At 35.9% G+C, this 72,089-nt stretch overlaps 2 pseudogenes; one reads left to right on the top strand and one right to left on the bottom strand.

Moving 5' to 3' along the window:
* Window positions 1-3,107: 3,107 nt before the first annotated feature.
* Window positions 3,108-5,030, bottom strand: LOC118836713 (annotated as a pseudogene).
* Window positions 5,031-12,050: 7,020 nt separating this feature from the next.
* Window positions 12,051-69,881, top strand: LOC118836702 (annotated as a pseudogene).
* Window positions 69,882-72,089: the final 2,208 nt, after the last annotated feature.

The raw sequence follows: 72,089 nt of genomic DNA, 5'->3' as shown, positions 1-72,089 counted from the left end.
CACAGTCAGTGGAGCACCGACCCTGGAGTCAGGAGGACCTGAGTTCAAATCAGGCCTCAGACACTTGACACACTTACTAGCTGTGTGACCTCAGGCAAGTCACTTAACCCCAATTGCCCTGCCTTCCCCCCTAAAAAAATAAATAATTAAAAAAAAAAGAAAAAAAAAGAATAAGACACAAGGAATCCAAACCTTAAAAGAGCTAGTTTTCTTTAAAGGGGCATCTTAGCTGGAAGACTTAATTTTTATATTAAATTGGAAAAAAAAATTTGGCTACCTAAAGTAACATAATTTGTGGTTATTTTGTTCAAAACATATTTATCAATGCTGTAGTGAACTTTATTTTTGTTAAAATTGCTCTTTTTATGTTGAGATATTTTAAAAATATAATAATGGAAAATTTAAACATCTAGGTTACATTCTTTAAGGAAATATTTTATTAATATCCAAAAAATTGATTTGATATTTCACTCAAGGCAAGTGAAGCCAACATTTGTTAATTGAGGCATAAACTTCGCAATGATAATAACATATCTGTCAAAATGAGATAGACTTAGAATCATATGAGAACACCAGAAATTTTAACACCTACGCTACCACCTTCTTCTTCTAAGCAATAATACAGTTATCAAATTTGTCAAATCTCACTAAAATTATCATCTCAAATGGTTGATTTTTTAGAGCAAGAATTAGGTTTTTAGACCAAAGGAAACTGAATTTGATATCAAACTATTTTGGAGATAAATTTGTAAAGTAATGATTCTTTTAAAAATAACTGTATTAGAGTTATCTTTTCAAGTTAATATTTTTCTTTGTGGTAGTCACCAAAATTTGGTAGTCAGCAATTTTCCAACAATCCAACAATGCTGGCATTTCTGGCAACCTATCCTATAATCATACATATATACATATACATACACATGCAAACATATACACATATGATACATATCCATCCATATATCTATATACACATACATATATCTATATCTATCTATCTATCTATCTATCTATCTATCTATCTATCTATGTCCGTACCTGTGCCTATACTTATACATATACATGCAAACATATACACATACGATACATATCCATCCATATATCTATATACACATACATATATCTATATCTATATCTATCTATCTATCTATCTATCTATCTATCTATCTATCTATCTATCTATCTATATATGTCTGTACCTGTGCCTATACTTATACATATACATGCAGCTAGGAGTCATAGTGGATAGAATGCCAACCTGAAGTCAGAAAGACTAATTTTCATGAGTTCAAATTCTGTCTTAGACACTTGGCAGCTATGTGACTCTGGACAATTCCTTTAACCTTTTTTGTGTTCCTTATCTATAAAATGAGCTAGAGAAGGAAATGGCAAACAACTCTAGTATCTTTTCCAGGAGAACCCCAAACTGGGTCATACAGAGTTAGACATGACTGAAATGATTGAAAAGTAACAAAAATGTGTATATACATATACAGAAATATCTATATATAATAATGTGAATATATTCACACATGCATGGTGAGATCTTCCTGGGCTTCATATATGTTTATATGCATGTATGCATACATACATATGTACACACATGAATATACAAACATACACAGAAATATATATGTGTATATATACACACATACACATGTGCGTATACACAGAGTGAGAACAATTGTGCGGCTGATGACATTAATATTTTTACAAAGATAAAGCATAATGATATAATTATATAGGTATCTATATATAATCTATACTTATAGTATGTGTATGTATGTGCATATACATACACACATGTTTTCACAGATTTTGCTTCAAATCACTTTTGCATTTCTTTGCAATGGATGGATTTTCTCATCTGCCCTCTCCTGTGCCAAAATAATTTCAAAATTCAAAAGATGAGGATTTGATGGAACTGAAGATATGTTAAAGCATATTCTCCAAGTTCTAAAGGCAGTTTCAAAAGAGGTGATCAGCATACTCTCACCTGTCTAAAATAGTGAAGTTTAGTAAATGACTATGGCAGAACTCATGGAAAAAAGCCTGCATGTAGAGCAGCCAGAAACTCAATGATTCCTCTATTTCCCTACACTTTTAAAAGCCACTTTTTGCCACTAAAGGCTTTGGAGAATTTCCCCTTAGGTGAGATCTGAGACTCTCTCCCTCCCTCCCTCCTTTCTCTCTCTCTCTCTCTTGTTTGGACCAGTTTTTATGTGAGAAATATAAAGGTTGCATTTGCAATAATTTTTAATTTAGGTTTGTTTTATTTAAGTTTAATGTTAATTCCATGCTTGGTTTCATTAAGAACAATATAAATTCTGTATCTGTGGTTCCGGTCAGATATCCAATAGTGCAAATTAGCTTCAAGTTACACATTGTGAACAAAAGAGGTTGAGCAAGACAAGAAGGATGGAGAGTAAAGGGGGAGAAGAGGAAGAGGGAAGGAGAAAAACCAAAGAATTGGACAGGCATGCAGGCTTTTCAATACCACCTTCAGTGCTAACCTGCTGTGAGAGAAGGCCAAAGTCGACAAGAACGAGCAGCCACGGATTGTTGGGCTGATACCAGCACCATTTCAGCACAGTTTGGAAACACGTTTCACAGCAAAAGCACTACAATAAACATTCCAAGGCAACGTGCAACTTCAAGCTAAATATCCAATTAATTTTAAACATTGGTACAAAATTCAGTTTAAACAATTATAAAAAGGAAAAATGCCACCACATGCACCCTCTCTCCTAGACTCTCACTTCACCTAGAAGCCTAATGCATTCCAATGTAATATCCATTTCTAATGGTTTTCTTGCCATATCTGGCACAGAGACAATACAATAATGCTCAAAAAGTCTCTATGCAGTCCTGTTGGTATCTTAAAGAACCTAAAAGCTGGGACCAGTAAAATCCACAGAAACTCACTTTTGCCTTTAAGAACTTTGAAAACCACTTAAAAGAAAAAACCAACAGGGCAGGAACCTAAATTCTGAGACCAAAAGTTAAAGTCAGATTTGGTGGTCCTCAGTAACTATTGGGAATTATGGGGTGGAGGTATGGGGAGGATTGGGGTGGTAAGAGATGGATCCACGTGTTCACTTTGATGTCTCTCACTGCTTTTCATCTTCCACATCTTGCAGTGCTTCTTAATTCTTTTCTTCACCATCACCCTGCATGTCCGAAGTTCATAGTGTCAGGTTATGCTGTAACAACTGCATAATAAATGTCAAGCCCTTATAGCTTCCTTCACTCAGTGTATCCAGTTCTGCAACTGCATCATCAAAAGCTGCTTTTGCCAACCTGCAGGCACTGTCAGGAGAAGTAAGAATTTCATAGTAGAATATGGAAAAGTTGAGAGCAAGACGTAAGCGAAAGGAGTGCATTGGTGAAAGTTCTGTCATTGTCCTATCACTAGCAGCTTTATAAGACACCAGGGTATTCTCTGCAGCCTCCTTCCTGTCATTTCCTGCATCAAATTCAGCCACTAACTGTGCTAGGCCCATTTCCTTTTATAATAGAAAACCTTTGACTCCTGAGTGTTTGCTGCTGGAATGAGGAGTTTGTCCAGTACATCCAGAATGTCACAAAAGATTAATTTTCGTTCAGTCTCAACAGTTTGCTGATATTCCTAAATCATTTTATTTTGTCTTTTACTCCCTTGTTTTCTTCTTTCTGTTCAATACTGCTGATAATACACCAGTGCACTATTCTGGCTCCAATCATACTCTTACATGCAACTGACAGTAGGTTTCTTTCTTCAACTGTCAACTCCACATCCATTCCTTCTACTTTTTTCATTGATTCCACCATTTTCTTGTATAGCTCAACCTGTTTGGGCAGTTTTGCCTGTTATACCCGATCCTCCCGAGGATCTGCGTGACAGTTGGCAGTAGATGGCCACTCTTAACTCACTTGTCAGGCTCTCTCTCAATATCTGGGCAGCCGACTCTCTCTCTTTCACTGAGAATGAATTCCACCAAGTGAAAAACAAGATCTCATACTGGAAAATTTCCTGAACGCCGTGTAATTAGATATGGGACATGAGGAATGTTAAAGACATTATCAAGGTGCCAGCTCCTCGACATATTGGCTTCTTCGAAGAATATTTCTCTCCCTTCAGACACCTATCTTTGATGAGAAACTGTGTGTCTCGTCTATCAAAGTTTAAAGCATGAAGATCAAGATCTCGTCTCCACCAAGTTTACATCAATTCTGCCTTACTCTTGAATAATCAATCTTAACCAGTAGGAAGACTCTTATGCAAATGGCTATTAAGCCTTGAGTTACATTTATATGATTTTGTTGCTGTATTTTCTCCAGGGTAAAAGGTAAATTTCACTGGGGTGAAAGGAAGCAAGTATTTATTAAGCACATACTATGTGCCAGGCCTTGTGCTGGGAAATTTACAGGCATTTAACTTTATTCTCCCAACAGCACTTTGAGGAAATTGTTGTTAGTAACATCTTATACTTCAGGAAACTGAGGCAAACAGAGGTGAAGGAACTTGTCCAGGGCCACCCAACTATTAAGCATATGAGTCTTCCTACCTCCAATCCCAGTGCTCTATCCACTGTGCCATTTAGCTGTTTCTATTCATGATATACTACAACTATATTATTGTACATTTAATAATTTGAAGTTTATTTAAAGCATAAACCTTAATTGTCCATATTACATTTATTTATTTTTTTTATATTTGTGAACCTGAATGTGGACCATCCTTTGACAAATGTATGGTATGTATGGGTTAATTCAACTCAAATCTTCATGGTAAACTTTATCATTTCAGTGACGAAGAAGCATTTAAGAGAATCATAAAATCCCACGAGCTAGAAAGGATTTGAGAGATCTGATATTCCAATTCACATTTAAACAAGCATCCTCTATAAAGTAGAATTGAAATAGTAACATATTTCCTGGGGCTATCCATTATATTCTGGGATATTTTTAATCTTGAGGAAGTTTTGTTGTTGATGCTTTTGTTATTTTTCCTTACAGGAAGCTTCATTTTTCCTTTTGCCACTTCTATCCATTGCTCCAAGATAAGCCCTCTAGGATCATATTGGAGAAAAAAAGCAAACCAAAACATATAATCCTTCTTCTAAGTAACAGCCTTTCAAGTCAACAGGAAGGCAACAAGTATTTATAAGTATTTACTTTATCCTAGGCAGTGAACTAAACATACTTTTCTTCAACTTTGAAGAAAGCTATTAGATTCTGCCTTAAATTCTCTCTTATTTATGCCATTTTTTTCCGCAGTACATTTTTTGGTAGAATTTGTATCTGTGAAATTACACATTCTTCTTATAACTAAGATAAACATTTGTTAAATAACTCCTCCAACACTGTCCAGATATGCTTTTATTATTCCATGACCTATTTGTATGTTATAGTCCTTGGTAAATTTAGGCTGATAAAGAACAGCATTTAAAGTGTTCATTGAATTGATGCTTGTAAAAATTAAGAAACAATATTTTGTAAATAAGAAAAATTCCATAATGGATAGAGATCTAGGAAGAGTTAGAAATAATATTTCAATATCTACCCACAGCATGGCTGTGTGATCCTGGACAATCCATTTAATCTCTTCACTTCCCCAGGTAAATTTCTAAAACCATAAAAAACAAAGTAGTTACTAATCTGGATTGGTAGAGAGAACTTTATCAGTAACAATTCCCTACACTAATGAAATCAAAGGCCTAAAATAAGGTAACAACAACTAAAAATGAAACTATATTAAGAGAACTAATAAAGTAAATGGGTTCTCTCTGCCTTCTGGAAGGCCTTATTCTAGATCAGACTCCTCCTATCATTCCATAAAACTAATTCTGCTATTCTGAATACAGCCAAAAAATTCAAATATTTTATCAATCATGTAAACATAATCTTGAATAGTTTTGCCATCAGCTTTATTTTTTTTAAATTAGTTATTTAATATTTTAGTTTTCAACATTGATTTCCACAATATTTTGAGTTACAAATTTTCTCCCCATTTCTACTCTCCCTCCACTTCATATAGGGGCAGATAGGTGGCACAGTGAATAGAGCAATGTCCCTGGAGTCAGGATGACCTGAATTCAAATCCGGCCTCAGACACTTGACACATGTACTAGTTGTGTGACCTTGAGCAAGTCATTTAACCCCAACTGCTCAAAAATGACAAAAAAGATGGCATATATTCTGATTGCCCCATTCCCCAGTCAGCCCTCCCTTCTGTCACCCTACCTCCTCCCCAATCTCCATTCCTCTAACTTTCTTGTAGAGCAAGATAGATTTCTATACCCCATTGCCTGTATATCTTAATTTCCAGTTGCATACAAAAACAACTTTTTTTGAGCATCAGCTTTTAGAACTTTGAGTTCCAAATTCTCTCCCCTCTTCTGTCCCCACCCACCCTCACTAAGAAGGCAAGCATTTCAACACAGGCAACACATTTCAATATGAAAACATATAGTCATGTTGTGAAAGACTGTATTTCCCTCCATCCTATCCTGTCCCCTTTTGTTCAATTTCTCCCTTGACCCTGTCCTTTTGCAGAAGTGTTTGCTTTTGATTACTCCTCCCCTGATCTGCCCTCCCTTCTATTATCCCCATTTTCTTATCCCCTTACCCCTACTTTCTTGTGGGGTAAGATATCCAATTGAGTGTGTATGTTATTCCCTCCTCAGTTCAAATCAGATGAGAGCAAGATTCACTCATTCCCCCTCACCTGTCCCCTTTTCCTTTCCAACAGAATTGTTTTTTCTTGCCACTTTTATGTGAGATAATTTATCCCATTCTATCTCTCCCTTTCTCACTGTCTCAATATATTCCTCTCTCCCCCCTTAATTTTATTTTATTTTTTAGATATCATCACTTTGTATTCAACTCACCCTGTGCCATCTTTCTATATATGTATATATATATATATATATATATATATATATATACCCACACCCACACACACCCACCCACACACACACACATATATATGTATATATATGTATATATATATATATATATATATATATATATATATATATGTATATATATATATGTATATGTATGTATGTATGTATATATTTCCTTCAACTGCTCTAATACTAAGAAAGGTCTAATGAATTAAGAACAGCAGCTTTCGTTGTAGGAGTATAAACAAAACAGTTGAACTTTAGTAAGTCCCTTATGATTTCTCTTTCTGGTTTACTTTTTCATGCTTCTCTTGATTCTTGTGTTTGAAAATCAAATTTTCTATTCAGCTCTGGTCTTTTCATTGAGAAAGCTTGAAAGTCCTCTATTTTACTGAAAATCCATATTTTGCCTTGTAGCATTGTACTCAGTTTTGTTGGGTGGGTGATTCTTGGTTTTAATCCTAGCTCCTTTGACCTCTGGAATATCATATCCCAAGCCCTTCTATCCCATAATGTAGGAGCTACTGGATCTTGTGTTATTGTGATTGTGTTTCCACAGTACTCAAATTGTTTCCTTCTGGCTTCTTGCAACACTTTGTCCTTGACCTGGGAACTCTGGAATTTGGCTATAATATTCCTAAGAGTTTTCTTTTTTGGATCTTTTTCAAGAGGTGATTGGTAGATTTTTCAATTTATATTTTACTCTCTGGTTTTAGAATATCAGGGCAGTTTTCCTTGATAATTCCTTGAAAGATGATATCTAGGCTCTTTTTTTGATCATGGCTTTCAGGTAGCCCAGTAGTTTTTAAATTATCTCTCCAGTATCTATTTTCCAGGTCAGTGGTTTTACCAATGAGATATTTCACATTTCCTTCCATTTTTTCATTCTTTTGTTTCCATTTTATAATTTCTTGATTTCTCATAAATTCACTTGCTTCCAATTGCTCCAATCTAATTTTAAGGTGGTATTTTCTTCAGTGGTCTTTTGGACCTTCTTTTCCATTTGATTAATTCTGCCTTTTAAAGCATTCTTCTCCTCGTTGGTTTTTTGGGCTCTTTTGCCATTTGTCTTAGTCTATTTTTTAAATTGTTATTTTCTTCAGTAATTTTTGGGTCTCCTTTAGCAAGTTGTTGAATTGTTTTTCATGAATTTCTTGCATCACTCTTATTTCTCTTCCCAATATTTCTTCTACTTTTCTTCCTTGCTTGTACATATCCATTTTGAGCTCTTCAATAGCCTGAGACTAATTCATATTTTTGTTGGAGGCTTTTGATGTAGGCTCTATGACTTTGTTGACTTCTTCTGGCTATATATTTTGATCTTCTTTGTCACCAAAATGATTCTAAAGTCTAAGTCTGAGTCTGAGTCCATTTTCACTGCCTCTTCATGTTTCCAGCCAACTGAATGACCCTTGAGCTTTTTGTCAGGGTATGACTGCCTTCAGAATGGAGAGTACTTTGTCCCAAGCTTATGGGGCTGCACTGCTGTTTTCAGAGCTACTTCTACTCTGTCATTGCCGCAAGCTCTGCCACAGCAGCACTCCTCCTCCCCCAAGAACCAATAAGCAGCACCATGACCCATATCCAAGCAGGGTAAACTGCTCCCTGCACTTCCCCTTTGATCTACTGCTGGATTCCTCCCAACCCATGGGCCAGTGCCTTTGGAAGCAGCTGATGCTGGAGCTCTGGAAGCAGCCACAGGAGCTTCCTGCTGCTGCCTCCACCACCACCTTGCTGCCTCTGCTTCCCCCAGGCCTGAGGACTTACTGCCCTCACCCAAATCTAGCAGCTTTCCCACTAACCTGCTCCATGGTCTTTGGCATTTGTGGGTTGAGAAGTCTGATAATTGCTACAGCTCAGTGGTTCATGGCCCTAAGGCCTGCTGTGCCATACTCTTCATCTGGTCTGTCCTGGCATGGCCCATGCTAGGCTATGCTCTGCTCCAAGCACTGGGTGATAGACACTTCTCAGTGACCATCCAGGCTGTCCTGGGCTGCAGACCTGATTCCCTCTGCTATTTCATAGGTTCTGCAGCTCTAGAATTTGTTCAGAGACTTTTTTACAGGTGTTTGGAGGGATTTGCGGGAGAGCTAGCTTTATATTTATTAAACAAATCTTCAGGCTTAACATAGTGCTTAGTTGGTCACAGATTCAAAATATACACGAGTCAATTAATTGCTTCAGGAAAAAAATTGGTTCTTCAATCTATGATTGCCATTGATCTTTTAAATTAATCCCTGGCCACAATGGGGACATATAACTTTTAATACTTTTGTGGAATTCCTAAAATTCAAAGGAAAGTAAATCCAAGTGTATGTCATACCAATAGTCCATTGAATCAAAGTTAAAGATAAAAGAAAGGCATTGCACTGCAGGGCAAGGCATATTTGTGTTCAGGCCCTATTTTTGATAGATATTGGCTGTATGACTCTGAGTTAGTTACTTAAGCTCTCAGTTCTCTAGGGAATTCTCATCAGAGAAGGCTACAAACCATCAGTAGGAATTTCCTTATCTAGGAGCATTCTTTACCAATGGAATCACAGACCCAATACATGCAATAGATATGTTCTTAATTATTCAAAGTATCACTTGACAAGATAATGAAATATACATAACCTATGCACATTTCAACAATACACACATTTCCATATTATACCACAATCAATCATGAACAAAGCATGAATAAGAAATAAAACATAACTATCTAATAGCAATGGTAACACTGTTAATAGGTCTACATAAAAATATTCTCATGATATATCGCAGATTCTTGGTTGGCTGTCCATTTAAGCAATTCCTAAATCATCATAATTAGGTGACTTTTCAAAACTTGACCATATCCCAATGTTACTGGTTCTGTGAACTATAGTTGGGCTGTCTTCACTGAGTTATCTTGATACAGCACTAATAAGTTTGAATTTCACAAATCTTGCATTTCAATTAGATGAGTCTTTTATTTTACATTAGGGAACCAAGCTCATCAAGTCCATCCTAAGACTAAGATTATGGCTGAATCTCTTCATTCACCAAAAACAACAACAAAGAAGCACTGAGTGCTCCATTTTTAAGAGCTTGGTTGAGATTAGAGTTATAAACAAGGTTAGCAAAACGTCATGGCTGTAGTCCCTGTCAAATGAAACCTGAAAAACCACCATTTAATATTCAATTGTCTCACTTTCAGTAGTAAAGTGAAACTTGCTGGATAGCAAGGTGACTCCATTCTAATACTGCACCATCTATTCCCAAATATATTACTTTATTCAGTTACCTCATCATACTGTATGAAACATGATCGAGTTGCAACTGCATAACTGGTGGGTTATTAAAATATACAAAGCATAAAATAAGAAATCACTCTTACAAGGGTTTTCTACTCATTAAGCTCTTTGCCTTTTAGCCAAATAGCTTAAAAATGGAAGGAGAAAAACAAATTTTGTAAGCTTATCAAATAAAAGTTTCTTGTGTCTGTTTTGTAGGCTTTCAATTTTTAACCCTAAATTTGAAAAAAAAAAGTTTTAGAATCTGAATGAGAGACATTCAAATATATTAAGTATATATTATTCATTTAAATTAAGAATGCCATTATCTGTAATGCACGTACATGTGAATTTTAAAAATCTAATAATAATGCTTGCTGTATTTTCCACATTTAGACCCATAATCTGTCCTCTGGTGAGCTGCTGCATTTTATCATCAACACCTGTTTCTGTAGGTTTCTCTGCCTTATAAAGTACATAATATCATTCAAAATAAATTATCAAATATTTAATTGTTGTTAAGATGCCTATTTAAACTTATTATATCTAATAGATATATTTAGTGATTATATAATTATTTGTGATCTGATTACTTTGGTATAGGAAACTCCAGATGCCATTTCAAAAATGGCACCACCTAATCAGCTGGAAGTCTTAGAAATTTATTTGGGGCAGGAGGGCACAGAGAGGTTAGGTAACTTGCCTAGGGGCAGGGCTCTAAGTCTTTCTGACTTCATGGCAACCACTTTTTCTCCTACACCATGCTTTCTTTTCTAACATAATTTTAGCAAAGTCAATTGGTTTTTTTATATGAAGACGCTAAGGAATGCAAGATATTGTTTACTCCAGCAAAACTAGACAAGGAGGACAAATCTGTTACAAAGAGAATTTATCATAGAATTTTCTTAAAGAACTCCAGGGACATCTTTCTAGAGACAATGTTCTTATTGGCATTTTCTAGGTAGCTATTCTTTAGTCTAATTTAATTCTTTGTTCTTGCAGATGACATTTACTTAGCCTAGTTATTGTTCTTGCAAAGACAAAACAAACCTAGAGCAATCTAGAGTCTTGATGCACACTTGTCATCTCTCCTACTGGGGACTCTGATGTTTTTTAATCACTTGATCTTAGGAGTTCTCAGCTCTAAGAGAGTAACATCTAGTTGGGTATCTACACTAAGTTCAACACCAGTATGGTAAGTCCCCAAGAGCAGAGTTTCCAGGCTAGCTGTGAAGGGGCCAACCAGCCCAGATAATGAAAAGAAGAGGTCAAAGCTTCTGTGACCACCAATAGGGGTGCATATCTATCCTATATGAGATAGAAAGATGGAAAGGCAAGGCAATGAAAGAAAAGGCAAGGCAAGGCTAGACAAGGCAAAAAAAGGGAAAGGAAGGATCAGGAAGAAAGGTTATCTTTTTCTTCCTCCTTCCCTCTCAGGAAGGGGCGGGGAATTATTAGACTATCTTAAAACCCAAGGTAGCGAACATGGTAGATTACATAAAAATAATGCTTATAGTTTTGCATCTTACAGAATTATGGAATTTTTCCGTCAAAAATAATTGCATCTGTAGGCACTTATGACAGTTGATTTTCATTGAGGAGCCTGTTGTCACTGTATCGTTTTAAAATTGATGACCTGGGGTGGAGCCAAGATGGCAGGTGGAAAACAGGGACTCACTTAAGCACTCCCCCAAATCCCTGCAAACACCCATAATAAATGGCTCTGAACAAATTCTGAAAAAACTCTAGAGCTATAGAACCTACGATATAAATGAGGGAAACAAGTTTCCATCCCAAGATTGCCTGGATGGTCACTGAGAAGGGTCTATCACACCATGCTGGGAGTGGAGCAGAGTCAAGCCAGGACAGACTAGACCAAGAGTCTGATGGACCAGGCCTTAGGGCCATGAATCATCGAGTTACAGCAGTTGCCATACTTCTCAAACCACAAATGCCAAAAACAAAAGAGCAGGTTATTGGGAAAAATGCTGGATATGGGTGAGAGGAATTCATGGTCTGACCCCAGCCTCAGAGGCAGTGGAGGTGGTGTGGCAGCTGCAGCAGGAAGCTCCTGGGGCTACTTCCAGAGCTCCAGCATCAGCTGCTTCCCAATCCAGACCACTGGTAGAAGCAATCTAGCTGCAGTTCAGAGTGAAAGAGAAGGGAGTGCTTCATTGGCTCAGAGGCAGGGTTTTCTTGCTGTCTCCTGCTTGGATCTGGGTTGCAGTCCTGGTTGTTGGTTGCTGGGGGAAGAGGAGTGCTGCTGTGGCAGAGGTTGTGGTGACTGGAGTAGAAGTAGCTCTGAAAAGAGCAGCACAAAACCCCTAAATCTTGGGGCAAAGTACTCTCCATTCTGAAGGCAGTCATACCCAGACAAAAAGCTCAATGGTCAAGTAGTTGGCTGGGAACATGGTCAGGCAGCCAAAAAGGACTCAAACTCAGGCTCAGACTTTAGAATCTTTTTTGGTGAAAAAGAAGATCAAAACATACAGCCAGAAGAAGTAGACAAAGTCAAAGAGCCTACATCAAAAGCTTCCAAGAAAAATATGAATTGGCCTCAGGCCATGAAAAAGCTCAAAAAGGAATTGGAAAATCAAGTAAGAGAAGTAGAGGAAAAATTGTGATGAGAAATGGGACTGATGCAAGAAAAACATGAAAAACAAGTCAACAACTTGCTAAAGGAGACCCAAAAAATGTTGAAGAAAATAACACAAAGTAGACTAATGCAAATGGCAAAGGAGCACCAAAAAGCCAATGAGGAGAAGAATGCCTTAAAAGGCAGGATTAGCAAAATGGAAAAGGAGGTACAAAAGAACACTGAAGAAAATACCACCTTAAAAATCATATTGGAACAATTGGAAGCTAGTGAATTTATGAGAAATCAAGAATAAATAAAACAGATCCAAAAGAATGAAAAAAATGGAAGACAATGTGAAATATCTCATTGGAAAACTCACTGACCTGGAGCATAGATTCAGGAGAGATAATTTAAAAATTATTGGACTACCTGAAAGCCATGATCAAAAAAAGAGCAGAGATATCATCTTTCAAGAAATTATCAAGGAAAATTGCCCTGATATTCTAGAACCAGAGTGTAAAATATAAATTGACTGAATTCACCAATCGCCTCTTGAAAAAGATACCAAGAAGAAAACTCCTGAGAATATTGTAGCCAAATTTAAGGGTTCCCAGGTCAAGGATAAAATGCTACAAGCAGCCAGAAAGAAATAATTTGAGTACCGTGGAAACACAGTCAGTATAACACAAGATCTAACAGCTTCTACACTAAAGGATTGAAGGGCTTGGAATATGATATTCCAAAGTTCAATGGAGCCAGGATTAAAACCAAGAATCACCTACCCAACAAAATTGAGTATCATGCTCCAAGACAAAATATGGACTTCAAATAAAATAGAGGACTTTCAACCTTTTTCAGTGAAAAGACCAGAGCTGAATAGAAAATTTGACTTTCAAATACAAGAATTAAGAGAAGCATGAAAAGGTAAACAGGAAGAGAAATCATAAGGGACTAAAGTTGAACAGATTTGTTTACATTTCTACATGGAAAGATGATATTTGTAATTCATGAGACCTTTATCAGTATTAGGGTAGTTGAAGGAAATAGGAAATATATATGTATATATATATAGACAGAGGGGACAGGGTGAGTTGAACATGAAGGGATGATATCTAGAAGATAAAATAAAATTAGTGGGTGAGAGAGGAATATATTGGAAAACGAGAAAGGGAGAGATAGAATGGGGCAAATTATCTCCCATAAAAGTGGCAAGAAAAATCAGTTCTATTGGAAGGGCACAGTGGGCAGGTCAAAGTAAATGAGTGAATCTTGTGCTCATCAGATTTGACTGAAGCAGAGAATAATATATAAACTCAATAGAGTACCTAACTACACAGGAAAGTCAGGGGGAAGGGGATAAGATCAGGGTGGATGATGGAATGTAGGGCAGATTGAGGGAGGAGGTAATCAAAAACAAATACTTTTCAAAAGGGGCAGGGTCAAAGGAGAAAATTGAATAAAGGTGGAGAGGATAGGAGGGAAGGAAATATAGCTAGTCTTTCACAACATGACTATTATGGAAGTGTTTTTCGTAATGATTCATGTGTGGTCTATGGTAAATTGCTTGCCTCCTCAGGGAGGGTGCTTGGGGAGGGAAAAAGGGAGAAAATTGAAACTCAAAATTCTAAAAACACATGTTCAAAAAAAAGTTGAATTTACATGCAACTGGGAAATAAGATACAAGGTAATGGGGTATAGAAATTTATCTTGCAGAGTTGGGGGAATGGAGCCAAGATGGCGCTGTGAAAGGAAGCAATGACTGGAGCATTCTCACAAATTCTGTCAGACATGTCTAAAAAAGAGAATATGGGCAGATTTGAGAGATTTAGAAGCCACAAGTAGACTGAGAGGGGCCAGAGCATCAGGCACACACAAGCACAGAGGAATCCAGCCAATGCACTGGTCTGGGAGGTGCCTGGGTGAGCAAAATGCTGGAGCAGGAACAGGCCCAGGGCAGAAGTACCAGCTACGGCCACAAATGAGCCCCAGACCTCTCAGCACAGGACAGGAGTATGTTGGATAACATAGCCTGATAAGTATAGAAATCTAACTTGTTCTTCAGGTGGTAGGAGGGGAAAGGGGGAAAAAGGGAGGAGGTGGTCAGAAGGGAGGGAAGAAGTAGCAAGTAGAAAATGGGAAGATAAGAGAGGGGAATCAAGAGGGAGGGTAAACTGAGGAAGGTGATGGTCAAGAGCAAAATTTTGTTGAGGAGTGGAACCGGAAAGGGAGGAATAGAAGCATAAATAGGGGGTAAATAGGATGGATAAAAAAGGCACAGATAGTAATCATAACTGTGAATGTGAATGGGATGAACTCTCCCATAAAACAGAAGTGCATATCAGAATGGATTAAAAACCATAATCCTACAATATGCTCTTTACAAGAAACAAATGTGAAACAGGAGGATACACACAGGGTAAAGGTAAAAGGATGGAATATATTGTGCTTCAGGTAAGTGAAAAAATAAAGCAGGGGTAGCAATCCTAATCTTAGACAAAGTAAAAGCAAAGATAGATCTAACTAAAAGAGATAAGGAAGGACGCAACATCTTGTTAAAACGCACCATAACAATGAAGCAATATCATTGTTTAACATATATGCCATAAGTGGTTTGGCATGCAAATTCTCAGGGGGGAGGTTAAGGGAGTTACAGGAAGCAATGGACAGCAAAACTATAATAATCGGGGACCTCAGCACTCCCATCTCTGAACTTGATAAATCTAACATCAAAATAAACAAGAAAGAAGTTAAGAAGATGAATAAAATTTTAGAAAAGGGAGATATGAAAGATCTCTGGAGAAAACTGAATGGGAATAACAGGAATATATTTTTTTTCTCAGTGGTACATGGCACATACTCAAAAACTGAACATGTACTAGGGCACAAAAACCTCACAATCCAGTGCAGAAAGGCAGAAGTAGTCAAAGCATCCTTTTCAGATCATGATACAATATAAATTATTTATAATAAAGAACCATGGAAAGATAAACTAAAAATTAATTGGGAACTAAATAATCTAAATCTAAAGATTGGGCCAAAGAAAAAATGATAGAAACAATTAATAACTTCATTCAAGAGAATGACAATAACGAGACAACATACTGAAACTTATGGGATGCAGCAAAAGCAGTTCTTAAGGGAAGTTTTAAATCTCTAAATGCTTACATGAATAAAATAGAGGAAAAAGACATCGATGAATTGGGCATGCAACTGAAAAAGCCAGAAAAAGAACAATTTGAAAGTCCCCAATTAAATACCAAATTAGAAATACTGAAAATTGAAGGAGAGATTAATAAAATTGAAATCAAGAAAACTATTAAATTAATAAATGAAACCAAGAGCTGGTTTTATGAAAAAAAATTGATAAACCTTTGGTCGGTTTGATTAAATAAAGACAGAAGAAAATAAAATTACTGGAACCAAAAATGAAAATGGAAAATTCACCTTCAATGAAGAGGAAATTAAAACAATAATTAGAAATTATTTTGCCCAATTGTATGCCCATAAATTTGACCACCTTTGTGAAAAGGGTGAATATTTACAAAAACATAAATTGCCCAGGTTAACAGAAGAGGAAGTATACCTAAATAACGCCATCTCAGAAAAAGAAATTGAGCAAACACTCAATGAACTCCCTAGGAAAAAATCCCCAGGGCCACATGGTTTTGCATATGAATTCTTTCAAACATTTACAGAACAATTAATTCCTATACTGTATAGACTATTTGGGAAAATAGGTGAAGGAGTCCTACCAAATTCTTTCTATGATTTAAATATGGTACTAGTATGCAAAACAGAGAGAGCCAAGACAGAGAAAGAAAATTATAGACCAATTTCCCTCATGGATATTGTTGCAAAAATTTAAATAAAATACTGGCAAATAGATTGCAGCAACTTATCATGAGAATAATACACTACAACCAAGTAGGATTTACTCCAAGAATGAAGACTGGTTCAGTATCAAGAAAACTATCAGCATAATTCATCATATCAACAACAAAACAAGCACAAATTGTATGATCATCTCAATAGGTGCAAAAAGCCTTCAAAAATACAACAACCATTCCCATTAAAAACACTAGAAAGCATAGGAATAAATGGAGCTTTCCTTAAAATTATAAATTACACCTACCTAAAACCATCAATAAGCAATGTTTGTAATGAGGATAGGCTATATGCATTGGCAATAAGATCAGGGGTGAAACAAGGATGTCGATTATCACCCCTATTCTTCAATTTGGTACTAGAAATGTTAGCTGTAGCAATAAGAGAAGGAAAAGAAATTGAAGGAATTGGAATAGGCAAAGAACAAACTAAATTATCACTTTTTGCAGATTATATGATGATTTACTTACAGAATCCTAGAGAATCAAGTAAAAACTACTTGAAATAACAACTTTAGCAAAGTTGCAGGATGTAAAATAAAGCTACATAAATCCTTGGCATTCATACACATTACTAACAAAGCCCAATAGGAAGAGATAGAAAGAGAAATTCCATTTAATGTTACTGTAGACACTGTAAAATATTTGGGAGTCTATCTGCCAAGACAAATTCAGGGCCTATATGAATATAACTGCAAAACACTTTTCGCACACATAAAGCCAGATCTAAATAAACGGAAATACATCACTTGCTCCTGGTTAGGCCAAACTAATATAATAAAAATGTCAATTTTACCTAAATTAATTAATTTATTCAGTGCCATACCAATTGAACTAACAAAATTATTTTACAGAGCTGGATAAAATAATAACAAAATTCATATGGAAGAACAAGAGGTCTAGAATATCTAGGGAATTAATGAAAAGAAAGGCTAGGGAAGGTAGCCTAGCCATACCAGATATTAAATTGTACTATAAAGCAGCAGTCATCAAAACTACTTGGTACCAGCTAAGAAACAGAATGGTAGATCACTGGAATAAGTTAGGTACACAAGATGCAGTACTCCAGGACTATAGCAATCTACTCTTTGATAAACCCAAAGAATCCACCTTCTGGGCTAAGAATTCACTATTTCACAAAAACTGATGGGAAAATTGGAAAATGGTAGGGAAGAACTGGTCATAGACCAATATCTTATACTTTATACCAAAATAAAGTCAAAATGGGTTCATGATTTAGGAATAAAGGCTGATACTATGAGAAATTTGGGAGAGCAAGAAATAGTTTACATATCAGATTTATGGGAAAGCAAGGAATCCATGACAGAACAAGAGATAGAGAGCATTACAAAATGCAAAATGGATGTTTTTGATTATGTTAAATTGAAAAAGTTTTGTACAAACAAAGCTAATGCAGAAAGATTAGGAGGGAAACAGAAAATTGGGAGAAAATCTTTACAACTAGCATCTCTTATAAAGGTCTCATTTCTAAAATATACAGGGAACTGAGTCAAATTTATAGGAATACAAGTCATTCCCCAATTGAGAAACGGTCAAATGATATGAACAGACTGTTTTCAGAGGAAGAAATTAAAGATATCTATAGGCATATAAAATCCTCTAAATCATTGCTAATTAGAGAAATTCAAATCAAAACAACTCCTAGGTACCACGTCTCCTGTCAGATTGGCTAAAATGACAAAACAGGAAAATGATGAATGCTGGAGAGGATGTGGGAAAATTGGAACATTGTTACATTGCTGGTGGAGTTGTGAGCTGATCCAGCTATTCTGGAGACCAATTAGCAACTATGCCCAAACAGCTATAAAAATATTCATATCCTTTGACCTAGCAATACCACTTCTAGGACTGTATCCTAAAGAGATCACATAAGTGGGAAAAGGACCCATATGTACAAAAATATTTATAGCAACTCTTTTTGTAGTAGCAAAGTATTGGAAATCAAAGGGATGCCCATCAATTGGTGAATGGCTGAATAAGTTCTGGCATATGAATATAATTGAATACTACTGTGTTATAATAAATGAGGAACATGCGGACTTCATGAAAACCTGGGAAAACCTTCATGATATAATGGTGAGTGAGCAGAGCAGAACTAGGAGAACAGATATATTGATTCTGTGATTACCAATCCTGATAGACTTGGATCTTCTCAGCAATACAAGGTTCAAAGATAACACCAAAGGACTCATGATGGAGAGAGTTATCTACATCCAGAGAAAGAACTATGAAGACTGAATGCAGATTGAGGCAAACTTTGCTCTCCTTTTTTTTTCTTTTGTTTTTTTTATTTTTTGTTTTTGTTTTTGTTTCTTCCTTCTCATGATTCATTCCATTGGTCATAATTATTCTTTCCAACTTGACTATTGTGTAAATGAGTGCAATGCAAAGTTATATGTAGAAGTTATAGGGGATTCCATGTCACCTTACGGAGGGAAGGGAGAGGGGAGAAGAAACTCTGGAACTCAAAATCATGAAGAACTGAGTATTGTAAAATAAATATAAAAAATCTTAATTAAAAGAAAAACCTATCTTGCCCTACATGAAAGTAAGGGGGGAAAGAATGGGGGGGCAGTGCGGTTACAGAAGCAAGGGTAGACTTGGGAAAGGGGCAATCAGAATGTATGCCATCTTGGAGTGGGGGAGCATAGAAATGTGGAGAAAATTTGTAACTCAAAATCCTGTGGAAATCAATGATGAAAACTAAAAATATTAAATCAACAATAAAAATATGGAAAAAAAACAAATGAAAAACACAATGACCTTTAATCACATAACAACCATTTGAAAGTGTAATGATAACTTGACGTTGCAAATTTCAAAGCACTTTCAAACACAGAATCAATACATTTCTGCTTTCCATTTCTGTAAATGAAAAGATTATCATTTCTACTTTCCATAAACAAAAATTTCCCCAATTGATAAATGGTTAAAATATCTGAACCTGCCGTTTTCATATGAAGAAATTAAAGTTGTCTATGATCATATGAAAAAATTGTAGTAAATCACCATTTTAGAGAAATACAAATTAAAACAATACTGAAGTACCACTTTGTACATATCAAGTGATCTAATATCATAGAAAAGGAAAATGATAAATGTTGGAAAAGATGTGGGAAAACTGGGACACTAAAGCATGGTTGGGTAGAGTTGTGAACTGATTCAACCCCTCTAGAAAGAAATTTGGAACTATGCCTAAAGGTCAATCAAACTGCGTACCCTTTGATCCAACAATGCCACGACTAGGTCTACATTCCAATGAGATCATTAATTAAAGGAAAAGGACCAACATGCACAAAGATATTTATAGCAGCTCTTTTTTCAGCGGCAAAGAATTGGCATTTTAGGGGATGCCCATCAATTGGGGAATGGCTGAATAAGTTTTGGTCTATGAGTGTAATGGAATACTATTGTTCCATAAGAAATGGTGAGCAGGTAGATTTCAGAGAAAAAAACCTGGAAAGATTCTCATGAATTGATGCTGGGTAAAGTGAGAAGAACTATTGTACATATTAACAGCAACATTGTGTGATGACGAATTTTGTTAGACTTAGCTCTTCTCAGCAATGCAATGATCTAAGACAATTCTAAAAGGCTTGTGATGGAAAATGTTATCCACCTTCAGAGAAAGAACTATGGAGTCTTTACGCAGATCAGAAAATATTATTTTGTCTATCTTTTTTCTTTATTGTGTTTTTTTTTTCCTTTTTGTTCTGATCTTTCTTTCACAACATGACTAATGTGGAAATATGTTTAATATGATGGTACATGTAAAGTCTATATCAAATTGAATGGCATCTTGGGTTGGTGGGAGAGGGGAAAATTAAGAACTAAAAATCTTATAAAAGTGAATATTGAAAACTAAAAATAAAAAAATAAAATTTGAAAAATGGCCTTAAAATATTGTCTCATTTCTTCTTCACATCAATCTTGCTGTGTAGGTGCTATTATTATCCCCATTTTACAGATATGGAAACAGAGGTAAGTAGAGGTTATGGTCACAAAACTAGTAGGCATCTGAATCCAGATCTGACTTCAGTTCTTTCCAACTCCAGGACCATTGCTCTATCTACTGCATCACTGCTGCCTGCAATATTGATTAAGAGGAGCCTTGCTAGCATCCATTGTCAGCATTTCTCTGTTACTTGGCATTGAAATCCCTGAAGCTACTTTCTTCTTGAGGAATTATCTTCCCACCTCCACGTCCATTGACATCAGCACCACCTACATCTCCTCTCTCATTACTTAATATTGGCATGTTTTGTGTCCCTAGGATTACGCACAGTGTCAGGCACATCATAGGAGCTTAATAAATCCTTATTTAGTGATTGACTCTTTCTAACTATGGTTTCTTGTAGGAGTGATGATGGTTTTGATGAAGAATCTCCTGGCTACTTCCATATCTCAGTATTCATTCCCTTTAGATCAGGAAAGAATAAACATGAAAGAACGCATATATATAGGGGCCCATGGCAACTGGAGGGTGATGGGATTTCGGGGAAAGAGTGGAACCAACTAGCTTCCTTTATTGACAAAAGAGCTTCCAGTAGCCTTCCTCTCTCAGAAGTCCCCAGAGAAGAAATGAGATTGACTCCTTTAACTTTTGTATGCATACTTTCATCTGACTCAGTGCATCCTCTGTTTTTAGTCTTTTTGTTAAAAAACCATAAGAAAACTCTTTATAAACACAGAGTTCCAACACCACACTGTGACAGTCACTCATAATCAAAAGCAAATTCACCAAGCCTTGTAGGACTGGAACCAGGCAGACATTATATGTTCATATATTGTATAACTCACCAGGCATGGAAATCAGAACATGCTCTGAAGACTGACCCTCTTTTACCAGTTCCACTACATCATTATAAGAAATGCTAAGATTGTATACAGTAACAGCAATATTGTCTTAAGAATACCTTTGAATGAATAACATATTTTTACTTATAAATGCCCAAATTAACTATAAAGGACATATGAAGAAATACACCATCTGTATATAAGATTACATATATACACATATATGTGTATGCATGTGTACACACATACATATACATACATACATACATATATACATATATATGTATATATATGTATACACACACACACAAAGATATACTACCTGTATCCAGAGAAAGAACTGATAAATAGATGTATAGAATAATTTTACATGTGTGTGTTTATATGTGTTTGATATGGATCCTGATTAAGGACATCCAAAGTTAGTAGCATATAGGAAAGGAGACAGTTAAACTCAAATAGCCAAGTTGGCAGAAGACTCAAGAATATGCCAAAGGCCTGGTGCAGTCAACTGGGTTTCAAAAATAACGAACTAGGGGCAGTTTGTTGGCACAGGGAGTAGAGCACTGGCCCTGAAGTCAGGAGTACCTGAGTTCAAATCCTGCCTCAGACACTTGATACATTCACTAGCTGTGTGATCTTGGGCAAGTCACTTAACCCAAACTGCTCTTCCTTCCCCACTCCAAACAAATAAAAAAAATACATTATGAACTTTTAGGAAAGGGTGCAAGAAAAAAGCATTTACAGATAACATCAGGATTTCTTGACTTGATTCAGAGAGGAAGAGTTAGTGTCTTGAGAAAGGAAAGGGTCAGTAAGACCTAAAGCCTAGTCGCTTCTTACATCCACAATGTTTAAGTGATTTCCTCAAGGTTACCCCAAGTCAACAACTCCTCCGCAGGCATTCTAACCCCTTGCTTCCAGTCTACCTTTCAGTGCCAATTTCAATGTCTTTTTTCCCTTTTCACATGCTACCATTCTGCTACTAAGAAACCGAGGAGAAAAATAGCTACTTTTTTGTGCTCATTGACCCTAAAATGTTTGGCCCTGTGAGTTAGGCCTCTAAGGTACCTTGCCTTCTTCTCACTTGTATTTTGACATGATTGATTGCAGAAAAAGCATGCAATGCAGTAAATCCAGGTTAACTTCAGTTCTCCAAAATAGAAAACAAAACTCAATCATTCTGACAAACAGAACAGAAAATGTGCACAAGAAAAATGGTTTTCACATTTGTTCACATCCAGTGACTTACTCTTTGGTACTATTTTCTTTGTCATTCATTCTTTTGATGCTGTGAGTTAGTAACTGAAATGTTCCTCTCTGTAGTTGGTAGTGCTGATTTTGTCATTTATTCACATAGTAAGATGCTTTTAATTTAAAAAAAAAGTTTTTTGCTCCAGGTTTAATATTTCAGAGCCCAATCTCAGCATAACTTCAGATAAAATTTCCAGTTATGTGGGTGGAGTGAATCTGTCATTCTTATATTTTTGAGTATTGTGTACTGTCTTGCACTAATATTCTTTTGCTTTTCTGTCACTTCTTTTATTGAAATAAGATATATATATGGCTGAACACACTCATCTATACATGTGCATTTATACACACAAATAGCCTGTAATACATACATGAATACACATGTGAACATATGTATCTGAATGCATTTTGACCACAGTGAGAACTCAAATTTATATAACAAAGTAATTCACAAATGATGTCTCATTCATTCACATAACTGTAGAAGGTAAGTTGAACAAGCATTATTATTGCTAATATATATTTGAGGAAGTAGATTAAAACTGGTTCAAATTCATACAAATAATAATTGGCATTATCCCTGGAATATCCTGTTCAATTCTCAGGATGTGTCCCTTAAAGAGTAGCCATCTTAGGTCAAGATTTTCTATGTGTCATTATTCATGAAACTGTGGATCACCAAGCTCCCGTATATGTAGTTACCTTTTGATATACAGACGCTATTATTCAATCAAAGACATTTAATGAAGTAGCAGAGTAAGATTTATAAGAAAATGTTATTCTCATAAAGTTAAAGACTACTGTCCTATAAACATACACACCATCTATGTAGAATGCAATATAGGATTAAATCACACATGGTAAGGCCCACAGAAGGGGTACAGGTAAGGTCAAAGTTTTCTTATGTGGCAGCACTATTCTTCGATCTCAGTGTAGATAGATAGCAAGATATGAAAAGATTTAGATATAGTTTATATGGAGAGATATAGTTAATACCTATATCTATCTATATATCTCTCTCAATCTATCAGTCTATCTATCTGTAGTTATGAGGATGCAACAAGAACTCCAAAGACTTTATTGCAGAAATAATAGAGATAAAATTGAGGGAATAAAAAGAACTGGGAATGATGAGAAATTAAATATCTATCTATCTATCCATCTATCTATCTATCTTTAGTGTATCACACACACATACAAAACAAATACATGTATATAAAATTTATAATTATTCCTTCTCCTTTTTCCTCCCTCAAAATCATCTTTATTATTTTTACTGTAACTTTTTTTTAGAGTTGTTAGTTGTTTGTTCATCCTCATGCTGATTTACATCTGCATTTTTAAACTATTTTCTATTTTACCATTAAAATTTACAACATAAAAAAGATTTGGAAGTAGAACTCCCAACAGTACAGTGTTCTTTAAGAAAAAGAATTTAGTATGGTACCTGATATAAGTAGCCTATATTTTCATAAATTTTTAAAATTATTTATTATTTTTTATTTTTAGTTTACAACACTCGGTTCTACATAATTTTGAGTTACAGGTTTTCTTCCCTCCCTCCCCAAGATGGCATGGAATCCCATGTAAATTCCACGTATAACTTCACATTGAATTAATTTACACACTGATCAAGTTATGGAGGAGAATTATGACCAATGGAATGAATAATGAGAAAGAACAAACAGAAGCAAAAAAAAAAACAACCCAAAAACAAAAAGAAAAGAGAGAAAAAAAGGGGAAAAAAGGCAAGCCTGAAGTGTGGCTCAATCTGCATTCATACTTCATAGTTCTTTCTCTGGATATAGATAGCATTCTCCATCATGAGTCCTTTGGAGTTGTCTTTGCATGTTGTGTTGCTGAGAAGAGCAAAGTCTGTCAGGGTTAGTCCTCACAGAATCCATATATCTGTGGTTGTTTATCATGTTCTCCTTGCTCTGCTCTGCTCACTCAGCATTATGTCATGTAGGTTTTTCCAGGTTGTTATGAAGTCCGTATCATCCCCATTTCTTATAGCACAACAGTATTCCATTACCTTCATATACTACAGCTTGTTCAGCCATTCCCCAATTGATGGGCATCCCTTTGATTTCCAATTATTAGCTACCACAAAAAGAGCCACTATAAATATTTTTGTACATATGGGTCCTTTTCCCACTTGTGTGATATCTTTGGGATACAACCCTAGAAGTGGTATTGCTGGGTCAAAAGGTATGAACATTTTTGTAGCCCTTTGGGCATAGTTTCCAATTACTCTCCAAAATGGCTGGATCAGTTCACAACTCCACCAGCAATGTAACAATGTTCCAATTTTCCCACATCCTCTCCAGCATTTATCATTTTCCTGTTTTGTTATTTTAGTCAATCTGACAGGAGAGATGTGGTATCTAAGAGTTGTTTTGATTTGCATTTCTCTAATCAGTAGTGATTTCGAGCATTTTTTCATATGCCTGTAGATATCTGTAATTTCTTCCTCTGAAAACTGCCTGCTCATATCCTTTGACTATTTTTCAATTGGGGAATGACTTGCATTCCTATATATTTGGCTCAGTTCCTTATATATTTTAGAAATGAGGCCTTTATCAGCAACGCTAGTTGTAAAGATTTTCTCCCAGTTTTCTGCTTCCCTCCTAATTTTTGTTGCATTGGCTTTTTTTGTACAAACACATTTCAGTTTAACATAATAAAAATTATCCATTTCGCATTTTGTAATGCTCTCTATCTCTTGTTGGGTCATGAATTCTTTTCTTTTCCATAAATCTGATAGGTAAACTATTCCTTGCTCTCCCAAATTGCTTATAATATCAGCACTTATTACTAAATCATGAGCCCATTTTGACTTTATTTTGGTGTATGGTGTAAGATATTGGTCTATGCAACTGAGGAAGGTGGTGGTCAAAAGCAAAACTTTGTTAAGGAATGGAAGGGGAAAGGGAGAAATAAAAGCATAAACAGGGGGAAATAAGATGGAGAAAAAGACACAGATAGAAATCATAACTGTGAATGTGAATGAGATGAACTCTCCCATAAAACGGAAGCAGATAGCAGAATGGATTAAAAACCATAATCCTACAATATGCTGTCTACAAGAAACACATTTGAAACAGGGGGATACACACTGGATAAAGGTAAAAGACTGGAGTAAAATATATTGTGCCTCAGCTAAAGTAAAAAAAAGCAGTTGTAGCAATCCTAATCTCAGACAAAGCAAAAGTAAATATAGATTTAATTAAAAGAGATAAGGAAATATACTACATCCTGCTAAAAGGCAGCATAAACAATGAAGCGATATCATTGTTTAACATATATGTACCAAGTGGTATGGTATATTTTCATAAATTAAAGAAAAAATACTTTCTTTAAATGAAAGTATACTCTATATGCGTGAACATGCTAACATGTATGAACTGCTCAAACAGAACAGTGATAGCATCTACTATCCTTTATCTTCTTTACTATGTTGCTTTACATTGGACTTCCCCAGATTATAGATTTGAAGTTAAAAGGAACCTTACAGCTAGTCTAGTTCAAATTTATCATTTATACAGGAGAAAAGTAAAGCTCTTACACTCTAAATAACTTGCTCAAAGTCATATGTATAGTGATAGTTCAAAGGCTACAAAAACTCAAGGGGCTATTGTAGCATACTAATTAATTACATTAAGGTAAAATAAGTGCATTAATTAGTGCCATCAATCTTATAACTTTTTAACATCATTAAGTTCTCCCTTTGCTGTAATCAATTGCATGGCAAGTATAGTCTTGAGTTCACAAGATTTTGACACAAATTCTTTGTCTACATCATTAAATCACAGTCTCATCACATTGTGTATTAAGTGTAGCATTGATAAATGGTCCATTTTTCCATTTCTAGCCTTGGTTTTTATCCATAGGTTTTCCTTAAATTAGGAAAGTTCACAAGTAATTGAAGTGTGCTTACTAACTCTTAGATAAATTTTGTTTTCCTTTGGTGATATGTAGGGTAGTACAAGGTCATGTTCTCTATTCCATTCTATTGGAAGTTGTTTAATTGGAAAACAATTTAGTTTCTCAGCAAATCAAGATATTTATCAGAGTGCATTGTTCTGTCTTTGGGAATGTGACTTCCATGCTCACTTGGAGTAAAAACACATAAGTAAGTAAGTAAATAAATAAATGAATAACAAATAAATAAATACTGAAATACTTTATGCAGTGTAAGTTAAACTGTAAGATGAAGATAATAATACCAGGCTCACTTGGATTTCTGACAATATTTAGGACATAACAGTGATTAATAAGTAACAATATATTTGATACAGTAGATATTTTACAGTATGATGAAGATATCCAGACATTACAGGGTCACTCTGACTTCTGACAATAGTTTGAGTACAGCCTTGATTGAAAAAGTGAGTTTAATTAACAAAACACTCCTTTTCCCCAAGCACCAGTAAAACAAGTCTTTGCAGCATTTTTTCTCTCATAGTAAGACTTAGCATAAGTTTTTTGTTTGTTTATTTATTTTTACTTGGGATGTCGCTTTTCTTTCAACTTCATGCAGCCTAAATTTCACTGGAGAGGAATGGATTATCCACTAGCTTCCAGGGCTCTCTGAAGGTCCTTGCCTGTTGGCCAAGAATTAATTAAGCTACTTCACTAAAGTTTCTTAATTAGTGGAATATAGTTCTGTCCTGTGATTTATAAGTGTCAATTTTCAACTTTGTGGACTGAATATTGGAATTGGGAGGGAGTGGGAGCCCTAAGACCAGGTAGTAAGTTATTTAAGATGTTCAGTTGAAAGATTTTGGGGCCTGAACTGGTGTAAGGACTATGAGAGTAGAGAGAAAGGAATACAGATAAAAGGTATTTAAGAGAAACAGAAAGAAAGAAAGAAAGAAAGAAAGAAAGAAAGAAAGAAAGAAAGAAAGAAAGAAAGAAAGAAAGAAAGAAAGAGAAAGAAGGAAAGAAGGAAAGAAAGAGAAAGAAAGAAAGAAAGAAAGGAAAGAAGGAAGAAAGGAAGGAAGATAGCTATAGATACACACACACACACACACACACACACACACACACACACACACATATATATATATACATTTGAATAATATGCACATATGAGTGTGCATGTGTGTGTAACTTGTCTAATCATTTCAAATTAGAAGTGATTTGATTTTTGAATCCTTGCCAATGAGAAACTATGAGGAGTAAGAAAGGTTAGATATAATCCATTCTTCTCAAGATGACAAAGGATGTCTTCTATGGGGTAAGGTAGTAGGTTAGTGGTAGTAAGAAATATGCAAAAACTAAAAGAGCTTTAATAAATGTTTTTTTAAGCACACAGAAGTTCAGAAAAATATAGAAGGGGACATTGATACATTTTGTTATTATTTTGTTAAAGTAGATATGCATGTATGTATATATGTGTATGTGTGTAAATTTCTTAACACACTGTACCATATGTCAGTTTCTTGTATATGAAATTTTTGTTAATGATTATTAAATAGAAAATAACATTTAAATATTTTGAAAGTTTACATGAAATATAAATTCTTCTAGATTTTGTGGACCACAGTAATATATCATTCAGTAGATCAACAGCACTGAGCACTTATTATATTATGTGCTGGGGACCATACTAGGTGATGACAAACATTTTTGACAATGGAACGGAATACAGTAAATCTCTGTCAAAAACTTTTGATCTATTGTCATAAATAGACTAATAATATCATCTAAATGGAATGATTTGAAGATAATAAAACATGACAAATGACTTCTAATAATTCACAGATATAAGTATCCAATATTGTGGTCATACATTGTCCAAGGCTTCTCATCTTGTCTTAATAAAATTCAGTCTAGCAATAAAACAATTATATAAATTAGACAACACTTAGAGCCTTAGTCTGTATTATACATTGGCGTCAATGCCCTCACAAATTTTCCATATGTTTCCTGCTATGTACATAAAGCATGAAAAAGCACAAGAAAATTTCTTTTACCATGTTTAAATATTATGAAAATAAAGACCCCATTCAATGTTAATTTAATAAAGACAATGTGAAAATCTAATAACATTATTTTCAGCTTTCTTTAAAGACCTCCATACATCTCCCCATTTCTCTAGTTAACATCCACATAGAGAGAAAATTTGGGAGGAGAGGAGGAGTGATTAAATTGAAAATATGTAAAAGATGATTTCATTTTTTCCCATATATATTTTATTTAATATTTTGGTTTTCAAAATTGATTTCCACAAGATCATGAGTTATAATTTTTCTCCCCATTTCTACCCTCTCCCCCACTCCAGGATGGCATATGTTCTTTTTGCCTCATTCCCCAGTGAGCCCTCCCCTCTTTCACCCCATTCCCCGCCATCCCCTTTACCATTACTTTCTCGTGGGGCAGGATAGATTTCTATGCCCAATTCCCTATATATCTTGTTTCCCAGATGCAGGCAATTTTTTAAAGCATCTGCTTTTACAACTTTTGAGATCCAAATTCTCTGCCTTCTTCCCTTCCCACCCACCCTCCCTAAGAAAGAAAGTAATTCAACATAGATCACACATGTATCATTACGACAAATACTTCCAAAATGCTCACTTTGCAAAAGGCTAGCCATATTTCCTTCCATCCTATCCTGTCCTCCTTTATTCAATTTTCTCCCTTGACCCTGTCCCTTTCCAAATTTGTTTGCTTTTGATTACCTTCTCCCCCAATCTGCCCTCTCTTCTATCATCCTCCCATTTTTATCCCCTTCCCCTTACTTTCCTGTGCAGTAAGATATCCAACTGGGTGTTTATGTTATTCCCTCCTCAAGTGGAATCCAATGAGAGAGTAAGATTCAATCATCCCCCTCACCTGCCCCCTCTTCCCTTCCAAGAGAACTGCTTTTTCTTGCCACTTTTATGTGAATTTACCCCATTCTATTTCTCCCTTTCTCCCTCTCTCAATATATTCCTCTCTCACCCCTTACATTTATTTCATTGTTTATATATCATCCCTTCACATTCAACTCATCCTGTGCCCTCTGTCTATATTCTCTTCAACTCCCCTAATACTGAGAAAGGTCTCCTGAATTACATGCGTCATCTTTCCATGTAGGAATGTAAACAAAACAGTTCGACTATGTTAAGTCCCTTATGATTTCTCTGTCTTGTTTACCTTTTCATGCTTCTCTTGATTATTGCATTTGAAAGTCAGATTTTATATTCAGCTCTGGTCTTTTTCACTGAGAAAGATTGAAAGTCCTCTAGTTTATTGAAAATCCATATTTTGCCTTGGAGCATGATAATCAGTGTCGCTGGGTAGGTGATTCTTGGTTTTAATCCTAGCTCCATTGACCACCAGAATAACATATTCCAAGCCCTTTGATCCCTTAATGTAGAAGCTGATAGATCTTGTATTATCCTGATTGTGTTTCCACAACACTCAAGTTGTTTCTTTCTGGCTGCTTGCAGTATTTTCTCCTTCACCTGGAAACTCTGGAATTTGGCAACAATATTCCTAGGAGTTTTCTTTTTGGGATCTCTTTTAGGAGGTGATCGATTGGTGGATTCTTTCAATTTCTATTTTACCCTCTGGCTCTAGAATATCAGGGCACTTTTCCTTGATAATTTCTTGAAAGATGATGTCTAGGCTCTTTTTTGTGATCATGATTTTCAAGTAGTCCAATAGTTTTTAGATTATCTCTCCTGGATCTATTCTCCAGGTCAGTGGTTTGTTTTTTTTTTCCAATGAGATATTTCACATTGTCTTCCATTTTTTTCATTCCTTAGGTTCTGTGTTATAATATCTTGATTTCTCATCAAGTCAGTAGCTTCCATTTGCTCCAATCTAATTTTTAAGGTGGTATTTTCTTCAGTGGTCTTTTGTACCTCCTATTTCATTTGGCTAATTCTGCCTTTCAAGGCATTCTTCTCCCCATTGGCTTTTTGGAGCTCTTTTGCCATTTGGGTTAGTCTATTCTTTAAGGTGTTTTTTTCTTCAGTATTTTTGGGGTCTCCTTTAGCAAGTCGTTGACTTGTTTTTCATGGTTTTCTTGCATCACTCTCATTTCTCTTCCCAATTTTTCCTCTACTTCTCTTACTTGATTTTCCAAATCCTTTTTGAGCTCTTCCATAGCCTGATCCCAATTCATATCTTTCTTGGAGGCTTTTGATGTAGGCTCTTTGATTTTGTTGACTTCTTCTGGCTATATAATTTGATTTTCTTTGTCACCAAAAAAAGGAATCTAGAATTTAAGTTTGAGTCTGAGCCTGAGTCTGAGCCCTTTTCCACTGCCTGCTCATGTTCCCAGCCAACTACCGACCCTTGAACTTTTTGCCAGGATATGACTGCTTGTAGGGTAGAGAGTACTTTGTCCCAAGCTTTAGGGTCCAAACAGTGCTGTTTTCAGACCTACTTCTACTCCACCATCACCCCACGCTCTGTCACAGCAGCACTCCTCCTCCCCCAATAACCACCAACCAGGTTCATAATTCACATCCAAGCAGGGTACAGCAAAAGAAATTGCCTTTGTGTCCACAAAGTGCTCCTTGCATTTCTGCTCTGATCTGCTGCTAAATTCCTCCCACCACATGAGCCAGAGACTCAGGAAGCCATTGATGCTGGAGCTGTGGAAGCAGCCTCAGGAGCTTCCTCCTGCTGCTACCGTCACCACTGTATTACCTCCTCCACCCCCAGAACTGGTGGCCAGACCACTCTGAAGTCAGTCCTGCAGTTTTCCCCTAACCTGCTCTTTGGCATGTGTGGGTTGAGAAGTCTGGCAACTGCCACAGCTCACTGTTTCGTGGCCCCAAGGTCTTTTCCAGCTGGCTGACTCCAGGTCTAGTCTGTCCTGGCACCATCCATGCTGTGCTACCCTCTGTTCTCAGCACCTTGTGATAGACCCTTCATAGAGACCATCCAGGCTCTCCTGGGCTGAAGATCTGCTTCCCTCTGGTATTTAGTGGTTTCCACAGCTCTAGAATTTGTTCAGGGCCATTTTTTACAGGTGTTTGGAGGGATTCGGGGAGGAGCTCAAGCAAGTCTCTGCTTTCCTGCCACAATCTTGGCTCCATCCTCTCAATGATTCCATTTTTTAACTAGTACACACTGTTGTGCAATTGAGATATACAAACTGAGGTTAATAAATAAATATATTACCTGATTATATTAAAACCTTCTTTTAGGAAGGCAGTGACCCTGATATTTCAAAGGTTAATCCAGGAGAACACAAACCTTGACAAAACCAAAAAAGATAAAAAGTACTTTAAGTAAGGGTTCAATGATAGACTATGTATTTTGTCCAAAGAACAAACTCAACACCTCTAAGTAGGTAAAGGACTCAGAACGTAGAACGAGAAGAAAAAATCGGGACTTCCCTAATGTGGACATTTTATTTTTTTTTTTGCTTGACTACACATGATTATAACATTTTTCCCCTTTACTTTTCAATTGGGTCAGTGGGATGGGGTTCAGATAGGAAAAATGAGTAGGCAGATTTTTAATTGTTAAAAAAAAATTAAATTACAACCAAGTAAGCCACATCATATGGAGAGTATTTACAGATGGAGCAAAAACTAAGTAGACAATTCTGAAAATAACATATTTTCTAGAATTTCCTTATTTGTCTCTCATAATCAAAGATGAAAGAATCATAATGTTTGGATTTCACTGGCTAAAAATCCATATGCTATATATAAAAGCGACCATAGCAATTAAGAGACAATGTAGAGAAGCTGCATATGACCAGAGTATTTCTTTGCTGCATACAAACATAATTTAAAGGCATCCAGAAAATTGATTGTCAGATATAATCCTTTAATTAACTTAGCTAATTCAGAATAGATCTATTTGACAATACAAACTAGAAAAATAAAGTAGATGAAAAAAATGTTACCTAGATAATGAGGTGCATTTATTTTGTCAACCCATTTTATTACTCCATCAATACATACAATTCAGAGAAATAATACAGATAGAAAATGGGTTTGGCATGACAGCAAGTTATAGGGTAAGGCTGAGCTGAATTGAATTTGGGATATCATGCAGTGTTTTAAATTATTTGAAGCTACTTGCTTCTACAAAACAAATATGTCTAAAATCAGTACTCTTCTACAATAAAAAAGTCTTTGAATCATGTAATTCCATGATCATGGATGAAATAAATTTACAATTCAAAGAGCAAGACAATATTCACATTCTTTTGTGTCTGGCATAAGTAGAATTGTAGTCCTTAACAACAGCAACAATAAAAAAGAAAAGCATAAATTGGTATAAATGGTATAAAATTAATGTAAAAAATAAAATAAATATATGAATTAAAAAGAGTATTGATTCAATATATAACAAAAGATAAACATAATTTCAGATAATCTTAGTGCAACATTGGTACTGCCCTAAAATTGACAAATCAGGAAAACTTCTTTTTGAATCCTTTAAGAAGGACTGATGTAAAAACTTTGAAAGAAATCTTATATAAAAAGAGAGGGATGAATTATGAACAGTGAAATTGCATATGTGTGTTTGTGTATATGCACATATTTATGTACATATACGTGTATATTAAATGAATATATACATACAATACATATATACATATAAAAAGATCTAAAAACAAATAGCTCAACATTTTTATATTTACAAGCTAGTGAAGAAACACACCAAAGTGTAATGGTTCAATTTAGTTCAATAAATGCTTATTGAGCACTTATTGTGTGTCAGGCCTTATAAATTATTTTAGTACTATTCACTGCTCTCTTGTATGAAGTATTTCTGTGAAAATAATTTGAAGTGCAAATGACAAATTTAATAAAAGTAAAAACACCATATGTTCAACAAATTATATTTGTTTACTGACATATTATCAAGAAAGGCTATTATCCACTAAATTCATCATCATCATTACAATAATTAATATTATATTTTAATAATATTATATTTTATTATTTAATATTATGTCAATTATAATATAATTATATTATATGATTACTTTAATATTTTGATAAATATACATATTAAATAATATACTATTTAATAACATTATTATTATATCAAATGGGATTTTTTAATTTGAGTATGTGAGAAATTCTGCTTTATTTCATATCAAAAATTGAAGAAAAATATTCTTTGACTCAGTGTGTTAGGCTGATTTTTACAAGCATGTGATGTACAAGATTAATAATTCTTATTTTAGAATTTGTTGTTTAGTCATTTTCAGTCTTTTCTGATATTTTGAGACCCCTTTTGAGATTTTCTTGGCAAAGATAATGGAGTGGTTTTCTATGTGCTTCTGCAAGTCTGTTTACAGATGAGGAAATGAGGCCAACAAGGTTAAATGACTTGCCAAGCAGGACACAACTAGCAAGTTTTTGAGGTCATATTTGAATCCAGGTCCCCTTCCTTCCAGGGTTAGTACTCTATCCACTATACCACCTAGCTGTCATTCTTACTTCAATACTAACTACTATATTCCCCAAAGACATTTTAGACCAAACAATTTCATTTATAGTACCTAATAAGGGGTCTAAATAATGGCATGCATTTTTATATGGCCTTGGGACTTGTTAAATAATCAGTCCAATGCATTCAATATCAGCTTGCAAGGATTCTGGGTAATGAATTCTCAAAGCATTTAAGCTTAGCCTCATATCTACATTTTCTCCCAACGATTCAGAAGAAGATATTGCTGCCATAGTTATAAGCTTGTAGATGACGTGATGCTAGGAGGAATAACTAATATATCGGATAACAGAGGCAAGAGTCAGATAGATTTTAATATAGAGAAGAAATAGGCCAATATGATTCAGAGGAAATTCAACAGGGATAAGTGCTACATCTTACACATGGGACTAATAAATGAGTTCAAAATTGCTAAATGAGGGTGTTGTGGTTAGACTTTATAGAGATATAGTGAATTTAAAACTCAGAGTCGAAAGGATTTTCTGATAATCAAGAAACATAAGGTAATCTTTGGCTTCATCAAGAGACCCATCATTTCCAGAAAGAGGGAAATGATAGTCCCAAGTACACTTCTCTGGACAAACTATTTGTAGATTATCTTATTCAATTTTAGGCATCATAATTTCAAATAACATTGATAAGCCAATGAGTATACAGAGGAGGGAAACCAGGAGGATAGAGAGTCTTTGTGAAGTAGTAGGAAGAACCAAGGATATATGGTATGGAAAAAGGAAGATGTGGTTGTGGTGGGGAGGGTGGGTTTGAGGTATGACAACTTTGGCCACATATTTCAAGGAGTAATATGTTTAAGAAAGACTGGACTTGTTTTGTTGATCTCCAGAGTACATAACTAGAACCAAGGAGTGAATGTTACAAAGTGGCAGTTTTAAGTCTGATGCAAAGGAGTTGGAGCCAAGATGACAGAGAGTAGCCAGGAAGTTGTCTGAGCTCTCCCCAGTTTCCCTTGGAAACAATATTAAATAAAGCCTCTAAATGGATTCTGGACAAACAAAACCCACACAATTCTGAGGGAAATAGCCTTCTAGTTTGTGATACTTAGTAGGACTTCAAGAAAGGTCTGTCTTACTTGGGAAAAGGGGAGCATAGCCCAGTACAGAAGGTGTCTGGGAAAGATAGCAGGAGTCTCTTAGCCACAGCACAGATCATCAACCAAGGCCACTCATTCTCCACTACACAGGCCAGTGGCATAGCAGGCCAGTTGTGAGGCCTTCAGCCCCAGCACAGAAGGCATTTGCAGCCCTGGAACCCAGGCAACAACAGGTGTAAGTAGGCTGGGCCACCCCAGTGAAGTAAGAAAGCCACCTGGACCCAATGTATATAGCCAGTCACTAGGCCACTGGCTCCCAGCACAAGAAGTTTGGGACAATGCCCTTTGTGCCCCAGCAATAGAGTTTAACTTTAAAAGCCATGAAATAGGCACAAAAGATCAAGAAAAGCCTGCCAGGGGTGGGTCTGGGACAGCGGAGCTCCTGACATGTTGCAAGGATCCCAGACACCAGCAGCATCCTGCAAAGGAGCATCTCTAAACTCAGGAACCAGCAACAGCTGCAGAGCCCCGAGGATGAGGACTGAAAGTTCCATAGGAGAGAAAAAAAAGTTGCTGCTAAGAGGAATCAGAAGAAATACACCTAAAAGGCTAATAAACTTCATGAGGAATATGAGCGTTTGGAACAAGAAAATATGAATGTACGGAATACAGAGAATCATGGGATAATATATGAACTAATTCAAAGTTAAATAAGCAAAACCACGGAAATAGCATACACATTGAAGACAATAATGGAAGAGATAGGGAAGCTGACAGAAGATCTGAAGCATTTGAATAACATGCTAAAGGACCATGAAAAATATGTCTCCTGCTTCACTCCTCTATGAAACTTTGTACCTATGGCTCTGCCTGACCCCATCACCAACTGCCTGCCCCCATGAGGCCCAAGGATTGTCTTTGTCACACATTGAGGGAGGAGGCCTGGTGGTTTTCAACCAGGATGAGAGGCTATCCAATTCATGCCTTCATATACAAGGCAGCAGAATTCCTTACCTATGAGGTGCTGGTGAAACCTAAAGCTCTGAACACTTAAGTGGATCTAGTTTTTAGTTCTACTTTTTGTCTACTTTGGCAGTCAGTAGCTTTCATTATCACTCAAATATTAGATACCTTTTCCTTATTCTCTTTAGAATTTGGTTAATAAAAATTATTTTAGCTCTTTCTCAGTATCTCATTTCTCTAGGCTTCTAGTCCCCAAACTAGTTTGAGTTTTGTTTGTTTGTTTCTTTCTATTAATGCTCTTCATACATTGAGTGGAATATAATTCTCTGAGGCTCAGTTATATTTTTGTGTTTCAAAGAATGATGATGTGGATCCCCAAGTATTACCAGGAAAATGTTTACCAGGCAAAAACCAGAGAAAGTAGAAACAAATTGCTTTGCTTGGGCACATCTAGCTAAATGTCATGAGGCATCTATTAGCCTGCTTGAAATGGGGCACCTTCCTAAGGCACATATCCAGAAAGTGATAAGAACTTTCTGAGCTTTTTCATACCTGATGGCTGCTATACATTATTAGTGATTGAATGAAAACCAATAATACCATCAGAAAGAATCTACAGTGTTACTCCCAATTAAGAAAGCATGGGCAAGTGTCTCCATCTGTATTGTGTACAAATCAAGTTAGCAAAAACCTGAATTTTTAATTTTTTATTAGGGAAGGATAAATTTCATTTCATCATTAATTTTCCCTTAACTAAATGTTATTTAATATTAAAAAAGATATAACTTACCCACTTCTAACTCTGTGACCAAATACAACCATGTAATTTTTTGACTTTCTATTCTCGCAGTTTCACTGACCTTATGGTGAAATATCTTTTAATCTTCTTTATAGTTTCACCTCTTCCTATGTATGTTTAATAGATACTATATCACGAGTTGTCTACTGTCCCCCCACCCCAAACCATTAATTTTCCTTGTAAAAGTTCTCAGCACATTGAAGTCTTTTTGGGGAAAAACAAAAACAAAACAAAACTAAACTAAGAACATTGTTAAGTTTTCCATTGTAAAGACAATTTTGTATCATTAAAGTTCATAATATGGAACTTTTAATGGCATGACCGATATACTACAGCCTCAGTATTTTCTTGTTTGTCACACTCTTGTTTACACAAATGACAGTATAATGTGCTATAATAAAAAGGTGGGATTTGTGTAAAAAAATGACTCCATCATGGAATTATTTCTGCCGTATTATGTATATTGTGTGTAAGTCTTAAGAAACTACTTAGCTATTAATTTTTGGGCCCTTTCATGGTTTCTGAATAGAGACTTACAGGTGCAATATCAGACTAATATTTCCATAACTGATTACTCTAAACAGCTTCCCTGGGAGAAATATTAAGGTCTTTACAATGGAGTTCTTTTTGTTTTGTCTTGTTGACTGTCTAGACTTTATTTTTTATTTTTTAAATAATTTATTTATTTAATATTTTTAGTTTTCAACATTAATTTTCACAAGAGTTTGAATTAGAAATTTTCTCCCCATTTTTACCCTCCCCCCCACTCCAAGATGGCATATATTCTGATTGCCCTGTTCCCCAGTCAATCCTCCCTTCTGTCACCACACTCCCTCCCATCCCCTTTTCCCTTACTTTCTTCTATGGAAAGATAGATTTTTATACCCCATTGCCTGTATACCTTACTTCCTAGTTGCATGCAAAAACTTTTTTTTGAACATCTGCTTTTAAAACTTTGAGTTCCAAATTCTCTCCCCTCTTCCCCCCCCCCCCCATCCTCCCTATAAAGGCAAGCAATTCAATATAGGCCACAAGTGTATAATTATGCAAAACCCTTCCACAATCCACAATACTCATGTTGTGAAAGACTACCTACATTTTGCTCCCTCCTATCCTGTCCACTTTATTCAATTTTCTCCCTTTATCCTGTCCCTTTTCAAAAGGGTTTGCTTTTGATTACCTCCTCCCCTTATCTGCCCTCCCTTCTATCTCCCCCTCCCCCCCTTTTTATCTCCTTCTTCCTTCTTTCCTGTGAGGTAAGATACCAAGTTGAGTGTATATGTTATTTCCTTCCCAAGTCAAATCCAATGAAAACAATATTCACTCATTCCCCTCACCTGCCTCCTCTTCCTTTCCAACAGAACTGCTTTTTCTTGTCACTTTTATGTGAGATAATTTGCCCCATTCTATCTCTCCTTTTCTCCCTCACTCAATATATTCCTCTCTCATCCCTTAATTTTATTTTTTGGATGTCATCCCTTCATATTCAACTCACCCTGTGCCCTCTCTCTCTCTCTCTCTCTCTCTCTCTATATATATATATATATATATATATATATACACACACACACACACACACACACATACACATACATATATATACATATGTGTGTGTATATATATATATATACATATATATATATATATATATATATATATATATGTATGTATGTATGTATGTATATTCCCTTCAGCTACCCTAATACTGAGGTCTCATGAATCATACACACCATCTTTCCATGTAGGAATATAAACAAAAGAGTTCAACGTTGGTAAGCCCCTTATGATTCCTCGTTCTTGATTACCTTTTCCTGTTTCTCTTGATTGTTGCTTTTGAAAGTCAAATTTTCTATTCAGCTCTGGTCTTTTTCACTGAGAAAGATTGAAAGTCCTCTAGTTTATTGAAAATCCATACTTTGCCTTGGAGCATGATAATCAGTTTTGCTGGGTAGGTGATTCTTGGTTTTAATCCTAGCTCCATTGACCACCAGAATATCATATTCCAAGCCCTTCAATCCCTTAATGTAGATGCTGCTAGATCTTTGGTTATCCTGATTGTTTTTCCACAATACTCAAATTGTATCTTTCTGGCTGCTTGCAGTATTTTCTCCTTGATCTGGAAGCTCTGGAATTTGGCAACAATATTCCTAGGAGTTTTCTTTTTGGGATCTTTTTCAGGAGGTGATTGGTGGATTCTTTCAATTTCTAGTTTACCCTCTGGCTCTAGAATATCAGGACAGTTCTCCTTGATAATTTCTTGAAAGATGACATCTAGGCTCTTTTTTGATCATGCCTTTCAGGTAGTCCAATAATTTTTAAATTATCTCTCCTGGATCTATTTTCCAGGTCAGTGGTTTTTCCAATGAGATATTTCACATTGTCTTCCATTTTTTCATTCCTTTGGTTCTGTTTATATTATCTTCACTTCTCATAAAGTCACTAGCTTCCACTTGCTCCAATCTAATTTTTATGGTAGTATTTTCTTCAGTGGTTTTTTGGACCTCCTTTTCCATTTGGGTAATTCTGCCTTTCAAGGCATTCTTCTCCTCATTGGCTTTTTGGAACTCTTTTGCCATTTGTGGGGCAGTGGCTGAACCACGAACTCCTTTCACTCTGTCCCTTCAGCTTTTCCCACTAACCTTCTCTGTTGTATTTGGTGTTTGTGGGTTGAGAAGTCTGGTAACTGCCACAGCTCACTGATTCAGGGCACTAGGGCCTGTTCCACCCAGCTCCCAGTCTGGTTGGTCCAGGCGCAGCCCACACTGGGCTCTGCTCCCAGCTCCATCGGATAGACATTACCCAGCCAACATCCAGCCTGTCCTGGGCTGTAGCCCTGCTTCCCTCTGCTATTCTGTGGGTTCTGCAGATCTAGAATTTGTTCAGAGTCCTTTTTGATAGGTTATTGGAGGGATCTGGTGGGGGAGTTCACGTAATTCCCTGCTTTCCAGCCACCATCTTGGCTCCATCCCCTACAATGGAGTTCTAATGGAAATTCAAGGGGACTATTATATTCTGTGTGACCTCATACTACCCTGTTACTCCTGGTAATATCTGAATATGGATTGTACTACTTCAACATAGAAAAATCAAGGGAATTAACCTTTCATACAAGCACAATATGTCAAATGATGGACAGATTTTCTTCAACATAATATAGAAATTACTCATATCCAATCAAAAGAACAATCATTGTTACTGGTCTTCTCTTTATGATTTGCCTGTATTCATCCTCAAGTGCCTCTATAGTACTCCAGACTTGTAATTATTCTCCTAAGGTTGAGAAATTCCAGAAAATGAGAATGCAATTATGATCATAATTATGATCAACATCTTCCCTATTGTATCCAGACCTGCATAGTCAATAAGTTACAGAAATTAATGCCAAGCTCTGGGGATGTTATTCCAACTTACGCCTGTTTCTTTCTTCAACTAGAATAGAAGGCCTGCTTGTTCCTAAAATTCTGCTCCTTGGCTTCAGGTCATGTCATTTTTAGGGACTTTTCAGATTCCCTGTAGGAACTTGGCATAAGAAGCTGAAATTTCCCAGAAGTGACACTTTTGTGTCCAAGAGGTACAGATATATTTTTGGCTGACAGTGGACTTCTTGCTTATTCACCACTCCTCTTATTCATTTAGTTCTCTAGGGTCACATGATGCCTTTCTTTCCTTGAGTCATAGCTCTCTTGTTCGTTGAATGTGCCTCAAATATGCCAGTGCTTCCCTTTTAGAGAATCCCTGGGTTAATATTCAAGACAACTACACTGAAACATGGAAACAATCAATCACCCTACATGTTGGGATAGTGTGTAAGGAATATGAAGTAGAGGTTGTACCCCATCAGGAAACATCTTCAATTATCCTACAAAGACATCATCCACTTACCTTCTTTTTTTCTAAAATATTTATTTTGTTCTGAACATAAGAAATGAAATAAGCATTTCTATAACACAGTAGAATAGAAATATATTATTGTACATGAAATTGCAAATGTATTATATATAACAAGCTATTCCTTATAAATATATATTAAGATTATCATATAATTCTTTCCCCTTTTTTCTTCCTTCCCTCTCCCCTAAACATGGCTACCATTAAACACACACATATGTGTGTATAAAAATATATACGTGTGTATACATATATGTATATGTATGTATATGCATATATATGTGTGCTTATATATGCACACACATATATGGATACGTGGATACACATATGTGTATATGCATGTATATAAACACATACATACACACATAAATATATAAATTCATTCTGTATGCCCTTCTATTGATCAGTTCTTTATCTGGATACGGATACCATTTTCCATCACGTGTCTTTTCTAGTTAATTTGGGTATTTATAATAGTCAAAATGACTTAGTCTCTCAAAGTTAGGTTTTTACATTTGATACTTTTTCCTCAATTACATGTAAAAACAATTAAAGCATTAGTTTTAAAACTTTGAGTTCCAAATTCTCTCCCTTTCTCCTTCTCCACCACCACTCATTGAGAAAACAAGCAATTAGATATAGGTTATAAATGAATACTCATGCAAAACATTTCCATAGTATTCATATTGTGAAAGAAAATAGACCAAAAAAAACCTCAATAAAAATAAAATTATATATATATATATATATATATATATATGTGTGTGTGTGTGTGTGTGTGTGTGTGTGTACGTATATATATATATATGTGTGTGTGTGTGTGTACATATATATATATATATATATATATATTTCAATCTATATTGAGACATTGTCAGTTCTTTCTCTAGGGATAGACAGCATTTTTCATTATAAGTCCTTAAGAGTTGTCTTGGATCATTGCATTGCTGAGAATAGCTAAGTCATTCATAGCTAGTCATCTGACAATATTGCTGTTACTTTGTACACAGTACATTTCACTCTGCATCAGCTCATGTAAGTCTTTCCAGATTTTTTGTGAGAGCATCCTGTTCATCTCTTCTTATAGCACAACAGTATTCCATCATAATCACATGCAACAATTTGTTCAGCCATTCCCCAATTGCTGGGCATCCCCTCAATGTCCAATTCTTTGCCGCCAGAAAAGAGCCACTTTAAATATTTTTATGTGTGTAATACCTTTTCCCTTTTTATGATCTCTTTGGTATAGAGACCTGGTAGTGCTATGTAAAGAAAATATATTGTAAAGATATTTATCCTTGCCACTTGATATTTTTTTTGTCATTGGAATTGCTAAGTGTAACCACTATATGTTTTGATATTTAAAGAGTAGGGTGTTTTGTCTTGTGCCATTTTCATGAGATAATCTTTGCATATCCTCAATCAGTGGATTGTTTACCCATAATTTCAGGGCATTTGTACTATAAATTTTTCCTGCATTATTGTATTTTCCTTTTTAAAAATATATATATCATGTTTGATTAGAGAAATGCAAATCAAAACAACACTGAGGTCAGGTTGGCTAACATGAAAAAAACAGAAAATTTATAAATGCTGGAGAAGATGTGGCAAAATTAGAACACTAATGCATTGTTGCCGGAGTTGTGAAATGATCCAACCATTCTGGAGAGCAATTTGGAATTATGCCCAAAGGGCAGTATAAATGTACATACCCTTTGACCCAGTAATAGTTAACATATTTTTTTTTATCTCCTTGTTCCTGGGAATGAGACGCTAGTCTCCTGATGGCTAACAGAATTGAAACATTTCTGTTCTTTCCTGTTCAGGTAGCAGCTGCAAAGGTGGGTATTCTCCATCACGTCTTCTTATCCTTAGATAGCATTTGCCTCACATAGACGTATCCTCAAATGATCTTGACTAGCAGAGGCTTAGGAGGCTGCCTTGCAGAAGTCTAAGAGGCCTAACTACTAACCAGGATATAGCTGGCTCCCCACATTTTATAATTTCATATACAATCTTTTTTCTTCTTTATATATTAAAGAATCCATTTGTGGATAATTAAGGTGTTTTTAATTGCTACTTGATCCCATGCCCCATGTTATTTTTTGCCCCAAATTCTGTAAGATAATTTCTATAGGAAACTGTTCATTTCCACAGAATTCCAGATCAAGTTGTCTGCGAATTTTGCCCAATGTTTCCAAACAAGTTTAGGAAAGGATCTCAAAGGACATGAGAAGTTCAACTATTATTTTCTGTACAGCCTGTCACTAAAGTCTAATGGACACAAAGAGAATACAAACTAAAATATCAGATAATATCTGTGCTGCTACACTTCACATTAACAGTTTGACTAAGCCCAATTCCTGCCAGTAACGGAATTTGACAGGAATAATACAATTCTCTTTGCCCTTGCAACTTCACCTTTTCACGTGACCCATAGATTTCTCCTGTTTATATCCCTGACAAAATATCAAGAAACTTGGGGAAATACTAGTTTTGATGGAATGGGGAGCATGCTTGCAAAAGGGAGTTTGACCCATGCAGTATTAAATTAGGCATTGGTACAAGATTGGTCTCATCTACGAAAGGGAGTGAAGGGTTTGGTAATTGGCTCCCAAGGCCCCTTCGAGTATTAGATCTATGATTCTATAAATAAGGCAGAAGGAAAGAGGGGTATCTTTTTTATGGGAATGAAGTAATTGGGTTTCAGTAGTTCACATGTATTCCTAAAGTTTGCCATACAACTGATGCTTACACTCATTCACCATCATTTGGTATTTTAACCCAATGAATTATAAGCTAAGACTATGCTAAAGCTCCAAAATTTCCTGAGAATGTTTTTGTGTACTTTGAATCTGTGTATATTCTCATGGCAATATTAAGAAGAACCAATTATTACAGGTAGAAGCAAGAAATTAGTGTGAGGTAGAATATTTTGATTGCCCTTCGAATTCAACCAGAGGTTTTGTTACTAACTTATGATTGGCAGAGTGAAGATCCTGGAAGTTTGAACATGGAAATTATTTTTAAAGATTAATGGCCCTAACCTTTTTAGGTACTTTTGTTAAGCATACCCATCTTTCTTCCCAAGGAAGGCAATTCTACCAAAAACTTGGCACTGAGCTATGCTATGATGTGATAAAGAGGAGGCCTCATGGTCAGTATCTTGGAATAGGTGCAATCAATGAAACTCAAGTTATATGGTGATGTTATTATGCACAATCAGGGTCAATTCATAGTTTGCAGATTTAAGGAGTAAGAGCAGCATCTGATAGTATTAGCTCATAAAATATTACAGTTTTATAGTTGTTATAGATAATTCTCTGTGGTATGGGAAAAATAAGATTGAATTAATTGGAATTCCTTAGAGATTACCCACCTTCCTCAGTCATTTGACAAACATATAATAAATTTCCATAACTTTAAGGTATTAATGAAAGAAAAAAATAAAGTAAAATTCCTTCCTACAAGGAATTACATTCTATAAGATATAAAATGTACATAGTAAATACCTCAGGAAATATTAGGGATATAAAAATAATCTTAAAAGGGAAAGGTCACTAATAAGGGCCCCATATTGAAAAATCCAGATAAAATAACTTTTTTTTCTTATCAGGAAGCATCCCAAGTCTCTTCAGAATTAAGTGACCAGGTGATCATCTGCTCATCTCAACCAGCTTAAGCTCTCCTGCCCCTTAAACTTTCCATTCATTATGGAGACATAATAGTATACCTTCCTTTCTAAATCTATATATTTAGATCTATCTATATCTATGTATAGATATAGATACATAAATCTATATCTATATCTAATTTCTGGATATTTTCTGTTATGTTCTGGTGGCAACAAAAAAAAATTATTCAACATTTTAATTATTACATATACCGCAGGCTACCTCCAACAGTCTACTGAACACAGAGAGTTGGGCTATTTATGCTATTACAATATGCATTCTCAATAGGACTGGTTTTACTTCTAAGCTAGTAGAAATAAATTTGCTTCTGGGTATTAGATTGAAGAATAATAGCCTGTGTTAGTAAGCAAAATAGGCTCCTTAGCACTTAGTTCAACAAGTGCCCTTGAAGAGTTTGGCCTTTGTTTCCTTTGATTAATTCAGTGTCTTTGATTGAGTCTTGCTAGGTGCTAAACCCCAGGCCCAAACCCCTATCTATTAGGTGCTAAGCCTATGTGGGTGTGGATTGGTGACTGGGGTGTGGCCCAAGGTGGGGCTGGTTAAGGGGAGGTGAGAACTCCAGAGCCATGCCCTATTAGGTGTTAATCTAATCTATGTGAATGTGAACCTCCCAGGGTCCTAAGGGGAGGGCCAACTCAAGAACCAATCATTTAGATGATGTTTGATGATGTCTGAAGCCCTATAAGAAGAGAGGACAGAGCCCTTTGTGCAGGGCTCTTGAGATGGTGTTCATGAGGAGACTCCAGGCAGCTGTAGCTAAGGAGCCCTCCAGCTTGTAAACCTGGATGCCGAGACTTTGTTGAACTCTGGTAACTATGTATTGGGATTTGAATCAGACAAGGTCTATCTGTTGATGTTTGTAATTTGTTTGTATTTTATTCTGAAGTTCAGGGTGCTGGCTTTTTTCCTCTGAACTAAGTGAATTATATTTGTATGCTGAATTAAAGTAAGCTTGTCAACCTCTTCACCTTGCTTTCCCTAGTTAAGCAGATCAAAAGAACCTGTGCTGTTGGCAGCTTTCCGGGTGCTGGCTGTGGGTGGATCTTGCACCCCCACAGAAGCTGCTAGCTGGATTGTGGAAACACAGCCATCCCACCAAGATTGGTTCTCCCTGGTGGCTGAGTTATCCCTATAGAAAAATAAGCGCAGTGTTCAGGATTTTTAACAAGAAAAATCCAAAAAACTTTTTTGGTTCATTTTTTTTGGAAAACAGATCTAGAGTCACCAAGGCAAGATCAACTCTGCTTTGTAAGGTTTTATTTGAGTTCTGTGGATTTTTGGCTAGCCTCACATGAGGAGTGCTGGTTACACTGTCATTGTTTGGGCTAGTCCTTTGCTTCTGTGAGGGATTTGAACTTGGGACAGAAATAATACATTTTTCCAGATTGAGAGTAATTGTCATTTACTTTGACTATAGATTTTAACATAATTAAAATAGATCAATGTCTTCTTGGACATGTCATACATGATACTAATACCCTCATATCCGGAAATTTAAAAATCATAAGGTCTAATTTATTATAATTTTTACAAAACTATTATGAAGCTTTAATGATCCAGAGTGGAGAACTATAAAGTTCTATTTCTAATCTATAATTCTTTATCCAAGAACCCAAATATTTCAACAATCCAAAATTGCTTTCTATTCAGTTCCTATAATTTTTCCTCTCAGCTTGGTTGCAGCTTCTACTGATTGATTCCATCAATACAATTAAGTGAATAGCCCTACCAGGATTCCTACAGTTGTTAAATAATGAATTCTTTGAAGAAGCACAGTTAGTTTAGAAGTATAAGTACTATATAAAGATTTTAAAAATTTTATAATAATTGCATTTAATAAGTCAAAAGACTCATGACAAAAATGAAACCTACAGAAGGAACGAAATGCTAATGGAGACAGAAAAATTGTGAAAAGTCAGTTATTCTATTTTTAGATTCTTAAAATTTATTTTAAGTTTTCAACATTCATTTCCACACAAGATTTTGATTTACAATTTTTCTCCCCATCTCTATGCTCCCACCACCCCAAGATGGCATGTATTCTAATTGACCTTTCTCTCAGTCTGCCTTCCCTTCTATCACCCTCCTCCCCCTTCCCCTTATCTCCTTTCCCCTTATTTTCTTGTAGGGCAACTTAGATTTCTATACCCCACTGCCTGTATATCCTATTTCCCAGGTGCATGTAGAAACAATGTTTTAACATTTGTTTTTAGGCCTTTGAGTTCCAGATGCTCTTCCTTCTTCCTTCCCCACCCACCCTCCTTGAGAAGGCAAGCAATTCACTATGGATCATACATGTATCATTATGCAAAACCCTTCATTAATAGTCATATTGTGAAAGACTAACTATATTTCCCTCCATCCTAACCTGTCCCCCTTTATTCAATTTTCTCCTTTAACTATGTCCCTTTTCAAAAGTGTTTGCTTTTGACTACTTCCACCCACAATCTGCCCTCCCTTTTATCATCACTGCCTTCTTATCTCCTCCCTCCCTGCTTTCCTTTAGGGTAAGATACCCAATTGAGTGTGTATGTTATTCCCTCCTTAAGCCAAATCCAATGAAGACTCGGTTCACGCAATTCCTTTCAGCTACTCCCTCTTCCCCTCCATTGTAACAGCTTTTTCTTGTCTCTTTATGTGAGATAATTTACCCCATTCGATCTCTCCCTTTCTCCTTCTCCCAATGTATTCCTCTTTCACCTTAGTTTTATTTTTTAAGATATCACCCCTTCATATTCAACTCACCCTGTACCATCAGTCTATATATCTATATCTATATTTATATCTATATCTATATCTTTGTGTATATATATGCATGTATATACACACACACACACATACATGTATATGTATGTATGTATGTATGTATGTATGTATGTATGTATTCCCTTCAACTACCCTAAAACTGAGAAAGGTCTCATGAGGTACAAATATCATCTTTCTGTGTAGGAATGTAAACAGTTCGACTTTAGTAAATCCCTTGTTATTTCTCTTTTCTGTTCACCTTTTCATGCTTCTCTTGATTCTTGTATTTGAAAGTCGAATTTTCTATTGAGTTCTGGTCTTTTAATCAAGAATGCTTGAAAGTGCTCTATTTCATTGAAAGTCTTTATTTTCCAGCATGGTAAACATAACATCACTTACATACAACAGTAATAATTTTATAAAGGATAACTAAATATCTCCTGGTTAATAAATAGTATTTCCTCAATGAGCATTTCACTTTATCTTTTATCTTGCCACTGGACTTTGATAACTGGAGGAGAGAATGAAGGTGATAACTTTGTGCAACTCTGCCCCACTGAAATGAAATTCATGCACTAGACAAGACATCACCCCATGATGTCATTCATTCTCCTCAAAAATACAAGACAAACAACTGAAGAGGATATAACTTTCTGTCAGATTGCTGCTGACACAAAGTAGAAATACCCCTATTGTTGAAATATAACTTGATGACAATGGAAACAAAATTTCTTTTTCATTAGCGGAAATAAGTCCTCTTCAACATCAAATGGAAAGGGCAAGAGATTAGGTATCACATTTCACTAATCTAGCTTCACTATCACCACAGTGCTAAGTGATGATAGTATTGTCCAGAGCAATCTCTTGGAATAGAAAAGAATATGACTGAAGTGTATTAGGGCATCAGTGTCCATAAGCATTCTTGTCTTTTCTACTAGAATTTACTTGGTTTTGTCAAAGTAAATTTTATAGTGCATCGTGGCTTTTTTTTAATTTTAAAATAATTATTGATATGTTTGCTTCTATAACACTTTCATTTCCAAATATATCCATACCTACTTCCCTTCCAAGAGAACTATCCTTTGTAAAAAAAAAAAATAATAAGAATTTAAAAGAGTGGGGGAATAGGACCAAAATTAGCCAACATAACAATTTGGTAGTGTATGCAAATACGTACATCAAAAGTCTTCCTGAAAAGAAGGGAGGGAAATATATTTTCTCCTGTCTTCTACAATGCCAAGCTTGATCAGTGTATCTTTTACCCAATCGATGAGCCTTTATTAAGCACATACTGTGTTCTAGGCACTATGCTAGACAGTAATGATTAGCACCAAATAAAAATGAACAAAAAACTGCTCTTAAAAATCTTATGTTGCAATTAATAATATTAATTATGATTATCAAATATTATAGTAATGAGGTCTATTAATTTGTTGTTTATATTTTAATTTCCATTATTGTTTTCAGTGTGTATGCTATTTCCGTGGTTTTGCTTATTTAACTTAGAATTAGTTCATATATTATCCCATGATTCTCTGTATTCCGTACATTCATATTTTCTCATGGCACATTCATATATATATATATATATATCTTATATTTTAGATATATTTTATCTCAGAAATAATATCATCAACACTTTTATCTTAAATATAAGATTAGAAATATGGTGGGGACTCAAGGGCATTTGCAATGTAAACATTTTACAAATGAGGCCTATGAAAACCAAACAAGGTCCAAGGTCACAGAAATCGAAAGTGAAAGTAAAGGGCTTTGAAATCATTTCTTTGACTCTAAATTCAAAATTGTTTTCATCCAGAGCTGGACTTATTATTTAGTAGTACTTCAAATGAAGTTTCTGAATGCACAAATCCATACATGCTTTTTATATGTGTGAATGAATGTATGTGTACATACATATATATGCATGTATACACATATGCATGCACATATATCCCAGAATTCACAAATAATTTGTATGGTATCCTCTTGCTGAAGGAAAATATTGCATAGAAGATATTAGAGAACACAAGGCTGTTGTAGATTCAATATACTGATTTTTTTTTCTTTACTCTTCCACTGCTAAGAGCATAATATCTAGTCTTCCTTGTCAAATTTTGGGAATGTGGACTAAGTAGCCATTTCCACTACTGTGGGGAGTCCTTGCGGTATGCCACTGCTAATAGCTTCTTTGGGGTCCTTGGGCATGTCTGCATTTGTTGAAAATACCTATGTCTGGACTTGCTCTTGGGAATCCCAAATGATTTCATTTTTACCTACTGTTAAAACAGAAATCTTATTTTAAAATGTATCTTTTCCTTCTCTCAGAGCAGGCTTATAGCTCTCTGCAGAGCCTTGTGTAATGATAAGAAGGCTGGGATTTTTTTTTTACTGTTTTCTCTTTGATTTGATTTGATTTGATGTAATCTTTTTGATTGGTAAGGCAATCAAGTGCCTTTAATGAATCTTGTCTTTGTTTGAATCAAGAGTCATTGATTGGAAACAATGTATATGATGTGGTGCTAGTGATTAAAGATCCTTCCCACACCCCTTTTGCTAAGTTGACTCTGAGCCCCCAGGGCCTCGAACAGGGTATATGAGCTCAGAGGTTGGCGTTTTACTTTTGGGGGTACACTCATTTGAATAGTGTTGGTTTGAAGACTTTGGGTAACTTCAAGGAACCTCCCCCCACACCCCGGCTGTGAAAACCCAGATGTTGGAGCTTCTCTCTCTCTGCTAACTGTGTATGCTATGGTCAAACAGAAACCTGTCTGTTGATATCTATATCTATATCTATATCTATCTATCTATCTATCTATCTATCTATCTATCTATCTATCTATATATATATACATATATATATATATATATATATATATATATATATATATATATATATATATATATATATATATATATATATATATATATATTGTCTCCGTAATTCATGTTTGCATTCCCTCTGAATTTCAGGGTGCTGACATTTTCCCCTGAAGTATGTGTGTGTGTGTGTGTGTGTGTGTGTGTGTGTGTGTGTGAGTGTGTGTGTGTGTGTGTATGTGTGTGTGTGTATGAATATATATATGTATGTGTGTGTGTATGTAGGAATACATATATGTGTATATATATATAAATGTTTAATTAAAGTGAGATTGTAAACCTCTAAAGTTTTCTTTTCTTAGAAAAGCTGATCAAAGATCCTGTGCTAGCAGCCCTACTATGTGCTGGTGTTGTTGGTCTTACACAGCCATAGCAGCAGCAAGTAGCATTGTTGTTATACCTTGATTTGAGGTTTGAATTTTCAGGACATTTTTGTTCTCTCATATTGGCCAATGGACAGTATCTTCTTCTTTACAGTAATAGCATCTTTGTCTACTGTTACTACTACTACTACTACTACTACTACCACTGCCACTGTCGCTGCTGCTGCTGCTGCTGCTAATTTACAAAGCAATTAAATGTTTACAAAGGACTTTAATTCTCACCAAAACTCTTGGTGGGGGAGAAGGGAGAGAATAAACATTTATGAGCATTTATATAGTATCTACTGTGTGCCAGGCACTGTTCTAACTTCTTTGTTTTTACAAGTATTATTTCATTGGATTCTCACAACAACTTTGTAAGTTAGGTGCTATTATTGTTTTCATTTTATAGATAAATAAGCTAAGACTCAGGAAGCATAAGTCACTAACCAAGGGTGAGTCTGAGACAGAATTTGAACTCTGTTCTTATTGAGTCCAAGAAAAACACTATTTCCACTAGACCTTTTATCAACCTATGAGAACTGATCTCCCAAACTTTCCTCAGAGACTTTTCCCAAATGTTCTCTTTTAATACTCATCACTCAGAAAGTTCTTTCTTTATCACTTACCAGAATCCATTAGGTCAGTAAATGACAAAGATAAAGTGTTCTGTACGAGTCTCACTAGCTAGCAGGGCTTATATCCAATTTTTAGCTGAGCTTCCACCTACATTTTCTATAATGTTATGGAAGATTAATTCTATTATCACTAAGGTGGCCAATTTCCTTACTATCAAACTAATTACTAAATTCTCCACCATCAATTTAATTATATGTGCCATAGCTATTAACACTATAGAGCTAATTTCTCACAAAACTTTTCATCCAAAAAAATGTTGGGCTTCAAGTATACCTGATAATCCAGCAGCATATTCCTACTATATCCCCATTTTATTATCATATGAAAGGCAGTAGAGTGTGATAAACAAAGCAGTGAAGAGAAAGAAGACTAATCATGTTCTATTTAAATTCACATTAGGACACATTTTACCAAATTCTCATCTTCTCTTTTATCTCTCCCTTACTGCAAACCCCAACCACCAAAATTCCTGGACTTATCAATGGGAATGATTTCTTTCCTAATCATTTTTGGATTCAATGCCTATTGCTGACTTTTGTTATGCTTATACCACAAGGTTGATGCTAAGTGTCCAAAAACATAAAAACCTAACCATCTGTTAACTGTTTATTTTATATTACCATGAAGTTTTTTTCCACAAATGGTACATAAAATTGACTTGTCGCAAAGGACTTTACTAAAGTTGAACGGATTTGTTGACATTCCTACATGGAATGATGATGTGTGTAGTTCATGAGACCTTTCTCAGGATTAGGGTAGTTGAAGGCAATACACAAATATATAGACAGAGGGTTCGGGGTGAGTTGAATATGAAGGGATGATATCTGAAAATAAAATTAAGGCGTTGGAGAGGAATATTTTGAGACAGGGAGAAAGGGAGAGACAGAATGGGGTAAATTATCTCACATAAAAGTGGCAAGAAAAAGCAGTCCTTTTGGAAGAGAAGAGGGGGCAGGTGAGGGGAAATGAGTGAATCTTGCTCTCATCAGATTTGATGTGAGAAGGCAATAACATACACACTCAATTGGGTATCTTACCCCACAGGAAAGTAGGGGGAAGGAGATAAAATAGGGGTGATGACAGAAGGGAGGGAAGATGGGGAGGAGGTAATCAAAAGCAATCCCTTTTGAAAAGGGACAGAATCAAGGTGAGAAAATTGAATAAAGGGGGACAGGATAGGATGGAGGGAAATATAGTTAGTCTTTCACAACATGATTTTGTGGAAGGGTTTTACATAATGATACATGTGTGGCCTATGTTGAATTGTTTGCTTTCTTAGGGAGGGTGGGTGGGAAGGGAAGAGGGAAGAGAGTTTGGAACTCAAAGTTTTAAAAGCAGATGCTCAAAAAAAGTTGGTTTTGTATGCAACTGAGTAATAAGATAGACAGGCAATGGGGCATTGAAATCTATCTTGCCCTACAAGAAAGTAAGGGACAAGGGAATGAGGGGGGGAATGGGGTGACAGAAGGGAGGGTTGACTGGGGAATGAGACAATCAGAATATATGCCAACTTGGAGTGGGGCGGAGGGTAGAAATGGTGGGAAAATTTGTAACTCAAAATTTTGTGAAAATCAATGTTGAAAACTAAAATAGTAAATAATAAAATAATTGTTAAATGAAAAACAATTAAAATTAATAAAAAAAGAAAATTTACCTCAGACACTCTAAGTGAGATGGTTACTGCTCTCAGAGACAATAATATTCCACAAGAGAAGAACAGGATACCCTTTATATACAAATTCATGAATTTAGCACTTAGGAAGTTTAGTCTGTTATCTGCCAAGTTGAATGGACTTTTTTTGTTAATCTCAACCTTCTCTGATACAATCTAATCGGTACAGATGCTTTTTTGCCCCCATTATACCTTCAGCTCTTAGTTAAATTTGGTGGATGTTCATTTTTGCTAGGTTTTGGGCTCTCTTTAACTTTAAAATTCCATTCTATCTCCTAGAAAGGTGTGATGTTACTTTGAGCTAATAATTCATGTGACAATCTAAGACTAGCTTCATATAAAATCAATTTTCTGTTCCTAAGTTCCAATCTAGATGTAAATTAATTACCTTGAACACTCAATCAGTCCAATTGTCTGATACACTGCTAAGATATGACATTCACAGATGTAGAAAATCTTCATGGCTTTAGACATGAAAATATTGTTCTATTCTCTATTAATTTTCTCACTCCTGAAAAAAATTGTGTAGGGAATAATAATTTTCCTCCACAGCCATGGAAGGAATGATTTACCTTTCTGAACTAGGGGAAAAATAACATTAATGTTTGAGGTTCCTAGGTAATATTCAATATAATGTTGAAAAAAATAAACTAATCCCCCCCCAAAGAAAGGAAAACAAGAAAGGAAGGGAGGAAGATAGGGAAAAAGAAAGAAAAGCCAAATATTCCCTAAAGTAGTACCTAAGATGGTGTGCCTTGGAAGGTGTTGTGAAAGGAGGGAACTACCGTAGCTCTCTCACAAATTCTGTCAGATATGTCTAAAAAAGTGAATCTGAGCAGATCTGTGAGAGTTAGAAGCCACTGGTAGACTGAGAGTGGTAGGAGCACCAGGAGATGGATTGGCACCAGACCAAACCAGCCATGAACAGGACAGAAATCCAGCCATCATGCTGGTCTGGGAGAGTGCTGGGAGAGTGAAATTGCAGAGCAGGAACAGGCCCAGGGTGGAAGTACCAGATACGGCTACGATGGAGCCCCAGGTCTCTCAGTCCAGGACAGGAGTCTGTTGGAGTGCAGAGCCTGTGAACAGGGGAGCAGCTAACCCAGAGCCCTCCAAACCACAGTCTAAAGGTTTGAAACTCACCTTCTTGAACTTCCAGGAGCCATGATGGCCAGGTAAAACATCTCATATCCCTCCCTGAATAGACCCAGAGAATAAAACCTGAGAAACAGAGGAGTCAGAAGCAGGGCTTCAGTAGCAAGAGAAGAGGGGGAGAAGGAGACTAGTGCAGGAAGAGAGGTGTCCCAGCAGGTCCCACCTGCTATTTGTTTTCTTCCTTTATACAGAAGTGGGGCTTCAGTAGACATATAGTAAGAGAAGTTGGGGAGAGAGCCTTTCTTGTGGTGGCAGAAGGAGACTAGTGCAGGAAGAGAGGTGTCCCAGCAGGTCCCACCTCAGCAGAACAGCAAGAGTAACTGAGTCCCAGGAGGTGAAGCTAAAAACATCAATGCCAGAATGAAGACTTGGCTTGGCACAGAGAGGGGAAGTGGTAGACACCAGGACAGACAAGAGCTGAGACCAACTATTCTGTAGAACAGTACTGGGGAAGAGGTGATACCCCAGCAGTCAGACCACCCCTCCCCCACACATCACAAAACCAAAGGCCAAAACACATAAAGCTAGATCCTAACACAAGAAACTTGGGACAGAGCCCCCTAAGCTCCAGGGGCAGAGACCCACTTCAGAAACCAGGAGGAAAAAACACCATGAAAAAGAATAGCAAGAAGCTTTCAAAGACATTAGATTCATATTATGGAGACAGGGATGATCAAAATACCAATTGAGAAGAGGACAGCATGGGCACTACACCCACGTATGAAACCTCAAAAAGGAAAGTGAACTAGTCTCCAGACCCAAAAACAGTACTGGTAGAGCTCAAGGAGGATTTTAAAAACTAAATTAGGGAGGTAAAATTAAAAATGGAAAAAAAATTAGTGAGGAAAACAAAACTTTAAAAGGTAAAATCAGGGAATTGGTTAAGGAAAATCAGAATATAATTTGAGAAAAGGTCTCATTGAAAAGTAATATTAATCAAATGGAGAAGGAGATAGAGAAGATAAAGGAAGAAAACAAAACATTAAATATTAGAATTGGACAAGTAGAAGCTAATGACTATGAGACATCAAGAATCAGTCAAACAAAATCTAAAACATGAAAACAATAGAAGAAAATGAGAAATATCTCACTGGAAAAACAACCAACCTGGAAAATAGATCCAGGAGAGACAATCTAAGAATTGTTGGTCTACCTGAGAGCTATGATGAAAAAAAAGAGTCTGTACAGTATGTTCCATTAAATCCTTAAGGAAAATTTCGCAGAGGTCCTAGAACCAGAGGGTAAAATTGTCATCAGAACAATCCGTCACCCCCTGGAAAAGATCCCAAATTGAAAACTCCAAGAAATATTATAGCCAAATTCCAGAACGACCAGGTCAATGATAAATTCCTGCAAGCAGCTAGAAAGAAACAATTCAAATATCACAGAACTACAGTCAGGATCACACAGGACCTTTCAACTTCTACATTAAAACACAGGAGAAATTGGAATATATTCCAAACGGCAAAAGACCTTGGACTACTACCAAGGATCAATTACTCAGCAAAATGGAGCATAATTTTCCAGGCAAGGAGATGGACATTCAATGAAATAATGGAACTCCAGACCTTCCTGATGAAAAGGCCAGAGCTCAATGGAAAGTTTCATCTCTGAACACGAAACTCAAGAGAGACATGAAAAGGTAAATGGGGAGGAAAAACAAATCCCCTAGTTAATCAATAAGGCTAATTAATTACATACTTATGTAGGATTATTTTATTTTAAATATATTTCAAATATATATATATATGGGTATGTGTATGTGTGTGCATGTCAATCTTGAGACAGTATACTCATTACAACAATTGAAAGGGATATTTATAAACTGTGGATATCAGTATAAAATAACCAATATTATGATAAAAAAATTAAAAGATATAAAGGGATGGTTCTAGGTGATGAGGTAAGGAGGTAGTAGAAATGGGTAAATAATATCACATGAAGAGACACAAAAACATATTGTAGTAGAGGGATAGAAGGGAGGGAGAAGAGCAGTATTTGAGCTTTACTTTCATTGGATTTGGTTAAAGAAGGGAATAACATACCTTGATAAGTACAGAAATCTAACTTTTCCCACAGGCAATAGGAGGGGAAAGGGGAAAAAAGGTAAGGTGGTGGTCAGAAGGGAGGGAGGAAGTAGCAATTGGAAAATGGTGAGATAAGGGAGGGGAATTAAGAGGGAGGATAAACTGAGAAAGGCGATGGTGAAAAGCAAAACTTTGTTGAGTGGAAGGGGAAAGGGAGAAATAAAAGCATAAACAGGGGGAAACAGGATGGAGAAAAAGGCAAAGACAGTAATCATAACTGTGAATTGGAATGGGATGAACTCTCCCATAAAATGGAAGCAGATAGCAGAGTGGATAAGAACCATAATTCTACAATATACTGTTTACAAGAAACACATTTGAAACAGGGGGATACACACAGTGTAAAGCTAAAAGGCTGGGGTAGCATATATGGTGCTTCACGGAAAGTAAAAAAAGAAAAAAAAAGCAGGGGTAGTAATCCTAATCTCAGACAAAGCAAAAGCAAAGATAGATCTAATTAAAGGAGATAGGGAAGGATACTACATCCTGCTAAAAGGCAATGTAAACAATGAAGCAATATCATTGCTTAACATATATGCACCAAGTGGTATGGCATACAGATTCTTAGAGAAGAGGTTAAGGGAGATACTGGAAGAAATAGACAGCAAAACTATACTAATGGGAGACCTCAACCTCCCGCTCTCTGAACTCGATAAATCTAACCTCAAAATAAAAAAGAAAGAAGTTAAGGAGGTGAATAGAATTTTAGAAAAGGCAGATATGACAGACCTCTGGAGAAAGTTGAATGGAAATGAAAAGGAGTATATTTTTTTCTCAGTGATACATGGCACATACTCAAAAATGGACCATGTAACAACGCATAAAAACCTCACAATCCAACACAGAAAGGCAGAAGTAGTCAAAGCATCCTTTTCAGATCACAATGCAATAAAAATTACTTGTAACAAAGAAATATTGAAAAATAAGCTGAAAATTAATTGGAAACTATGCAACCTAATTCTAGAGAAAAAGTGGGCCAAAGAACACATCACAGAAACAATTAATAACTTAATTCAAGAGAATGACAATAATGAGACAACATACCAAAACTTCTGGGATGCAGCAAAATCAGTTCTAAGAGGAAGCTTTATATCTCTAAATGCCTACATGAATAAAATAGAGTAAAAGGAGATCAATGAATTGAGCATACAACTGAAAAAGCTAGAAAAAGAACAAATTGAAAATCCCCAATTAAATACCAAATTAGAAATACTGAAAATCAAAGGAGAGATTAATAAAATTGAAACCAAGAAAACTATTGAATTAATAAATAAAACAAAGAGCTGGTTTTATGAAAAAAAACAGTGAAATTGATAAACGTTTGGTCAATTCAATTAAAAAAAAAAGAAAGAAAATCATGTTACCAGTAACAAAAATGAAAAGGGTGAATACATCTCCAATGAAGAGGAAATTAAAACAATAATTAGGGATTATTTTGCCCAATTGTATGCCCATAAATTTGACAACCTTAGGGATATGGATGAACATCTACAAAACTATAAATTGTCCATGTTAACAGAAGAGGAAGTAAAATTCCTAAATAACCTCATCTCATAAAAAGAAGTTGAGCAAGCCAACAATGAGCTCCCTAGGAAAAAAATCTCCATGGTCAGATGGTTTTACTTGTGAATTTTGTCAAACATTTAAAGAACAATTAATTCCTATACTTTATAGAGTATTGGGGAAAATAGGTGAAGGAGTCCTACCAAATTCTTTTTATGACACAAATATGGTACTAATACCTAAACCAGGGAGAGTCAAAAAAGAGAAAGAAAATTATGGACCAATTTCCCTAATGAATGTTGGTGCAAAAATTTTAAATAAAATAATAAAAATAAATAAATAATTAAATAAAAAAAAAACACTGCAGGAAATTATCATGAGAATAATACACTCAGACCAGAAAGGATTTATTCCAGGAATGGAAGGCTGGTTCAATATTTGAAAAACTAACAGCATAATTGATCATATCAACAACAAAACTAGCAGAAACCATATGATCATCTCAAGAGATGCAGAAAAAGCCTTTGATAAAATACAACACCCATTCCTATTACAAACACTAGAAAGCATAGGAATAAATGGATCCATCCTTAAAATTTTTTTTTTCCTTTATTTATTTTTAGTTTACCACACACGGTTCTACATAGTTTTGAGTTCCAGTTTTTCTCCCCTCCCTCCCCCCTCCCTCCCCAAGACGGCATGAAGCCTTTTCTGCTTGTCTTTAGTTTTTGTTTTTGGGTTGTATTTTTTTTTTCGTGTTTGTTTTGTTTTTTTTTTTTTGGTTCTGTTTCTTCTTTCTCATGATTCATTCCATTGGTCAAAATTCTTCTCCACGACTTGACTGGAGCATAAATTGATTCAATGCGAAGTTATACATGACAGTTATATGAGACTTCATGCCGTCTTGGGGAGGGAGGGGGGAGGGAGGGGAGAAAAGCTGGAACTCAAAACTGTGTGGAGCCGTGTGTGGTAAACTAAAAATAAATAAAACACCTTTAAAAAAAAATTTAAATAGCATCTACCTAAAACCATCAAAAAGCATTATTTGTAATGGGGATGAGCCAGATGCATGCGCAATAAGATCAGAGGTGAAATGACGATGTCCATTATCACCCCTACTATTCCAGTTGGTACTAGAAAAGTTAGCAGTGGCAATAAGAGAAGGAAAAGAAATTGAAGAAATTAGAATAGGCAAAGAAGAAACTAAATTATCACTTTTTGCAGATGACATGATGACGATTTACTTAGCAAAGTTGCAGGATATAAAATAAACCCACATAAATCCTTGCCATTCTTATACATTATGAAAAAAGCCCAACAGCAAGAGATAGAAACAGAAATTCCATTCAAAGTTTCTTTAGGCAGTATAAAATATTTGGAAGTATATCTGCCAAGACAAAACCTGGGTCTATATGAAAATAATTATGAAACACTCTTCACACAAATAAAGTCAGATCTAAATAAATGGAAAATCATCAGTTGCTCATGGTTAGGCTTAGTTAATATAATAAAAATGACAATTTTACCTAAATTAATTCATTTATTCAGTGTCATACACATCAAACTACCATAAAATATTTTACAGAGCTGGAAAAAATAATAACAAAGTTCATCCGGAAGAACAAGAGGTCTAGTATATCTAGGGAATTAATGAAAAGAAATGCTAGGGAAAGAGGCCCAGCCATACCAGATATAAAACTGTACTATAAAGCAGCAGTCATCAAAACTACATGGTACTGGCTAAGAAACAGAATTGTGGATCATGGGAATAGGTTAGGTACACAAGACATAGTAGTCAATGACTATTACGATGTACTCTTTGATAAACCCAGAGTCCAGCTTCTTGGCTAAAAATTCACAATTTCACAAAAACTGATGGGAAAATTGGAAAATGGTAGAGCAAAAATTGGGCATAGACCAATATCTTACACCATATACCAAAATAAAGTAAAAATAGTTTCATTATTTAGGAAGAAAGGCTGATTGTATAAGCAATTTGGTAGAGCAAGGCATAGTTTACCTATCAGATTTATGGGAAAGGAAAGAATTTATGACACAAGATATAGAGAGCATTACCAAATGCAAAATGGATAATTTAGATTATTTTAAATTGAAAAGTTTTTTGTATAAAAGAAGCCAATGCAACAAAGATTAGGAGGGAAGCAGGAAACTGGGAAAAAATCTTTACAACTAGTGTCTCTGATAAAGGCCTCATCTGTAAAATATATGGGCAACTGACCCAAATTTATAGGAATACAAGTCATTCCCCAATTGAGAAATGGTCAAAGGATATAAACAGGCAGTTTTCAGAGGAAGAAATTAAAAATATCTATAGGCATATGAAAAAATGCTATAAATCACTATTGATTAGAGAAATGAAAATCAAAACAACTCTTAGGTACCACATGTCTCCTGTCAGATTGGCTAAAATGACAAAACAGGAAAATGATAAATACTGGAGAGTATGTGGGAAAATTGGAACATTGTTACACTGCTGGTGGAGTTGTGAACTGATCCAGTCATTCTGGAGAGCAATTTACAACTATGCCCAAAGGGCTACAAAAATGTGCATACCCTTTGACCCAGCACTACCACTTCTATGATTGTATCCCAAAGAAATCACACAAGTGGGAAAAGGACCCATATGTACAAAAATATTTATAATGGCTCTTTTTGTAGGAGCAAAGAAATCAAGGGGATACCGATCAATTGGGAAATGGCTGAACAAGTTGTGGTATATGAAGGTAATGGAATACTATTGTTCTATAAGAAATGGGGAAGATACAGACTTCATAATTACCTGAAAAAAACCTACATGATATAACACTGAGTGAGAGGAGCAGAACTAGGAGAACATAATACACAACCACAGATATATGGATTCTGTGATGACTATCCTTGATAGACTTAGCTCTTCTCAGCAATACAGGGTTCAAAGACAACTCCAAAGCATTCATGAGGTAGAGAGATATCTACATCCAGAGAAAAAACTATGGATACTGAATGCAGATTGAGGCAAACTGTTTGCTCTCCTCTTTTTTCTTTTGTTTTTTTCTCTCTTTTTTTTTGGTTTGTTTCTTCTTTCTCATGATTCCTTCCATTGGTAATAATTCTTCTTTAAAACTTAACTTTTGTGTAAATAAGTTCAATGTGACATAATATGTAGAAGAGATATCGGATTCCATGCCATCTTAGGGAAGGGGAGGGGAAGAAACTCTGGACTCAGGATCATGCAGAACTGAGTATTATAAATTAAAAAATAAAAATCTTAATGAAAAAAGAAATTTATCAACTCTATTGCTCCAAGAATGTTCTATTGATTTTAGTTTACTGTTCAGTCAGGGAATGGTGGTGGAATTTATTCCCAGGGATGTTACAAAGATCACATGATTGTAAAGGTGCTTGGCACAATGCTTGGCATAGAACAAATGCTATTTGAATGTAAACTGTTTTACGTTGAATATAATTGCTTCATATTCATTAATTTTATGTGGATTTTCTTCAATGTGTAGTTTATGCAAATGGTAATGAGATGAATTATTCTCTGTGTAAGGCAATTTGGGAATACATCTGATTAAGGTAAAGCCACCAGAATGTTAATTAATTGGTTTTAAAGTTTAAATAGATGATAATTGTTTATGGTATTATCATATTTCTAAAATTTTTCTTTATTGCATAATTTGTTAAACAACTGTATCATCTGTGTTGTCAGAAAAGTGATATCTCTTATAATCTAAATGTTGTTAGCTTAGGAGTTGTACTGTAAAAATGGTGAATGAGTTAGGAAACTTTAGGATATTCTATTTGACCATGTACCATAATATTTTGAAGTATTGTAATTTAAGAAATCATAAATTACCAAATTTTGTCTTTATTTAAAGGGATTTTCAGTTAAAGTTGTTTTGCTATCATTTAAGAAATTTGTGAGATTGTTAACTAAACAATTGGGTTATTGCTTAAATCAAGTATTGACAAAATTATGTTTATTTTTCTTTTTTTTCTCTTCAATTATGTGGAAAAAGTTTGGTGGTCAAATTTTAAAAATCATTTCGTACTTAGGAATTACTAATAATATTGGTACAAATTATAAGCTGTTTCTGAGAAAGGGAAATATTTTTATGAAGAAATGTTTTGTAAACTCCTTTGCATGATTTTTAGAGGGTGCACTAAATTTCTATTTGTAAGCTAATCTCTTGCAGCAATTTGATATTGATGACAATTATGTCCAAACCTACTGTGAATTTTTTTTTAATTTTTTTTTAAGTTTCACTCTTAGGTTTGTTGTGTCTTTGGATTGACCTTGAGTAAATGTGCTCAGAGAAACAGCAAAGGGCCAAACAGGCCCAAGGTTTTTCTATTAACCTCTCTCATCCCAGATCAGATGAGAGAGAGGGAAAGAGAGAAAGAGAGAGAGAGAGAGAGAGAGAGAGAGAGAGAGAGATAGATTTTCCCCCACTTGGCAAAAGGATGAAAATAAAAAAGGGAATGGGGTGGTGATGTAAGCCCGTGGTGGTGTTCCTCCCCAAAGTATTAGACTCAATGTCACATGCGGCTGACCAGAATTTGTACAGGCAGTGGTAGCTAGTGCCATTCTTGTAGAAGAAATAGGAAGTAGAGGAAGAGGCCAAAGGTACAGAACCCTGCCTGTCAGTATCTGTACTTAGGGTAAGACAGCCCATCCTTTTATAAATAATTATTTTTACTTTTTTAGTGATCTACAAATATATTTGTTCTCATTGAAATTTATTGTTTTCTTTTTTTTTAACAGTTAAGAGCAGTTTGGTTGTTTTGTTGATTTTTTTTAATGTAAAACCAAAAATGGTTAATTGATTACTATATGTGGAAAGAAGGGAATTGTAAAGCCTTATCGAGTTGGTTCTGCCCATTCAGAACCTTCCTGGGGTCCATGTTTTTCACCCCTGATCTTATTGGGAACGCATCTAGCTTATCCCCATTACAAATAATGCTTGTTGATGGTTTTAGGTAGATGCTATTTATAATTTTAAGGAAGGCTCCATTTATTCCTATGCTTTCTAGAGTTTTTAAGAGGAATGGGTGTTGTATTTTGTCAAAGGCTTTTTCTGCATCTGTTGAGATGATTGTATGGTTTCTGCTAGTTTTGTTGTAGATATGATCAATTATTCTGATACTTTTCCTAATGCTAATAGTTTTTCTAAATCAGCCTTGAATTCCTGGAATAAATCCTAACTGGTCATAATGTATTATTCTTCTGATAAGTTGCTGCAATCTTTATGCTAATATTTTATTTAAAGTTTTGCATCAATATTCAATAAGGAAATTGGTCTATAATTTTCTTTCTGTTTTGATTCTTCCTGGTTTGGGTATTAGTACCATATTTGTGTCATAAAAAGAATTTGGTAGGACTCCTTCTTCGCCTATTTTCCCAAATAGTCTATAAAGTATAGGAAATAATTGTTCTTTAAATGTTTGATAGAATTCACATGTGAAATCATATGGCCAGGGAGATTTTTTCCTAGGGAGTTCATTGATGGCTTGCTCAATTTCTTTTTCTGACATGGAGTTATTTAGGTATTCTATTTCCTCTTCTGTTAACCTGAGCAATATATATTTCTTGTAAATATTCATCCATTTCCCTAAGGTTGTCAAATATATGGGTATATAATTGGGCAAAATAATTCCTAATCATTGTTTGAATTTCCTCTTCGTTGGAGGTGAATTCACCCTTTTCATTTTTGATACTGATAATTTGATTTTCTTCTTTCTTTGTTTTATCAAATTCATCAAAAGTAAATCAATTTTACTTTTTTCATAAAACCAAGTCTTAGTTTTATTCATTAATTTAATAGTTTTCTTGATTTTAGTATTCTGTCCTTTGATTTTCAGTATTTTTAATTTGGTATTTAATTGGGGATTTTCAATTTGTTCTTTTTCGAGTTTTTTCAGATGCATGCCCAATTCATTAATTCATTGATCTCCTTTTTCTCTGTTTTATTCATGTAAGCATTTAGAGATAAAAAACCTCCCCCTAAGAACTGCTTTTGCTGCATCCTATAAGTTTTGCTATGTTGTCTCATTATTGTCATTTTCTTGAATGAAGTTATTAATTGTTTCTATGACTTGTTCTTCAGCCCACTCTTTTGAATTAGAACATTTAGTTTCCAATTAATTTTTAGTGTATTTTTCCATGATTCTTTATTACAAATAATTTTTATTGCATCGTGATCTGAAAAGTATTCTTTGATTACTTCTGTCTTTCTGCACTGGATTGTGAGGTTTTTATGCCCTAGTACATGGTCAATTTCTGAGTATGTGCCTTGTACCACTGAGAAAAAAGTATATTCCTTTTTATCCCCATTCTGTTTTCTCCAGTGGTCTATTGTATCTGCCTTTTCTAAAATTCTATTCACCTCCTTAACTTCTTTCTTGTTTATTTTGAGGTTACATTTATCAAGTTCAGAGAGAAGTTGAGGAAGGTCTGCAATTCCCTTATTTCATTGAATGTCCATCCATTTTCCTGGAAAATTTCCTGGAAAAATTTTGTTGGATAGTTGATCCTTGGTTGTAGTCCAAGCTTCTTTGCCTTTCAGAATGTCATATTCCAATTTCTCCTGTCATTTAATGTAGAAGCTGAAAGATCCTGCATGATCCTGATTGTAGTTCCATGGTATTTAAATTGTTTTTTTTCTAGATGCCTGCAGGATTTTCTCTTTGACCTGGTAATTCTGGAATTTGGCTATAATATTTCTTGGAGTTTTCAATTTGGAATCTCTTTCAGGGGGTGATTGGAGGATTCTTTAGAAACAATTTTGCCCTCTGGTTCTAGAACCTCGGGGTAGGTATCCTTGATGATTTCTTGGAAGATACTGTCCAAGCTCTTTTATTTATCATGGCTTTCCTGTAGGCCAATAACTCTTGGCTTGTCTCTCCAGAATCTATTTTCCAGGTGAGTTGTTTTTCCAATCAGATACTTTATATTTTCTTCTCTTTTTTCATTCTTTAGATTTTGTTTGACTGATTTGTGATGTCTCATACAGTCATTAGCTTCTACTTGCCCAATTCTAATTTTTATTGTGTTGTTTTCTTCCTTTATCTTCTCTATCTCCTTTTCCATTTCATTGATTTTACTTTTCAATGAGACATTTTCTCCACTTACATTCTGATTCTCCTTAACCATTTCACTGATTCTACCTTTTAAAGATTTGTTTTCACTAGTGAAGTGATTTTTTTTTCATTTTTTTCTTTTACCTCTCTCATTTGGTTTTTAAAGTCCTCCTTGAGCTCTTCCAGGAATGCTTTTTGGTCTGGAGACCAGTTCATGTTCCATTTTGAGGTTTCAGATGTGGGTATAGTGTCCATATTGTCCTCTTTGAATTGTTATTTTGATCTTCCCTGTCTCCATAATATGATTCAGCGGACTTTGGCTTTTTAGTGTGCTTTTGCATGGTGTTTTTTTTTCCTCCTGGCTTCTAAAGTGGATCTCTGCTTCTGGAACTCAGCTGTCTCTGTCCCAAGTTTCTTTCTTTGGGATCTGTGGGCCTGCTCATTTGCTTTGGGTGCTATAGCTTCTGGTTTCATGAAGTGTAGGTTAGGACTGGTCTGGCTGCTGGGAGTTTTCTCTTCCCCAGGACTGATCTACAGCATGGGTGGTCTCAGCTATTGTTTGTGCTGGTGTCTGCCACTTCCCCTGGCTGTGCAAAGGCAAGTCTGGTGTCCTGGTGTTAATGTTTGTTAGCTCCACCCCCCTGGGGCTCAGTTATTCTTGTTGTTCTGCTGAGGTGAGGCCTGCTGGGACACGTTTCTTCCTGCACTAGTCTCCTTCTGCCACCACAAGAAAGGCCCTCTCCCCAACTGCTCTTACTATATGTCTACTGAAGCCCCACTTCTGTATTCTCTCTGTCTTCCGAGGTAGTATTCTTTGGGTGAGGGATGGAGGAAGAGCCAATTTACCTGGCTATTATGGCTCCTGGAAGTTCAAGAAGTAGTTTCAAACCTTTCAACCCTGTGTGGGCTGGAGGCCTCCAGGGTAGTTGCTCCTGTGGCCAGAAGCTGTGTTCTGCGCTGGTATCTCTGGTAGTTATGACAGACTCCTGTCCTTTGCTAAGAAGCCTGGGGCTCAACTGCTGCCATAGCTGGTACTTCTGCCCTGGGCCTGCCCAGTACTCTCCCAGACTGGAGGTTCCTCTGCTGTTCCAGGTAGGTTTGGTCTGGGGCCATTCTGCATGGCTGGCACTCCTGCCTCTCTCAGCCTATTAGTGGCTTCTGACTCTCTCAAATCTCCTCAGATTCACGTTTTTAGACGTATCTGACAGAATTTGTGAGAAAACTGCAGTAGTTCCTTCCTTTCACAGTGCCATCTTGGCTATGACCCCCACGTTCAATAAATATTGACTGATTGGTGAATCTCTGTTTTGATACTCCTTTACTAGAAACTCCTGGTTTTCTCTCTCATCATTGCTTGGTTGCTATGACATCAGTGGTAAGACACTACAGTTATCCCTTCCACATTCTGACTGTTAGGGGCATGGAACCCTGTGATCTGGAAAATCCCTGTTAAATTTTTTGGCCCTCCCTTTGTACCACAGAAGTCTGAATATTTGTCTTTGTCTTTTATTGGGTATTTGCATTGCCTAATTATAAAATTTGGTTTAAGAATTTGGTTATAGGTTATATTATACAAAACTATACACATATTTTATGTATTTCTGAGTTTCTAAACTTTTTCTGTGTCATCTGATAGCCTTCATGTGATGTCTGCAACTTCCATGAAATTCACCAAAAATTCCCATTTAACCTTTTTTTTGCTGAATTGCAATATATCAAAACCACAATGGGGAAAATTGTGATCTAGAAGGGATGACTGTAATGAAATGTGCCTGGGCCGAGTCAATGATCTCTTTCCAAATCACCTGAGCAGGTCTGATCCTATAGTAGCCCTGACTCACCCTTAAGCAACCGCTGCTGACTTTAAACATGGAATTAATAGATCCAATGATGGCTTAATATTCTATTACTCAGGAGCAGTCTCCCACTAAACCACCATGGATTGCCTTTTCTTACCTTATCTTAAAGATCATTTTGCTCAAGACTTTCTGGTGGAGTACCTGGTTGTATCCTTCCTTGACCTTTCCAGGCCCTTATTGTAGGTATCAGTAATGGTTCCAGCCATGGAGAGTGAGTGTAGTTCCCTAGAATATTTGCCTTTTTTACTGCCTACCCATTAGCAGTCCCAAAGATGCATGCAGTAAAGCCATTGGCCTTTCCTTGAACCAGCAAGATAAAGGGTCTATTGCTTTCAACATTAACTTGACTAATTTTTCTGGGAAATTCTTCACTTCTAGCAACAGACCTTAATAATCAGAGAGCTTTCTTAAGCTATTTCCTAAACCAAATGAAGCGGATTAAGTTTTTAAACCAATATTGCTAGAGAAATAAATCGATCTCAGAAAACTAAAACAAACAAACAGCAATGGCAAAACAGGGCATATCTAAGGTTTGAATCATCCTTTTAATATTTGGGATGGTGGGGAGCTGGGTTGCACAGTGTATAGAACACTGGCCCTAGAGTCAGGAAGACATGAGTTCAAATTCAGCCTCAGACACTTACTAGCTGTGTGATCCAATGCAAGTCACTTAGCCCTGGTTGCCTCCAAAAAATAATAATTTTTGATTGTTACTACTGCCTCATTTATTAAGGAAATATCTTTGATATGAATGGTTCTTTTGAAGTAAAAGAAGATATATGGCTAGTGAACCAAGTGATGGGAATTTGGATTTGGTGCAAGGAATGCCTAAGTTTTAATTATTTATCCATAAATCTCCCTGGGCCCCTCTCAGAGCAGCTATCTTTCACTCATTTGTTAGTATCACTTTCTTACCTAGTCTAGGGATTGGTCTGCCAACCCCTATGATTGTCTGCACAAAAACAGAAAATCTCAGAGAGTGATGCATTTTTTTCCTAAATTGGGAATTTTAAAATTCTAATGAAAATCTAAATGGGATAGAAAAGTCCAGGGTTCATGTGAATTACATTTTGAGGTATTAAGCTACAATGGTCAAAAGCATTCATAGAATATTTGTACGAGTTTTGTTGCATTAGTTCTTGTGCTTATTGCTTAGTTGAGGGTAAAATATGACATTCTATATCCCTTCTTATATGTTGCATTCAGAAGTCACACCATAGAAAGATTAAGGACCAAAAATAAGTTATTAATTACTAATGGCTGAACAAACTTAATTTGACTAACTATGCTTTAAAAAAGGTCTTATAGAAGCATAGTTCTCGACTACAAATAGCTGGCTATTTAGCAAAACATCAGGTTATTTAATTTCATGAAGAAAACGAAGAAAAAAAGAAGCAAAATGAATGCTAAAAATGTGGTATCCTGAGATTCAAGTGCAAGAGCACTGGGTACACTATGAAACACTAGTAATGATTTTGATAATCAAATGTGCTGTTAAATTAGACCTAACATATGATCTGGAATTATGAAAACAGGTAGTACAAAATGAACAATTTTCTCCAGAATATGTTCAAGTAATGTGAATCAAAAGGTGAACATAAGTAGTTGATGATTGTTATAAACATTGGAAATCCTCCAATAGTTTTCAAGAGATTAATGTCTTTTCTGGAGGGATAGATAGGCTATATTTTCATCTTCCCAAGAGGATTGTCACAAGTTATCATGCCTTATAAGAATCCAGAAAGGAAGGTTCCTGCCCAAAGAGGATGAAGAAAATGTAAAATAGATGGCTTCAAAAACACTAGAGGATGATAGTGGGAGCTACTAAGTAAAGTGAGAAAAGTACCAATGGGGATGTATATGATTTTGATTAAATCATAGGAGTATGATAAGGTAACAGTTAAGACATATATGATAGCCCAACCTGAACACTGATGCTGATATCGCTGGGCACCTGTGGTTTGGCTCTGGTCCTGGTCTAGTGCAGAGAAGCACCATAAACCAGGTGGTGGAAGACAGGCCATCCATGGCCACTCTCCTTCCACCTGCAGCAGCTATGTGCCCTGCAGAGGATAGTGCAGGAGTGCCAGAAGGAGATTCTGATGGTGCTGAACTGCACAGGAATGAATTCAACCCATTTAGTCTAGAAGTCATTAGTGTTTTGTGGGAGCTTTACCATGTGCTGGATAAACTTCCTGAGTGTGTTGCCCTAGAGCCAGTGAAGAAGAATCTTATGGTAATTATGGATGAGGCCTATATACACTCAGAGTCTCTTGGAGTGGTCTTGGTTATTGGGGCATGGCACTATCCATTTGTCCTAGTTATCTAGCTATTAATAGGAACCATTGCAGCAGGAAATGCTGTCATATTCAAGTCATCAGAATTAAATGAAAGGACATCCAAGATCCTCAAACAGTATTTAGATGAGGAACTACCCCATGTTTTTAATGGTGGCATTAAAGAGACTATAGAACTTCTGAAGCTAAGAAGTGACCATATTCTCTGTACTGTAAGTACTGTAAAAGGGAAGATTGTCACAGAAGCTACTGCCAAGCACTTGAAACCTGTGACTCTGGAGCTACAATATAAGAGTCCATGTTACATTGATGAAGATTGTGATCTTGATGTTGCTTGTGGATGTATCAACTGGGGGAAGTATATGAACTGTGGTCAAAACTACATAGCCCTAGACTATATTCTCTGTGAGCTGTTCCTCCAGAGTCAAATTGTGGAGAAGATAAAGGAAACTCTGAAATAATTCCATGGTGAAGAAATCAAAAAGTTTCCTGATCATGAATGGTCCATCAACTTTTGTCCTTTTAAAAGGGTGACAAATTTATTTGAAGGACAAAAGAGCTTTTGGAGGGGAGATAGATGAAGCTACATGACACATATCCCAGATTATACTTATTGACATTAATACCAATTCCAAGCTGATGCAAGAACAGATTTTTGGTCCTGTGTTTCCAATAGTGCCTGTGAAAAATGCAGATAAAGCAGTGCAATTCCTAAACCAGAGAGAAAAGCCCCTGCCCTATTTGTGTTTTCTAATCACAATAAGCTGATTAAATTGATCATAGAGGAATCCTCCAGTGATGGGATTACTGGCAATGATGTCATCACGCATGTCACTATCAGCTCTTTACCCTTTGGAGGAGTTGGTAGCAGTGGGATGAGTGCATATATATGGAAAACGCAGTCTTGACACCTGCCATCACCAATCATGCCTAATAAAGAGTTTGAAGACAGAAAGTACCAATAAGCTCAGATATCCACCAAACAGACAGCCCAAGGTAGACAGGACAAATTTCTTCCTCTTCAAATACTTCAGCAATGATAGAATTGGTATCTTCTTACTGGCTTTTCTGGGTGTCAATCCTACTGGCTTTCAATACTACTAGAGATGGCTCAGGTTCAACTTGCTGGATTTCTGGATTCCTACTTTTTTCACTTGATTCAAAAATAAATGGATTCCTGTTAAAAATATTAATATAAAAGGGAAAAGATTAACCCTAAAGCAGACTGCTATTTACTTTTCAAAAAACCTGGCATTTCAATCACATCTCCAAACTCCCCTGGGAATGGGGCCATTTGAGGTGAATGTTTCACAATGAGTTTGTTATAGAGTGAGATTGTTAAAGGATTGAGGAGAAAGTGATGCGTTAGTTGGGACGCTTTGCTTCCTGGCCTCTTTTCCCTTCAATCTTGTACCCACTCCCAGGCTTTTTTGGAACATAAGAGGGGGGCAGGGTGTAGGCAGGGCCTTTGAAAGAGTTCCTTAGTTACCAAAAGTCCCTCGTGGCTCAGAGACTGTTGTTAGTGGCATGATCTTCCTCAGTATAGCTCAGAAGAGAAGCAATATTAGATAAGTCCCTTATAATTCCACATGATGCCAGGTCATTTGCCACACTCAATTTTTGAAGGAATTAACTGCAGCCATTATAGAGGCCCAATGGGATGCAAGTAGTTTTTAAACATGACCATAATAATAAAACAAACAAAAAAAAACTCAGTCACTATCATGTTTGTGAACACAAGTATCCTTTACAAAGTAAACAACTAAGTTTATTTCACAACTAAGATCTTCATAGAGGACAGTTTCCTATAATTTGATTGCTGTCGTGCTTTGTGTTTCACTTGGGAGCAGTTTGTGCTGTAGCTAACTCTAGTATTTTGGCAGCTAGAGTTAATTCATGTGCCTTCACTGAGGCTACCAGCTCCCAAGGCACAGCCACTGCTGCCAACTGAGGGCAGCTTTTACATATTGATACTGGCATTGTGGAATCCTCAGTTGAGCTGCTTTTTATGCTATTAAAAAGCCCCCTTCATTCATATCTAGATCCCCAAAACTCAAATTTGTGAAGAGATTTGTTAGCCACAAAGATAAATTGAGACAAGTTTAATCTCTGTTTTTTTAATTATGTATGCCAAAATGTAAGCAACTTTATAATATGTCTTATAACCAAATTTCTTTCTAATCTTTCTAAATAAATTCAAAGTGTAGAATTTGGAATTTGAATAAAGTAGGGCACCAAATCATTTCACTGAAATTGATGCTTTAAATAGAAGGAATGATCAGGCTGTAGGACATCATGTGGTAGACGACAGTTGAAGTCAAAAATGTATTTAGTGTTATAGTATCCCAGCTCTTGTGGACACCATCAATAACCAGTCCAATCAATGAGGAGAAGTAAATTCCAACAGGAAGGACCATGAAATCTGAGTCCCTGGGCATGGGTGAATGTCACTCACATTTGTGATCAGGAGATGAAGGGAGACCCAGAGGTCAGCAAGAGTAGCAAGGAGAAAAAGGAAATCACCAGATGGACTCTACATTTACCAATGTTCCAGGTTGTGTGAGCATGCAGTGGTACTAAGACTGCCAGCCTACCAGGTTATGCAGCTGTGATCTGGTAACTCAGGATCCCATGGCACTAGCCACCCATGTAAGCCCTTGCATACTTAAAAAATTTCAACTGAATTTATTGAGGAGTCTTTCTACATCTGAACATATCTTCAAATTTCAAATGTTAAAGTAATGGTAATCTCAGGGGAAGAATTAAATTTCCCTTAGAGGTTTACTTCATTGACAGCTTTGCTAAATTGAATCTATTCAGGCATATGTATAATCTGCTGGTAAAGCTTCATGTACTACAAATAACTATTAGTTTGTTTTATGGACTGGAATCAGTTAACTAAATGGTGACTTTTAGCCAGTGGTGACTTTTAGTCAATTACCTTACAATATTAGACATGGACTTAAAATTGTTTTGACTTAGCATAAAAAAAATACGTATCACATTTTCCTTTTTGATGAAACTAAACAGCTATGTGGTTAACTAGTTAAGAATATTATGATTAATAGAATTGAGATGAGTTTTAAATAGTAAAAAAAGACATATGATATATAATGCTTTGCAATGAACAACAGAATCATACATTTAGAGCCAGAAAGTACCTGACAATTCATCCAGTTTAACCTCATTTTACAGCTGTGGTAACTACGGGCTTGAGAAGGTATGTAAGTTGCCCCAAGTCACCAAGGTAGTAACTGCCACAGTCACAAATTGAACCCAGATCCTCTGACACCAAATCAGGGACTTTTGTTT

This window comes from Trichosurus vulpecula, chromosome 1 (genome assembly GCF_011100635.1).
Source record: "Trichosurus vulpecula isolate mTriVul1 chromosome 1, mTriVul1.pri, whole genome shotgun sequence".
In the NCBI taxonomy this organism is placed as follows: Eukaryota; Metazoa; Chordata; class Mammalia; order Diprotodontia; family Phalangeridae; genus Trichosurus; species Trichosurus vulpecula.
Note: the sequence above shows the minus strand (reverse complement) of the source record. Positions and strands in the feature narration are given on the sequence as shown.